Raw genomic sequence first — 72,089 nt, forward strand, 5'->3', positions numbered from 1 at the left:
GTGGAGTCAACAAAGTCTGTCATATCCCTTGAGGCAGGACCAAGGCCATCCTCCCTGTATCTAGACTGAGCAAAGTATCCCTCCATAGGGAATGAGCTCAAAAACAGCCAGTTTACACACTAGGGATAAATAAAACCTGGTCCCATTTTTTGTGGCCCAACAAAGCTGTCCAAGCCATATAACTGTCACCCATATTCAGCAGTCCTATGCAGGTTCCCCAGTTGTCAGTCAAGAGCCAGTGAGCTCCCACTTTCTTGGGTCAGCTATTTCTTTGGGTTTCTCTAAATTCAACCACATACCCGGTAACAAAGCAAATCTCAACAGATAAAAAAAAAAAATGAAGTAACATCTTATCAGATTGGTTTAAAGTTGGAATTCAACAACACTAATTGCAAAAATCCCACAAACTCATGGAAACTGAACAATTCTCAATAGAAATAAAGGAAGACTTCCTAGAATTTAGTGAAAATGAATGTACAACATACCCAATTCTTTGAGATACTTTGAAATCAGTACTAACAGGAAAATTCTTAGCAATAAGTGCCTACATAAAGAACCTGAAAAAAATCTCACACTACAGTCTTAACGGCAGACTAGAAAGCTGTAGAATAAAAACAGCAAACTCACCCAGGAGGAGGAGATGGCAGGGAATAATCAAATTGAGGACTGAAATCAATAAAACAGAAACAAAGAAAACAATACAAAGAGTCAGTGGGACAAAGAGCTGTTTTTTTTTTTTTTTTGTAGAATATCGACAATACAGACAAACCCTTATCTAAAGAACCCAAAAGAAAAATAGAGAATATCCAAATTAACAAAATCAGAAATGAGAAGGGGGACATAACATCAGACACTGAGGAAATCCAGAGACTCATCAGATCATACTTGAAACGTGTACTCCACAAAACTGGAAAATGTAAAGGAAATGGACAAATTTCTTTTGTGTTTTTTATTGATTTTTATTGAGCTCTACATTTTTCTCTGCTCCCCTCCCTGCTTCTCCCCCTTCAACTCTCCCCCAAGGTCCCCATACTCCCAATTTACTCAGGAGAGCTTGTCTTTTTCTACTTCCCGTGAAGATTAGATCTATACAATTCTCTCTTAGTGTCCTCATTGTTGTCTAAGTTCTCTGGGATCGTGGTTTGTAGGCTGGCTTTCTTTGTTTTATGTTTAAAAACCACCTATGAGTGAATACATGTGATAATTGTCTTTCTGTGTCTAGGTTACCTCACTCAAAATAATGTTTTCTAGCTCCATCAATTTTCATGCAAAATTCAAGATAAGGTGTAAAGCAAGTAAAAGAGCTAGTTCTGTTTGTAGACCTTACTTACACCACTTACCAATCTCCAATACAAATGGTTAAGAGGTAGCTCATTACCTTGAAGCATCTCAGTTCAACATTAGGAGAGACAGGGGCAGATTCGACATAATTATTACACCCAATGAAACCATTGGTAACTGTAATTTTAATATTTTTAAAACTAAACTCAAGTGTTCTGTCTTTTAGGCCTAATCCAATTTGGCTTCTAAATGATTATTAGCTATGATGTATGATCAAATGAGTAATTGGTCAAGGGAGGTCTTAGCAGGGAGATAGATCTCAAAAGATTTTAATGAGCAGACATTCACATGCCAGACATCTTCCAAGATTTCAGTGAAAATTCATTAGCATACAAAGTAACATGATTAATACAAATAGAATTATTAGACTAATGCAGAGGTTTTTGGCTGATACAGAAAGTCAATGGTAATGTGATGAATGTGGCAACCATGGAGTGTTGCCCTCAGCATGAAGAGAACAACATCTTGGATAAGCAAAGGATTAGACTACAAACCACAATATCACTAACAGATTAAGACATTAGCATATTCTTGAGGGAACAAAAGCAAAAAATCAGTGGTTTCTATCCTTCAAAAATGCGACTGAAATAAAAGCAGACATCACTTTTCTGGGGTTAGAATTGCATAAAACGATATTAATACATGAGTTCTCCAGAATTCATTATCTGGTAATTGCAGCATAATGAGTATAAAATCACCAAACTCAGCGAGATAATATCAGTTCCCCATGCTAACAGAATATTAAGTAGGAGACTTCATGAATAGGTCAGCCAGACATGCTGAGAAAGGACACAGGCCCCAAAGGCACAAAGATGATGCTATGCCTAGGAAAAGAAAAACCCACACATCCCAATGAGTTTACTCCATATTCATTCTGAACTGTTAAAAACCAATCTCTGTCTCTATCTCCAACTCTCTCCCCTCACAAACACAGTCAATTTTCAAAAAAGGTAGAAAACACACACAAACACAGAAACACATACACACAGGCGAACAGGTCAGACCACGAAATGGTAAATTTAATGAACTGAGTTCCATATCAGAGAATACAATAAACAGCAAGTGTCTGACATACATAATCCCAATATGCTGATATCTCGATTAGAAGCAGAGACAGAACAGCCCTGAAACCTACAAAGCAACCAGAATGAAAAATGAAGAGCACGTGAATCACTGAAAGATCATCTCATAACAAGGAAAAGTAGAGAGCCATTCCTGAAGGTCTTCTTTGAACCTCACAAACAGAAAGACAAATACACATACACACACATACAGAGATACAACACACATACACATGACCCAGAGCACGACCCTTTTAAGATTCTCAAACTCTGGGCTTTGAATCAAACAGAAAGGAAGCAAAGGTTACAAAATAACAGTAGTTACAGTGAAAAAAATTCGCTGAGCAAAGAAATATTTGGGAACTATAAATCAAGACCCTGGCATTAACAATTAAGTTCTTCTAAAGTGAATAAAACTTAGTGATACTTTAATGAAAACTTACATCTCAAACTTTCCTTAAAGGTTGAAGAAACCAAGAAAGAAGAATTTCATCCTGCAAAGGATGAGGATGGCATTGTACACCTGCCTACCGCCAACACTGAATTACCTTCATCACAAGGTACAAGTCACAGAGGTGTCACTCTTCAGGATTTGGAGAAAATTACACTTCACGACACCACAATGGATCACACACGTACTAAACGACTTACACTGGGCATGCAAGGGGAGACCACATGCTGACTCTGAGCTTCCACTTGGTAGCCACACTGGAGACAACATGGACAATCTGCAACATTATTTATTTGACAGTTTAAAAAATTTGTAATGTATTTGAAAACAATCAAAACCATGAACTTTGTTACTAAAAGGGGCCCTCTAGGTTCTCAACAATGATAGTGAGTATACACACAAGGGGTTCAAATTGTTATGTCTTAAAACAGGCATCGTTAAAAGAAAAAAACAAACTCAGTCAACTACCATTTAACTTGTTTTAATGTTTCTTCACAAATGATGAAAATACAAAAGTACACACAGTAAAAATCATGACTTTGTGGCCAACATAATAAATGTGGAATTTTAAATTTAAAACATTTTCGGGTATTAAAAAATGAATCTGGTCATCCATGCAGCTCTGCAGGTCTCTCTAGAAGGGCCGGTATATAAGTTCCTGACTGTTCTCTCTGCAGGACCAGGAGGGCACACAGGACTATGTCAGGTTCCTCCACGAAAGCTAACTCGGTCCAAGATTCTGACAACTCTGAAGCCATATGTGCCTCCACCAGTGCTACCTCGGGTCATTTCTGCAGGACCACCACAGGCAGAAAGTCCGCATCCTCCTCGCTGTATGCCACCAGGGCAGCCTCACCAGGTGAAATCAGAGAGCCAACTTGCGATGGTTATTCTCTGTCCACCCCTAAACACACACACACACACACACACACACACACACACACACACACACAAACAAAGCTGAGCAGGACCCCTTTTAAGGTTCTCAAACTCTGGGCATTGAATCAAACAGAAAGGAAGCAAAGGTTACACAATAACAGTAGTTACAGTGATAAAATTTCGCTGAGCAAACAAATATTTGGGGACTATAAATAAAGACCCTGGCATTAACAGATAAGTTCTTCTAAAGTAAGTAAACTTAGTGACATTTTAATGAAAACTTAAATCTCAAACTTTATTTAAAGGTTGAAGAAACTAAGACAGAAGAATTTCGTCCTGCAAAGGATGAGGATGGCATTGTGGCCCTGCCTACCTCCAACACTGAATTACCTTCATCACCAGGTACAAGATACAGAGGTGACATTCTACAGGATTCAGATAAAATTAAACTTCACGACACCACAATGGATCACAGACGTTCTAAAGGACTTACACAGGGCATGCAAGGGGAGGCCACATGCTGACTCTGAGCTTCCTCTTGGTAGCCACAATGGAGACAACATGGACCCTCTGCAACATTAATTATTTGACAGTTAAAAAAAATTGGAATGTATTTGAAAACATTCACAACCATGAATTTTGTTACAAGAAGGGGCCCTCTCGGTTCTTCAAAATGATACTGAGTATGCTCACAAGGGGTTCCCATTGTTAAGTCTTAAAACAAGCATCTTTAAAAAAAAAACTCAGTCAACTACCATTTAACTTGTTTTAATGATTCTTCACAAATGGTGAAAATACTAAAGTACACATAGTAATAATCATGACTTGTGGCCAACATTACACATGTGGAATTATAAATTTAAAACATTTTAATCTAGTCATCCATGTAGCACTGAAGGTCTCTCTAGTAGGGCCTGTATCTAAGTTCCTGACTATTCTCTCTGCAGGACCAGGAGGGCACACAGGACCATGTCATGTTCCTCCACGAAAGCTAACTCGGTCCAAGATTCTGACAACTCTGAAGCCATATGTGCCTCCACCAGTGCTACCTCGGGTCATTTCTGCAGGACCACCACAGGCAGAAAGTCTGCCTACTCCTCGCTGCATGCCACCAGGGCAGCCTCCCCAGGTAATAATAGAGAGCCAGCTTGTGAAGTTTATTCTCTGCCAACCCCTAAATACACACACACACACACACACACACACACACACACACACACACAAAAATATAAAGCTGAGCAGGTCCCCTTTTAAGGTTCTCAAACTCTGGGATTTGAATCAAACAGAAAGGAAGCAAAGGTTACACAATAACAGTAGTAAGAGTGATAAAATTTCGCTGAGCAAACAAATATATGGGGACTATAAATCAAGACCCTGGCATTAACAGATAAGTTCTTCTAAAGTGAATAAAACTTAGTGACATTTTAATGAAAATTTACATCTCAAACTTTCCTTAAAGGTTGAAGAAACCAAGAAAGAAGAATTTCATCCTGCAAAGGATGAGGATGTCATTGTGCCCATGTCTACCGCCAACACTGAATTACCTTCATCTCCAGGTACAAGTCACAGAGGATTCAGAGAAAATTACACTTCAAAACACTACAACGGATCACACATGTTCCTTAGGACATACACTGGGCATGCAAGGGGGAGACCATATGCTGACTCTGAGCTTCCTCTTGTTAGCCACACTGGTGACACCATGTATCCTCTTAAACATTATTTATTTGACATTAAAAAAAATGTAATGTATTTAAAAACAATCAAAACCATGATCTTTGTTACAAGAAGGGGCCCTCTCGGTTCTCCACAATGATACTGAGTATTCTCACAAGGGGTTCCCATTGTTAAGTCTTAAACCAAACATCTTTAAAAAAAAAAAAACCTCAATCACCTACCATTTAACTTGTTTTCATGTTTCTTCACAAATGGTGAAAATACTAAAGTACACACAGTAATAATCATGATTTTGTGGCCAATAGTATAAATGTGGAATTCTAAATTTAAAACATTTTCTGGTTTAAAAAATAAATCTGGTCATCCATGCAGCTCTGCAGGTCTCTCTAGTAGGGCCGGTATCTAAGTTCCTGACTGTACTCTCTGCAGGTCCAGGAGGGCCCACAGGACCATATCATGTTCCTCCACGAAAGCTAACTCGGTCCAAGATTCTGACAACTCTGAAGCCATATGTGCCTCCACCAGTGCTACCTCGGGTCATTTCTGCAGGACCACCACAGGCAGAAAGTCCGCATCCTCCTCGCTGCATGCCACCAGCGCAGCCTCACCAGGTGAAATCAGAGAGCCACCTTGTGATGGTTACTCTCTGCCCACCCCTAAACACACACACACACACACACACACACACACACACACACATAGACAAACATATAAAGCTGAGCAGGTCCCCTTTTAAGGTTCTCAAACTCTGGGCTTTGAATCAAACAGAAAGGAAGCAAAGGTTACACAAGAACAGTAGTAACAGTGATAAAATTTCGCTGAGCAAACAAATATTTGGGGACTATAAATCAAGACCCTGGCATTAACAGATAAGTTCTTCTAAAGTGAATAAAACTTAGTGACATTTTAATGAAAATTTACATCTCAAACTTTCCTTAAAGGTTGAAGAAACCAAGAAAGAAGAATTTCATCCTGCAAAGGATGAGGATGTCATTGTGCCCATGTCTACCGCCAACACTGAATTACCTTCATCTCCAGGTACAAGTCACAGAGGATTCAGAGAAAATTACTCTTCACAACACTACAATGGATCACACACGTTCATTAGGACTTACACTGGGCATGCTAGGGAGAGAACACATGCTGACTCTGAGCTTCCTCCTGTTAGCCACACTGGTGACACCATGTACCCTCTGAAACATTATTTATTTGACATTTAAAAAAATTTGGAATGTATTTGAAAACATTCACAACCATAAATTTTTTTACAAGAATGGCCCCTCTAGGTTCTCCACAATGATTCTGAGTATGCTCACAAGGGGTTCCCATTGTTAAATCTTAAAACAAGCATCTTTAAAAGGAAAAAAAAAAACTCAATCAACTAATATTTAACTTGTTTTCATGTTTCTTCACAAATGGTGAAAATACTAAAGTACACACAGTAATAATCTTGACTTGTGGCCAACATAATAAATGTGGAATTTTAAATTTAAAACATTTCTGGTTTGAAAAAATAAATCTGGACATCCATGTAGTTCTGCAGGTCTCTCTAGTAGGGCCGGTGTCTTAGATTCTGACTGTTCTCTCTGCATGTTTAGGATTGCCCACAGGACCATGTCATGTTCCTCCACGAAAGCTAACTCGGTCCAAGATTCTGACAACTCTGAAGCCATATGTGCCTCCACCAGTGCTACCTCGGGTCATATCTGCAGGACCACCACAGGCAGAAAGTCTGCCCACTCCTCGCTGCATGCCACCAGGGCAGCCTCACCAGGTGAAATCAGAGAGCCACCTTGTGATGGTTATTCTCTGCCCACCGCTAAACACACACACACACACACACACACACACACAAACACACACACATAAAGCTGAGCAGGTCCCCTTTTAAGGTTCTCAAACTCTGGGCTTTGAATCAAACAGAAAGGAAGCAAAGGTTACACAATAACAGTAGTAACAGTGATAAAATTTCACTGAGTAAACAAATATTTGGGAACTATAAATCAAGACCCTGGCATTAACAGATAAGTTCTTCTAAAGTGAGTAAACTTAGTGACATTTTAATGAAAACTTACATCTCAAACTTTCCTTAAAGGTTGAAGAAACCAAGAAAGAAGAATTTCGTCCTGCAAAGGATGAGGATGGCATTGTGCCTCTGCCTACCGCCAACACTGAATTACCCGCATCTGCAGGTACAAGTCACAGAGGATTCGGTGAAAATTACTCTTCACAACACTACAACGGATCACACATGTTCCTTAGGACCTACACTGGGCATGCAAGGGGGAGACCATATGCTGACTCTGAGCTTCCTCTTGTTAGCCACACTGGTGACACCATGTATCCTCTTAAACATTATTTATTTGACGTTTAAAAAAAAATGTAATGTATTTGAAAACAATCAAAACCATAATCTTTGTTACAAGAAGGGGCCCTCTCAGGTCTCCACAATGATACTGAGTATGCTCACAAGGGGTTCCAATTGTTAAGTCTTAAAACAAGCATCTTTAAAAGAAAAAAAAATTCAGTCAACTACCATTTAACTTGTTTTCATGTTTCTTCACAAATGGTGAAAATACTAAAGTACACACAGTAATAATCATGATTTTGTGGCCAATAGTATCAATGTGGAATTCTAAATTTAAAACATTTTCTGGTTTAAAAAATAAATCTGGTCATCCATGCAGCTCTGCAGGTCTCTCTAGTAGGGCCGGTATCTAAGTTCCTGACTGTACTCTCTGCAGGTCCAGGAGGGCCCACAGGACCATATCATGTTCCTCCACGAAAGCTAACTCGGTCCAAGATTCTGACAACTCTGAAGCCATATGTGCCTCCACCAGTGCTACCTCGGGTCATTTCTGCAGGACCACCACAGGCAGAAAGTCCGCATCCTCCTCGCTGCATGCCACCAGCGCAGCCTCACCAGGTGAAATCAGAGAGCCACCTTGTGATGGTTACTCTCTGCCCACCCCTAAACACACACACACACACACATACACACACACACACATAGACAAACATATAAAGCTGAGCAGGTCCCCTTTTAAGGTTCTCAAACTCTGGGCTTTGAATCAAACAGAAAGGAAGCAAAGGTTACACAAGAACAGTAGTAACAGTGATAAAATTTCGCTGAGCAAACAAATATTTGGGGACTATAAATCAAGACCCTGGCATTAACAGATAAGTTCTTCTCAAGTGAATAAAACTTAGTGACATTTTAATGAAAATTTACATCTCAAACTTTCCTTAAAGGTTGAAGAAACCAAGAAAGAAGAATTTCATCCTGCAAAGGATGAGGATGTCATTGTGCCCATGTCTACCGCCAACACTGAATTACCTTCATCTCCAGGTACAAGTCACAGAGGATTCAGAGAAAATTACACTTCAAAACACTACAACGGATCACACATGTTCCTTAGGACATACACTGGGCATGCAAGGGGGAGACCATATGCTGACTCTGAGCTTCCTCTTGTTAGCCACACTGGTGACACCATGTATCCTCTTAAACATTATTTATTTGACATTAAAAAAAATGTAATGTATTTAAAAACAATCAAAACCATGATCTTTGTTACAAGAAGGGGCCCTCTCGGTTCTCCACAATGATACTGAGTATTCTCACAAGGGGTTCCCATTGTTAAGTCTTAAACCAAACATCTTTAAAAAAAAAAAACCTCAATCACCTACCATTTAACTTGTTTTCATGTTTCTTCACAAATGGTGAAAATACTAAAGTACACACAGTAATAATCATGATTTTGTGGCCAATAGTATCAATGTGGAATTCTAAATTTAAAACATTTTCTGGTTTAAAAAATAAATCTGGTCATCCATGCAGCTCTGCAGGTCTCTCTAGTAGGGCCGGTATCTAAGTTCCTGACTGTACTCTCTGCAGGTCCAGGAGGGCCCACAGGACCATATCATGTTCCTCCACGAAAGCTAACTCGGTCCAAGATTCTGACAACTCTGAAGCCATATGTGCCTCCACCAGTGCTACCTCGGGTCATTTCTGCAGGACCACCACAGGCAGAAAGTCCGCATCCTCCTCGCTGCATGCCACCAGCGCAGCCTCACCAGGTGAAATCAGAGAGCCACCTTGTGATGGTTACTCTCTGCCCACCCCTAAACACACACACACACACACACACACACATAGACAAACATATAAAGCTGAGCAGGTCCCCTTTTAAGGTTCTCAAACTCTGGGCTTTGAATCAAACAGAAAGGAAGCAAAGGTTACACAAGAACAGTAGTAACAGTGATAAAATTTCGCTGAGCAAACAAATATTTGGGGACTATAAATCAAGACCCTGGCATTAACAGATAAGTTCTTCTAAAGTGAATAAAACTTAGTGACATTTTAATGAAAATTTACATCTCAAACTTTCCTTAAAGGTTGAAGAAACCAAGAAAGAAGAATTTCATCCTGCAAAGGATGAGGATGTCATTGTGCCCATGTCTACCGCCAACACTGAATTACCTTCATCTCCAGGTACAAGTCACAGAGGATTCAGAGAAAATTACTCTTCACAACACTACAATGGATCACACACGTTCATTAGGACTTACACTGGGCATGCTAGGGAGAGAACACATGCTGACTCTGAGCTTCCTCCTGTTAGCCACACTGGTGACACCATGTACCCTCTGAAACATTATTTATTTGACATTTAAAAAAATTTGGAATGTATTTGAAAACATTCACAACCATAAATTTTTTTACAAGAATGGCCCCTCTAGGTTCTCCACAATGATTCTGAGTATGCTCACAAGGGGTTCCCATTGTTAAATCTTAAAACAAGCATCTTTAAAAGGAAAAAAAAAACTCAATCAACTAATATTTAACTTGTTTTCATGTTTCTTCACAAATGGTGAAAATACTAAAGTACACACAGTAATAATCTTGACTTGTGGCCAACATAATAAATGTGGAATTTTAAATTTAAAACATTTCTGGTTTGAAAAAATAAATCTGGACATCCATGTAGTTCTGCAGGTCTCTCTAGTAGGGCCGGTGTCTTAGATTCTGACTGTTCTCTCTGCATGTTTAGGATTGCCCACAGGACCATGTCATGTTCCTCCACGAAAGCTAACTCGGTCCAAGATTCTGACAACTCTGAAGCCATATGTGCCTCCACCAGTGCTACCTCGGGTCATATCTGCAGGACCACCACAGGCAGAAAGTCTGCCCACTCCTCGCTGCATGCCACCAGGGCAGCCTCACCAGGTGAAATCAGAGAGCCACCTTGTGATGGTTATTCTCTGCCCACCGCTAAACACACACACACACACACACACACACACACAAACACACACACATAAAGCTGAGCAGGTCCCCTTTTAAGGTTCTCAAACTCTGGGCTTTGAATCAAACAGAAAGGAAGCAAAGGTTACACAATAACAGTAGTAACAGTGATAAAATTTCACTGAGTAAACAAATATTTGGGAACTATAAATCAAGACCCTGGCATTAACAGATAAGTTCTTCTAAAGTGAGTAAACTTAGTGACATTTTAATGAAAACTTACATCTCAAACTTTCCTTAAAGGTTGAAGAAACCAAGAAAGAAGAATTTCGTCCTGCAAAGGATGAGGATGGCATTGTGCCTCTGCCTACCGCCAACACTGAATTACCCGCATCTGCAGGTACAAGTCACAGAGGATTCGGTGAAAATTACTCTTCACAACACTACAACGGATCACACATGTTCCTTAGGACCTACACTGGGCATGCAAGGGGGAGACCATATGCTGACTCTGAGCTTCCTCTTGTTAGCCACACTGGTGACACCATGTATCCTCTTAAACATTATTTATTTGACGTTTAAAAAAAAATGTAATGTATTTGAAAACAATCAAAACCATAATCTTTGTTACAAGAAGGGGCCCTCTCAGGTCTCCACAATGATACTGAGTATGCTCACAAGGGGTTCCAATTGTTAAGTCTTAAAACAAGCATCTTTAAAAGAAAAAAAAATTCAGTCAACTACCATTTAACTTGTTTTCATGTTTCTTCACAAATGGTGAAAATACTAAAGTACACACAGTAATAATCATGATTTTGTGGCCAATAGTATCAATGTGGAATTCTAAATTTAAAACATTTTCTGGTTTAAAAAATAAATCTGGTCATCCATGCAGCTCTGCAGGTCTCTCTAGTAGGGCCGGTATCTAAGTTCCTGACTGTACTCTCTGCAGGTCCAGGAGGGCCCACAGGACCATATCATGTTCCTCCACGAAAGCTAACTCGGTCCAAGATTCTGACAACTCTGAAGCCATATGTGCCTCCACCAGTGCTACCTCGGGTCATTTCTGCAGGACCACCACAGGCAGAAAGTCCGCATCCTCCTCGCTGCATGCCACCAGCGCAGCCTCACCAGGTGAAATCAGAGAGCCACCTTGTGATGGTTACTCTCTGCCCACCCCTAAACACACACACACACACACATACACACACACACACATAGACAAACATATAAAGCTGAGCAGGTCCCCTTTTAAGGTTCTCAAACTCTGGGCTTTGAATCAAACAGAAAGGAAGCAAAGGTTACACAAGAACAGTAGTAACAGTGATAAAATTTCGCTGAGCAAACAAATATTTGGGGACTATAAATCAAGACCCTGGCATTAACAGATAAGTTCTTCTCAAGTGAATAAAACTTAGTGACATTTTAATGAAAATTTACATCTCAAACTTTCCTTAAAGGTTGAAGAAACCAAGAAAGAAGAATTTCATCCTGCAAAGGATGAGGATGTCATTGTGCCAATGTCTACCGCCAACACTGAATTACCTTCATCTCCAGGTACAAGTCACAGAGGATTCAGAGAAAATTACTCTTCACAACACTACAATGGATCACACACGTTCATTAGGACTTACACTGGGCATGCTAGGGGGAGAACACATGCTGACTCTGAGCTTCCTCCTGTTAGCCACACTGGTAACACCATGTACCCTCTGAAACATTATTTATTTGACATTTAAAAAAATTTGGAATGTATTTGAAAACATTCACAACCATAAATTTTTTTACAAGAATGGCCCCTCTAGGTTCTCCACAATGATTCTGAGTATGCTCACAAGGGGTTCCCATTGTTAAATCTTAAAACAAGCATCTTTAAAAGGAAAAAAAAAACTCAATCAACTAATATTTAACTTGTTTTCATGTTTCTTCACAAATGGTGAAAATACTAAAGTACACACAGTAATAATCTTGACTTGTGGCCAACATAATAAATGTGGAATTTTAAATTTAAAACATTTCTGGTTTGAAAAAATAAATCTGGACATCCATGTAGTTCTGCAGGTCTCTCTAGTAGGGCCGGTGTCTTAGATTCTGACTGTTCTCTCTGCATGTTTAGGATTGCCCACAGGACCATGTCATGTTCCTCCACGAAAGCTAACTCGGTCCAAGATTCTGACAACTCTGAAGCCATATGTGCCTCCACCAGTGCTACCTCGGGTCATTTCTGCAGGACCACCACAGGCAGAAAGTCTGCCCACTCCTCGCTGCATGCCACCAGGGCAGCCTCACCAGGTGAAATCAGAGAGCCACCTTGTGATGGTTATTCTCTGCCCACCGCTAAACACACACACACACACACACACACACACACAAACACACACACATAAAGCTGAGCAGGTCCCCTTTTAAGGTTCTCAAACTCTGGGCTTTGAATCAAACAGAAAGGAAGCAAAGGTTACACAATAACAGTAGTAACAGTGATAAAATTTCACTGAGTAAACAAATATTTGGGAACTATAAATCAAGACCCTGGCATTAACAGATAAGTTCTTCTAAAGTGAGTAAACTTAGTGACATTTTAATGAAAACTTACATCTCAAACTTTCCTTAAAGGTTGAAGAAACCAAGAAAGAAGAATTTCGTCCTACAAAGGATGAGGATGGCATTGTGCCTCTGCCTACCGCCAACACTGAATTACCCGCATCTGCAGGTACAAGTCACAGAGGATTCGGTGAAAATTACTCTTCACAACACTACAACGGATCACACATGTTCCTTAGGACCTACACTGGGCATGCAAGGGGGAGACCACATGCTGACTCTGAGCTTCCTCTTGTTAGCCACACTGGTGACACCATGTATCCTCTTAAACATTATTTATTTGACGTTTAAAAAAATTGTAATGTATTTGAAAACAATCAAAACCATAATCTTTGTTACAAGAAGGGGCCCTCTCAGGTCTCCACAATGATACTGAGTATGCTCACAAGGGGTTCCAATTGTTAAGTCTTAAAACAAGCATCTTTAAAAGAAAAAAAAATTCAGTCAACTACCATTTAACTTGTTTTAATGTTTCTTCACAAATGGTGAAAATACTAAAGTACACACAGTAATAATCATGATTTTGTGGCCAATAGTATCAATGTGGAATTCTAAATTTAAAACATTTTCTGGTTTAAAAAATAAATCTGGTCATCCATGCAGCTCTGCAGGTCTCTCTAGTAGGGCCGGTATCTAAGTTCCTGACTGTACTCTCTGCAGGTCCAGGAGGGCCCACAGGACCATATCATGTTCCTCCACGAAAGCTAACTCGGTCCAAGATTCTGACAACTCTGAAGCCATATGTGCCTCCACCAGTGCTACCTCGGGTCATTTCTGCAGGACCACCACAGGCAGAAAGTCCGCATTCTCCTCGCTGCATGCCACCAGCGCAGCCTCACCAGGTGAAATCAGAGAGCCACCTTGTGATGGTTATTCTCTGCCCACCCCTAAACACACACACACACACACACACACACACACACACACACATAGACAAACATATAAAGCTGAGCAGGTCCCCTTTTAAGGTTCTCAAACTCTGGGATTTGAATCAAACAGAAAGGAATCAAAGGTTACACAATAACAGTAGTAACAGTGATAAAATTTCGCTGAGCAAACAAATATTTGGGGACTATAAATCAAGACCCTGGCATTAACAGATAAGTTCTTCTAACGTGAATAAAACATAGTGACATTTTAATGAAAATTTACATCTCAAACTTTCCTTAAAGGTTGAAGAAACCAAGAAAGAAGAATTTCATCCTGCAAAGGATGAGGATGTCATTGTGCCCATGTCTACCGCCAACACTAAATTACCTTCATCTCCAGGTACAAGTCACAGAGGATTCGGAGAAAATTACATTTCACAACACTACAACGGATCACACACGTTCCTTAGGACTTACACTGGGCATGCAAGGGGGAGACCACATGCTGACTCTGAGCTTCCTCTTGTTAGCCACACTGGTGAAACCATGTATCCTCTTAAACATTATTTATTTGACATTTAAAAAAAATTGTAATGTATTTGAAAACAATCAAAACCATGATCTTTGTTACAAGAAGGGGCCCTCTCGGTTCTCCACAATGATACTGAGTATGCTCACAAGGGGTTCCCATTGTTAAGTCTTAAAACAAGCATCTTTAAAAGAAAAAAAAAACCTCAGTCAACTGCCATTTAACTTGTTTTCATGTTTCTTCACAAATGGTGAAAACACTAAAGTACACACAGTAATAATCATGATTTTGTGGCCAACATTATACATGTATAATGTTAAATTTAAAACATTTCTTGTGTTAAAAAATAAATCTTGACATCATGTAGTTCTGCAGGTCTCTCTAGGAGGGCCGGTATCTAACTTCCTGACTGTTATATCTGCATGTCCAGGAGGGCCCACAGGACCATGTCAGGTTCCTCCACGAAAGCTAACTCGGTCCAAGATTCTGACAACTCTGAAGCCATATGTGCCTCCACCAGTGCTACCTCGGGTCATTTCTGCAGGACCACCACAGGCAGAAATTCTGCCTACTCCTCGCGGCATGCCACCAGGGCAGCCTCACCAGGTGAAAACAAAGAGCCACCTTGTGAAGTTTATTCTCTGCCTACCCCTAAACACACACACACACACACACACACACACACACACACACACACACACGACCAGATAAAGCTTAGCAGGTCCCCTTTTAAGGTTCTCAAACTCTGGGCTTTGAATCAAACAGAAAGGAAGCAAAGGTTCCACAATAACAGTAGTAACAGTGATAAAATTTCACTGAGCAATCAAATATTTGCGGAGTATAAAACAAGACCCTGGCATTAACAGATAAGTTCTTCTAAAGTGAATAAAACTTAGTGACATTTTAATGAAAATTTACATCTCAAACTATCCTTAAAGGTTGAAGAAACCAAGAAAGAAGAATTTCATCCTGCAAAGGATGAGGATGGCTTTGTGCCCCTTTCTACCACCAACACTGAATTACCTTCATCTCCAGGTAAAAGTCACAGAGGATTCGGTGAAAATTACACTTGACAACACTACAATGGATCACACACGTTCCTTAGGACTTACACAGGGCATGCAAGGGGGAGACCACATGCTGACTCTTAGCTTCCTCTTGGTAGCCACACTGGTGACACCATGTACCCTCTGAAACATTATTTATTTGACAGTTAAAACATTGGAATGTATTTGAAAACAATCAAAACCCTGATCTTTGTTACAAAAGGGGCCCTCTCGTTTCTCCACAATGATACTTAGTATGCTCACAAGGGGTTCCCTTTGTTAAGTCTTAATACACGCATCTTTAAAAGAAAAAAAAATTCAGTCAACTACCATTTAACGTGTTTTAATGTTTCTTCACAAATGGTGAAAACACTAAAGTACACACAGTAATAATCATGATTTTGTGGCCAATATTATAAATGTGGAATTCTAAATTTAAACCATTTCTGGTTTTAAAAAATAAATCTGGTCATCCATGCAGCTCTGCAGGTCTCTCTAGTAGGGCCAGTATCAAAGTTCCTGACTATTCTCTCTGCAGGTCCAGGAGGGCCCACAGGACCATGTCAGGTTCCTCCACGAAAGCTAACTCGGTCCAAGATTCTGACAACTCTGAAGCCATATGTGCCTCCACCAGTGCTACCTCGGGTCATTTCTGCAGGACCAACACAGGCAGAAAGTCTGCATCCTCCTCGCTGCATGCCACCAGGGCAGCCTCACCAGGTGAAAACAGAGAGCCACCTTGTGAAGTTTATTCTCTGCCCACCCCTTAAGACACACACGCACACACACACACACACACACACACACACACACACACACACACACACATAAAGCTGAGCAAGTCCCCTTTTAAGGTCCTCAAACTCTGGGCTTTGAATCAAACAGAAAGGAAGCAAAGGTTACACAATAACAGTAGTAACAGTGATAAAATTTCACTGAGCAAACAAATATTTCTGGACTATAAATCAGAACCCTGGCATTAACAGATAAGTTCTTCTAAAGTGAGTATACTTAGTGACATTTTAATGAAATCTTACATCTCAAACTTTCCTTAAAGGTTGAAGAAACCAAGAAAGAAGAATTTCGTCCTGCAAAGGATGAGGATGGCATTGTGCCCCTGTCTACCGCCAACACTGAGTTACCTTCATCTCCAGGTACAAGTCACAGACGTGACATTCTTTAGGATTCAGAGAAAATTAGACTTCACGACACCACAATGGATCACAAACATTCTTTAGGACTTACCGTTGGCATGCAAGGGGATGCCACATGCTGACTCTGAGCTTCCTCTTGGTAGCCATACTGGAGACAACATGGACCCTCTGCAACATTAATTATTTCACAGTTAAAAAAAATTGGAATGTATGTGAAAACATTCACAACCATGAATTTTGTTACAAGAAGGGGCCCTCTCGGTTCTCCACAATGATACTGAGTATGCTCACAAGGGGTTCCCATTGTTATGTCTTAAAACAGGCATCTTTAAAAGAAAAAAAAAACTCAGTCACCTACCATTTAACTTGTTTTAATATTTCTTCACAAATGCTGAAAATACTAAAGTACACACAGTAATAATTATGACTTCGTGGCCACATTATAAATGTGGAATTCTAAATTTAAAACATTTTCTGGTTTTAAAAAATAAATCTGGTCATCCATGTAGCTCTGCAGGTCTCTCTAGTAGGGCCGGTCTCTAAGTTCCTGACTGTTCTTGCCTTTATCCACTTACGCAGGTCCTCCAGGTCCACATCTTCTTCAGTCCACCTGTTCCAACAATGGTCCAGGAGGGCCCACAGGACCATGTCATGTTCCTCCACCAAAGCTAACTCGTTCCAATATTCGGACAACTCTGAAGTCATATGTGCCTCCACCACTGCTACCTCGGAACAATTCTCCAGGACCACCATGGTCCATATGGACACCTCTTCTTCCTTGCATGCCACCACTGCAGCCTTGGCCACTATCTCATCCCGGAGGTTGGAAGGGTTGCGGGAGGAAGCCCTCAGGTTTGGGGCCTTACCCTGGTTGCATTCTGTTCTCCAGTTCATTTTCTGAGTTCCACATACCTGCATGGGACACGGCCAATTTCCTGCTCATTGCTGGACATTTCCTCCTCCACATGGGGGTTCCTAAGTAGCCCCAGTGTTTTCATGGGGTGAAGCCCCTTTGTCTCCTCCAATGCCTCCCTTGCAACCCATGGGTCCTTTGGGACCTCATGAGCTATTATGACCTCCACGGAGCAGTGGTGGCATTCCTCTCCCCTCACGAGGTGTCATGGCACTCCACATGCTATTCTTTGGAGGTTTCTTTCGCGCATGAGAAGCTTTAAGTATTCTTCCTTGAAAATCCTTTCCATCCAACCATTCCACAGCAGCCTTGGCAGTTGGCAGATCTTCATAGGCCACCGTGGCATCCCCTTTAGGCATTCCTCTCTCCTTATCCAAATAGATGTGGATCATGGGATGCCCAGTTCTCTTGTTCATCTTAACAACCCCACACTGCTTACCGAAGTCTGCCAGATCATCCAGAGTCACATTGTCATTTAAACCTTGCACATAAATTGCACTGTTGTCAGAATCCTCATCAGGATCTATAGGAAGGCCTAGATCAGGACCTGGTCCTTCATCCATGGGTCCACCAGGCTTATTGATGCCACCTTGGTCTCTAATGCCCATTCCACTGCATCCTCCTCCCTGCCCACCTCTGCTCATGCCTCCATGATTAAATCCCCTTCTTCTCCTCTCCCGGTTATTAGGGCCACTCATGTTCTGGTTCTCTCCTGGTTGGAAAATCCTCCAGACTCCTGCCCCCGACACCATGTGGTGTGGTCCTGTCGGAATGAACTCTGTTCCCTGTAGCTGCTGCTCTGTTGGCTATATTGACTTGGAGCCTGGCTGTAGGACCCAGTCTGAGGGGGGTAACTAATGGGAGGCTGCTGCCCATAGCTGCTTTGTTGACCATAGCTACTCTGCTGTCCATAGTTGCTAGGTTGCTCATAGATGTTCTGTTGAGATTAACTGCTCTGATCATAACTAGTTGGTTGTGAAGAGGAAGATAGGATGTGTAGCATAAGATGTGTAGGAGGATAGGGTGGAGATGCAGTGACTGGCTGCATGGGGTAGCTCCCAGGTGCTTGGGGATATCTGTAATTACTCTGTCCATACCCTAGGCTGGGCTGGTTATAAACCCCTGTGATAGATTGAGGTTGACTAGTCTCAGTGGGCTCGTTTGCATCCTGTGGTCTTGCAGGTGCAGCGGCAGCTGCTGGCTGCTGGCCATAGGCTGGGTAGGCAGGCTGGGTGCCATATGCAGACTGAGCTGCACAAGGTTCTTGGGTTGTGGTGACTGGAGCAGTGGTGGTGTCATGAGCACCAGTGCCACATCCTTGAACAGTCTGGCTGTATGACTGGGGGCAGTTGGAGTGGTATCACCAGTGGGAGGCTGTCCATAAGAAGTCACATATTCAGTCTGCCTGTAGGTGGCAGTGCTCTGAGCTGATATCAGTAGGCTGTCCATAGGTTCCATAGCTTTGTTTCCCATAGGCCTGGGTGGTCTGTGCATATCCTTGAGTTGGCTGGTCTGTGTAAGCACTGTAGCCCTGCTGGGCTGCAGCTTGGCTGTAGGTACTGTAATCCGTGGACACCATTTTCTCTCCTTCCTCCTCATTCACTCTTCCTCGGCAACATTCTGACCCTATTCTTGAAACTTGCTTCTAAGAGAACACAAGTGTGATAGCTTCACTACTGATCAGGAATCTGCTCTTGTTCATGTGCCAGGTGACGCTTTCGACCCTCAGAGTGCTAATGAGGATTTCAGTGCTACCAGTCCAGCTGAATACACCCACTATGCAACTCACTCCAAGGTTCTGCCACTTTGGGAAGCAACAATGGCACTGCTGATGATAACCACCGGAATATGGTTTTTGAAATTTGTATCAACAGTGATGATGTGGGTATTCAACCTAATTTAACATGTGACATGCATTAAAATGAGTTTAACAAGGTAAGTTAGACCACAGCAGTGGTTTTAAATAGATGATGACTTATGCACTAGAAACCCAATTCTCTTTGGCACCAATACATATCATAACTAAATTTTGTGCTATATATAGGACTCTTTAGCTATTACCTAAAACTAGAAAAAATGCTTATCTTTTCCAATCATATTGAAAATACATCTAACATGAAACTTGTATTGTCTGAATGGCTAAGCAGAGAAATGTAACTGTTAGATATTAGTTTCTATTTTTCTCTGTCCATAAACTGTGACTTATGTGGATAGCATCATTTTGGAAATAAACACCCCCAAAGAAGCAACATGTGAGAATAAAACCAATGAAATAAGGCTCCACATTGTCACCACTTCTCAAATACAATGGCATTCCTTGTGACATGATACTACATAAGATTCTACTGGTGATGCCTCTGTTATTGCTCATCCTGACACTGCCACAAATGATGTTCTTGATACTACTGACAATTCTTGCTTTTCTTTTTAGTTGCTGCTGGAGCCTATGAGGAGCAATGTCAACAACATAAATTTTCTAAAATATTCCTGAAATTGTCAATGTTTGATGTTAAATATTTCTTGATACCATATATACTGATTTCACTATATAATAGTTTTTTCATTAAAATGTTTTAAAAATATTTTAAACTGTTTCTTGGTATTGTACAAACTGTTGACATGATGTCTTGGTGACATGTTTAAGGAGAAAGCTTCTATAATACCTATCAGAGATAGAACAGATAGTGGCATATCAAATCAGACAGACCAGGAACAGATGTTGGCTGAACACCTGACTATGAAAGAAGAAAAAGGAGAGGCAGAGGGAGAGAGACAGAGGAGGAGACACAGAAAGAGGGAGAGGAACATAGAGACAGGAGGAGACAGAGAGATAGGTTTAGAAAGAGAATGAGAAGCTGGGGTAGGGATTCTTCTGAAAGAGAGGAAGGTCAGGGGAGGGCAGGAGGGAAGAAGATCTAGAACACTAGCATGGACTTTGAACTGTACAGCAGGTACTTGTGCTACTGAAGGAGCCTAGAGGCCGGTCTGTACCTTATTATGGTAATAGACACCACAGGCAGCCAATATTCCCTACTTCCAGTGATAAGAGAAATGACACCTTTGGGTAGAGGATCTAGCTTCACAAGTTTTTAAGCGATGTTGGCTTTTATCTATCCTCCAAAAATCCTCCAAAGTCCAGGTTGAGCCCCTTTCTGGGTATCTGAGCCTGCCATTACAGTTTTAGGAACTGGAGTTCAATAATAGGCGTCAATGAATTTTAGTGGATTTTCTAAGTCACAGACCAGCCTTGTTGAGGTTTCCATACTCAACTCTAACATAAGTAAAAAGCACCACCCAAACTACTCTATTGGCCTTAAAATCCAAAGAGTTAAAGTGTGGCTGCTTATGTGAATTTCCTTTTTCTGTATTTTTATGGCATCCCATCCCCCAGCACACATTAAGAAAAGTCCCTCACTGAGGGTGGGGCCTTAAGAACCCCTTCCTGTCTGTGATGATCATTGTGTCCTTGACACCATTTTACAGAAACCATCTACAACCTCTGCCTCTCTCTTCCAGAGTAGTCCCTGAACCTTGGAGGGTGTTGTAGTTCAGAGGTCTTGCTGAGGTCTGAGAACTGCACAGTTATGCTTTCTCTAAACTTTGGCCAGGTGTGAGTCTATGCATTCACCAGAGCCCTTTGACTAAAGAAACGTCTTTCATTAGGGATCACAGTTGCTCGATACTCACCTTACTAGACCTGGATGGAGGTGGGTGAGCCTTGTACTTCCCACAGGGCAGGGAACCCTGATTGCTCTTTGGGCTGACGAGGGAGGGGGACTTGATTGGGGGAGGGGGAGGGAAATGGGAGGCGGTGGCGGGGAAGAGAGAGAAATCATTAATAAATAAGGAAATAAATTAATTAACATAAAAGAAGTTGCTCAAATGTATAGGTGTCAGCAAGAGTACGTAGAAGGCAGCTTGATTCTATGTAAGTTTAACAAAACAACAACAGAGGGCCTGTTGTGTGGATTCAACACATCAGTGATTAACTCAGGGTCACCAATACTTCTTCAGTGTGGCATTAAGGAAAGAAATAAAAGCACTTCCACTGGGATTCATTTCCAGATTTGAATTTTCTACATGTTCCCTGTCTTCCCTTCTTTGTCTGTTGCATGAATCTAAATCTGTGCCTTTCTGAAGAAGTCTGTCTGTCCCTGTGCTTGTTTTCTTGTATGAGTCTATGTCTGTCCCTACATCTGTCCTTGTGTGTAAATGTGTGTGTCTGCCCCTTTTGTTGCTCATTCTTTTATTGAATTTCCCCATAAGAATCACCTGGGGAAGGAGTGGGATACTTTACAGAATCATTTGTGGGGTCTTACAAGGGATGAAGGTAATAACTGCAACTGATCCCAACTAACCCAGACAACAAAAAACATTACAAACACCATGTTTGCCCAGTAATGCTGCTGTGTTCAATTGTTTTGGTGGATATTCATTTGAGTGTTTTCAACTTCTATGTTTGCTGTTTTATATAAACGATAAACATTTGTTCTGTATCAGGGGGCACAGAAGAAAATAAGATTACTTAAGTTTAGTTTAGTTTGTAAAAGGTGGCTATGCAGGAAGACCAAGCAAAGTAGTGGTCATTGTTATATTGTTCTCTTAAAAGTAGGTTAACAATCAGTTTGAGTACACAGTAAGATAGCATCCTTATATCTTAAATGACCTCAAAGCATGTTATGAACTCTGGCTGTGATGTCCAGCAAAGGTTCCAGTCTGTAGAATCAGAGAGATTTCCATATTACATCACCATGGCCTTAGTCATTGGGCTCTGAACCAGGTTTACAGAACCAGCCAAGAGTTCGCTACTGCGTGGTAGACCTAAGATCAAATCACAAAGTTTATTGTTCCTATAAGAGTCAACACACTATCACACGGAAAATATCTTGCCAGGCAAGTTGTCACATGCAGGGTCTACAGATTGGTAGAATCATTGCCAACTTTCCTCATCCAGTAGCTTGCATAGAAGCTTCTAGGACTGTGGAAGCTATCCAGCAGAGAGGCAACGTTAACTTTAAATGTCCTATATCCCAAGTGTATAGTGTGTTCAGAATCATCCACCAATCTAATTCTCATGTGTAAATGAGGACATTGGTAGCAGCCTGTAATGTTTGACAGGCGCCCCCTTACTTCACAGCTCAGAGGGAACTATCTCACAGTATTGGAACCTTTGTTTAGTCAACTTAATCTTTGGGAGAAATGTTACCCATACGTGCAGGGCTCCTTCATTCAGTTGTTTTACTTAGGCTTCCAAGCATGCAACTCCATTCACTAGGCTTGGTGGCAAACCACGGTACATGTGTAGAGGTCAGAGCATCATTTTCTGGATCATTTTCTTACTTCTACCATGTGGTTTCCCAACATCAAAATCAACAGCATCATACGCTGGCATCAAGCACCCTTACATGCTAAACTATTTAACCAGCCCCTCAAATGGTTTTAAAGGACTTCAAATGTAGTATTTTTCCAAAAGGATTTTTTCCTCCATGCTTAATTTTGGTTAACCCTTTCTCCACCACCACACTTCTCCCATCGCTGATGAAAACTTTCCACTTGCAAGATTTCTTTACCCTTCCACAGTGCATTTCCTCTGCCATCCCACGTCCCTCCAGGCCTGTTCTCCTCTATGATCCATTTCATGCTTTGAGTTTTACAGACACTCAAAATTAAAAACGTTCATCTGAAAATTCAAAGCTTGGAACCACATGTAAGATAAATAATTCAATTAAAAAATGGGGTACAGAACCACACAGAATTCTCAGAAGAATCTCAAATGGCTGTAAGACATTTAAGGAAAGGTTCAACATCCTTGGCCATTAGAGAAATGCAAATCAAAACAACTCTGAGATACCATCTTACACCTGTAAGAATGGCTAAGATCAAACACACTAATGATAGATTATGCTGGAGAGGATATAGAGTTAGGGAAACACTCCTCCATTGATGGTGGAAACTCAAACCTGCATATCCACTTTGGAAATCAGCATGGTGGTTTATCAGAAAATTGGGAATCAACATACCTCAAGACCCAACAATACCACTCTTGGGCATATACCCAAAGGATGCTCAACCTTAATATAAGGACATCTGTTCAACTATATTCATAACAGCATTATTTGTTTATTTCCAAAACCCAGGAAAAAGCTGCCCTTCAACCAAAGAATGGATAAGGAAAATGTGGTACATTTACACCATGGATTACTACTCAAGGGTAAAAAGTAACGACATCTTGATATTTGCGTGCAAATATATGGAACTAGAAAAAACCATCCTGAGTGAGATAACCCAGACTCAGAAAGATGAACATGGTATATACTCATAAGTGGATACTAACTGTAAAGCAAAGGATAATGAGTCTATAGTCCATAATCCCACAGAAGCTAAGTAACAAGGTGAGCCCTAAGAAAAACATACTAGATCCACCTTAGAAAGGGGAAATAGGTAAGATGACCTCACAAAATTGGGAGTATGGGGTATAGCGAGAAAGGAGAATGGAAGGGAAAGAGGAGGGAAGATGGAAGCGGGGAGGAGAACTTGAGGGAATGGGATAGTTGAGAAGGAGGAAAGACAAAGATGAGAGCAAGGAAAGGGATATTTTGATTCAGGGAGCCATTATGGGACTAACAAGAAACCTGACACTAGGGAAATTCCCAGGAATCCACAAGATGACCCAGCTATGTCCCTAAGTAATAGAGGAGAGGGTGCCCAATCTGGCCTTGCTTTGTAGTCAGATTGATGAATACCATCATAGAACCTTCATCCAACAACTGATGGAAACAGGTGGAGACCCACAGCGGAGCACTGGGCTGAGATCCCAAAGACCAGCTTAAGAGTGTGAGACATGAGAATATGAACAAAGAGGTCAAGACCATGATGGGTACATCCACTGAAACAGTTCAGCTGAGCTAATGAGAGCTCACCAATTCCAGCCAGACAGGGAAGAAGCCAGCATAGGACCAAAGTAGACCCTCTGAATGTGGGTGATAGTTGTATGGCTGGGGCAGACTGTGGGGCACTGGCAGTGGCACCAAGATTTATCCCTGCTGCATTCACTAGCTTTTTGGGAACCCATTCTCTTTGGATGGATACCTTGCTCAGCCTAGATAGAGTAGGGAGAGGGCCTTGGACCTTCCCCAAAGCATTGTTCCTTACCCATTCTGAGGAGTGGATGGGGTGATGTTTTCGCAGTGTAGGTGGAGGGAATGGGAGGAGGGGAGAGAATGGGAACTGGAATTGGTATGTAAAATGAAAATAGGATAGCTTTTTTTAAAAAAAAATATCCCATTAAATTAAAAAATAAATAAAAGGCAATACATTAAAAGGACAAGGAGGGAAATACAGGGAAATCTAAGGAAAAAAGAAAAGGGGAAATGCTATAATTATATTCTAATTCAAAATTAAAGGAAACAAAAGTATTTCAGTGTTGGATACTAAATCAGAAGTGAATAATGACAACTAAAGTTTAACAGACAAGAAAATATAGATCTAGAATATTAAGACTAGGAATCCACTAAAGGTAAACTATGTAAAAAGTCTAGAATGAGAAATATAAAATGATATATGGCACAAGAAAACTAAGTCATTCGAGGAGAGAAAAAATGAAACAACGACTAAGCATGCTGCAGATGATGTCATTTATCCAGACTGGCAGTGTGACCACATGTGGATGGCAGAGGGCAAGTGAAGCTGCACTACACGTGGGTGGCACAGCTGGTTCCATGGCTTCCACTTCGCCATCAAATATGAGACCTGAGTTCCTATCCCCTGCACCCAGGTTAAAGTTTGGTGTCCTTGGATATGCACCTGAAACTCCAGCACTGTGAGACACAGAGTCAAGGTGGCTGAGACTGACTGGCTGCCAGAGGAGGTCCAAGTTCAGCTGGAGTCTATGTCATGGGAATAAGGTGCAGAGTGAGCAAACAGGGCACAGGATGACCCCCTCTATCTTCTTCATGAATATTCACAGGTGTGCATCCAGTATATATGTGGGCATACATTATACCATCCATGTACATATATAATAATAATATTAATTAATTTAAATACATATTACTAAATATATGAAAATCTCAAAGTAAAATATGTTAAACAAGTACATTCAAAATCACAGTTAGTGCAAATAAATATCTTGGCTACCTATAGACTGTAGAATTACGTAGGAATGCCAGATCTGAGTATATCCTGACCACATGAAATGACAAATTATATGTGAGAATCAGATAGTATATTGTAGATACCAGCAAACCACATGTGGGCGAAAGGATGCAAGGCAGTTAGAACACACATAAAACTCCAAATTATAATCCAAATGACCCACTTATTATAAAACAAATCAAAAATCTGTTCATTTCTATATTACATGCTATGTCGTGACATAACTTGAAAACAAGTTAAAAGAGACAAAACGAATGAAAAAAATTCATGTTGTTTTCCTTGTTTATAATATGAAGGATTTGTGAGCCAGACATCTCCACAAGTAGACTGACTTGATTGTGAGTTCATCCTTGTTCAACCTTGTCTTCAAGCTGGAGAAATGGGTCAGTGGGGAACATACTCTGGAAAAGCATGAGTTAGAGTCTCTAAAGCCCACAGTAAAACACAGTGCAATTGCATGTGCCTGTGCTAGGAAAGCAGAGGAAACCACGAATTTCCTGGGCAACCAGTGTAGCTGAAAGTACAAGCTTCAAGTTCACTGAGGGACCGACCTTATTTTAAGGCACTGATAGAAAAAGATGCCTTGCTTTCACCTCTGGCCTCTGCTTGTGGACATATCTGGATATTTCACACATGCATACACACACAAACTCACACTAATATATCCACACTTATACACTGTATATGCACATATACACCACATTCACATGTACACACCACATATATACACACACAACACACACATACACACATGTGCATATATATGCACATGTATCATATACAAATACAACATATTGACATGAACCAGAAAAAAACTAAAAAGTGGTCAAAAATGGCAAGGTGTCGGCCAGGCAGTGGTGGCGCACACCTTTAATCCCAGCACTCGGGAGGTAGAGGCAGGCGGATCTCTGGGAGTTTGAGGCCAGCCTGGTCTACAAGAGCTAGTTCCGGGATGGGCACCAAAGCTACAGAGAAACCCTGTCTCGAAAAACAAAATGGTATGGTGTCAAGGAATGAGGATGAGAAATACAAATGACAAAAGCAATAACTGGGACCTAAAATTTTAAAATAAACTGATGAATTAAGCCTAACAAGTCTGTGAAAAAGTACAGATCCCATAGTCTTTCTGAAGTAGAAAAATGAGCACAGAAAGCAGAGAACTAAGGTAGACAATGTTGCCAAAGAAAACACAGGAAGTCTCAGAACCAGAAGCCCTGGGAATGGTAACCACAACTCATGCAGAAGACCTGGCCAGGAAACTCAAGTTTGACTTACCTGTTGCACTGGCTCCAGCCAAGTGCAACCTGGGACAAGGACATAGAACTGTATGTCCTTCTCTCCTTTCATAAGGGTTTCTTAGAAAGTCTTAGTTCACTCTGACTCCCCACAGCAAAAGTATTCCCCATCCCCAGAATCATACAAAATATATTTATTGCTTTTAAGAAGAATAGACATTGCAAGATAAAGCCTTGTGACAATCATGTAGTGACTGCCTGCTTCATGAATAGAAGATAGTCTTCTTGCTCTATACTCATACAGGAAATTTATGAATAATTCTTCTAATATTAAAAGGCAGAAATCTCAAAATAGCCTGTTAAATATGATCACGACCCATTCTATGACCTCCAACTGATCTTATACTGTAACACCATCAAATAACAAGATGTGGTTTCAATATGGGAAATGTAAGGGTAAGCTTTCATTTAGTTTGTGACAGTTACTGTATTCATTTGTAAGACAATGGTAATTGAAAATTGTTCTGTAATGATACCTAATTCTCCTACACAGAATTAATACCAACCACTACCAATTAACTGTAGCCTTGACTTTTGCCATTGAGGAGATCAAAAGGAAGGTCTTTCTTTTACCTAATATGTCTCTGGGATATGGTATCTACACTTGTGTGCAAGATCATCAAGGGACATATTTTACTTTTCACTTCTGGCTCACAGGGGAGGACAAACCATCCTGAACTACACCTGCAGAAAAGAGGAAAAAAATCTATGGCTGCAATCATAGGGGCAACATGGGAAATTTCTGCCCTAACTGTCACATTTCTAGGACATTATAAATATCTACAGGTGAGATTCTATGAATGGGAACAAATGAAAAACTTCTCCTTAATGCCAACATTTGACTATCAAGTAAAAGCATAAAGGAGAAGACTCCATTTGTGCGTAATTCAAATTATATAGTCTGTGTTTAGATTATGATGCAGGAGGCAAGCATGCATGCTGTGCATCATGACAATAGGGGATTGGAAGTTAGCACCACCCATGACCTCCTGATATCACATCAGATAAAGGATGATCTCTCTGACTTCCTGTCTTCAAGTCAGCCCTGAAAGTCATGAGTTTGGAGACTTGCCTCAAGAAGAATACAGTGAGAAATGTAGAGAACACACATTTTCCTCTTATAGCCTTCATAGGCATATACACATGTGTACACATATATAAATTTGTCCAGATACATTTTTATGAACACACACACATGCTGCAGGAGCACCTTCCACTCCTTCTACCAACAGCCGCTGAAATAAGAGCCTACTGTGCTGAGGGAGCGCCTTCTGCTCCTTCAGCCAATAGCTGCTGAAATACCAGCCCACTGGGGTGTGGTCTATTTCTCTTTAAAAAAGAGCGGCAAGCCTCGGCTCACTCTCTTGGTTCCGGTGCTTGGTTCCGGCTCCTGCTCCAGAGACTAGACTCCTTTCCTGACTGTTGGTGTTTTGTGAGTTTTACCCCTAAAATAAATACCCCTTTAAATCCAAACTGGTGTGGGATTGTTTCGTGCATTATCTGGCACCCAGCGTTTGGTTTTAGAACCACCCCGCACGCCCATTCCCTGGCTCGGCTGCCTGCCACCAGCTTGGCTGGGCCAGCTCAACTTGGCACAAGCCCTCCCTCAGCCGTAACCTCCATGCCTCCGGGGATCCACAGGTATGGACAGTCTCTGCCAGCCTAATTTGATCTACACTGAGCAGGTTTTTAAGTTCCCCCTTGCAACACGACTCACAGAGCTCACAGCGCAAGCGCAAGCCGTTGCCGAAGCTAAAAACCCCTTAGGGAAAAACATCTCCAATTGAAGTCCCAGCAACCCCGCCATAACTGATTGGGAGCACTGCAAGCAGCGTGACCCTTAATCCCAGCACAGGGACATGGGGCCCACAGCACTCGGCATCTTCAGCAGCAGTGCAGTGGCTGTGTCACGACCCTCTGCATTGGATTGAACAGAGCAGCAGGGCGGGTGCGCCCAGCCACGGTGGGCCGGGCTGCCTCGTTTATTGGCCACTAGAAGCTCTCTGACTTTTTGTGCTCTGTGCCTGGCCTCTGGATTTTCTCTCTGTGTACATCTGACCTCTCAATTGACTCATTTTCCCCAGTTTTTAAACAAATAACAGAGCAGATTTTAAAACAGGATTTGTCGTGACGCCTGCAGCGGTTCCAGTCGCAACTCGGAAACATCACCATCTGGTGGCTGACAGGTAAAATGGCAGGTATCTTTTTTAATGGGACTCTAGCCGCGGCTTTTGCTGCCACTTTGGTAGAAATCACAAGTGGCCTATATGCCTATGGAGGCATCTCAATTTACTTGTTATTGGGTTTTAGTTTTCTTCTTAATGTTATATCAGTATGGAAGTATGTGGTATTAATTGATAGGCTTAATACCATGATAGGCAAAATTGACTCCTTATCTAAGGGTACTAGGAACTTACCTGAAAGGGTCCAAGCTGTTGAATTTGACTTTCAGTAGTTATCAGAGATTTGATAAGGTAACAGACAGAATATAACTCCAGGATGGCAACTTACATGACATACAGTTCAAGGAGGAGATATTGTCTTTAAAAGGAAACACTAAGACTTTGGAATCACAGGTAAGGAATGGGGACCAAAAAACGGATACCTTAGTGGAATCACTAGAAACACATGCATGTCAGAAGATTCAGGATTTCAGAGAGACAATGATAAAAAGATTTGTAATGATTGAAGAAATTATTGGAGCTGGTGAACAGAGTAAGAAGGCACAAGGACAGGATACAATGCAACCACGAGCTGTTAGAACTGGGTTACTAAGGGTTTTAGCGACATACCCTGTAATTTATTCTGACAAAGCATCAACTTTTAAAGGCTCAAAGGGAGCCAAAGAAGCTAGATGGACGCCAGTAGGATCGAATGACCTAAAGGAAATTAAGCAAGCCATCATTAATTACAGCTTGCACTCTACATTTGTTAAGGAAATGATAAGGACTTGGGCTTCTAATGTCAGGGCTATCCCCCATGATTTCTCACAGTTAGCTTCAGCGGTCCTCAAAGATGGACCTTCCTTGATGTTTGGAGTTTATTTCAGGGAAGAATCCAAACATATGGAACAGCAAGGAAGAGCAAAAGGTGTGGAGGTTTCAAAGGATCAAATTCTTGGTGTAGGAGCTTACACTGATCCACAGGTCCAAGCTCTTTATGATGATGAATTATTGTCCCTATGCCACAAGGCAGCCTTAAATGCCTGGGATAGATTACCAGAACCAGGAAGAAAGGTAGAGCCATCTACTAGGGTTAGGCAGGGACAAGGAGAACCCTATACTGACTTTTTGCAAAGATTAATTAAGGCTCTGAACACAGGAGTAACAGACCTAGAAGCTAGATGACTAATTCTTGTATCACTGGCTTTTGAAAATGCAAACTTAGACTGCAAAAAGATAATTGGGCCTTTAAGGTCTAGATCAGCACCTATGGATGAATGGAACCAGCATACCATGAATTTTCAGACCTTTAATTACGATGACAAATCTTGGGTAGGAGAAGCAATTTCCAAAGCAATGAGGGGACATCAATCTACCAAATGTTTTAATTGTGGTAAATTTGAACATCTAAAAAGGGATTGCAGTCAAGGTATTTCTAGAAATAACACTTCATCTGGGAATGGCAGGAATAAGAAACCTCGGCCTTCAGGTATATGTAGGAGGTATGGTAAAGGACAACATTGGATGAATGAATGAAGATCAACAACAGACAGACAAGGCAACCTGATACCATCGGGAAACTCCCTGAGGGGCCTCTTGCAGGCCCCCAAGCCAAATATGGCCCAGTCATTCCCAGTAACCGTGGAGGACATGTCACACCAGGAAAATAAAAACTCTAGAAGGTTCTGTACAAGATGATAGGTTCTAAATGATGCAAATTTGGAGGATAAGTCAGAATTCAATTAGGAAATAAGAAGCGTATATTTTGGCAAACTTCTATAAATGATCAGAGACCAAAGCTGAGAGTGCATATAAATGGAATTGTGATTGTTGGCTTGATAGACACAGGAGCAGATGTGAGTATCATCACTCCAGAATCTTGGCATCCAAATTGGCCTCTTCAAGAGGCAGATGTTCAATTACTAGGAACTGGAACCATATCTTGAGTTAAAACACGAGATGGGTTGACTGTATTGGGCCAGAAGGTCGAAGAGAAAAGCTAAGGTCATATGTAGCTGATATTGCAATAAATTTATGGAGCCATGACCTGCTACAACATGGAATACCCAGATTAACATTCCTACAGTCTCAGGAACTCATAATTCTGGGAAGGATGTGATGGAGGAAGGTCATTGGCTAATAAAGAAACTGCCTTGGCCCATTTGATAGGCCAGCCTTTAGGTGGGTGGATTAAACAGAACAGAATGCTGGGAGGAAGAGGAAGTGAGGCAGATGTTGTGCTTTCCTGTTGCTTTAAGGGATAAGCCACGCCGACTCCCATTACCTCTGACCTGCCTGCCACCATCTTGGGCCCTTCCTTTCCTGCTTCCTTGACATGCGCACGTGTTTTCTGTCTCTTTCTCCTTTTATCTCTTTTCTCTCTCTTTCTCTCCCTCTTTCTCTCTCCCTCTTCCTTAAAAAATACTTATGGCTATTTCCTGTGTTTATATGTCTGTTACCCGCCACCACCGCCAGCGCAGCTCGTGCCCTCCCGCTGGTGGGAAACTGTAGCTGCTTGCTCGGGTGCCGGACTCTGGAGCTGGCGTCCAGCACTGCTAGGGACCCGCTGGAGTTTCCTGCTGCTCTGTGAGCCTGCCAGGAGGGGGAACCTCCAATATTTTTTAAGAATAACAACTGTGGGACTTCACAGGTCACTCATTACCTCAACCATGTGCTAATACATGTCCACCGCTGGTTAAAATAGGAGATAAGGTATTACTCTCACCTCCAGGCCAACATCCCTCACCTCTTTCCCCTAAATGCCAGGGTCCTTTCAGAGTAATTCTTCTCACTCCCACAGCTGCCAAGCTTGAAGGAATTCCTCATTGGATTCAGCTGTCACATCTTAAACTGTTCATCTCCACAGCTCAAGATAATCCTTCATACACGGTAACTCAGACAGGACCTTGTTCTTTTAAGTTCCAAAGGACACAAAGTTCCTTGACATAACAGGTCAGTCGCTGACTGCAGCAGTGACCCCTGAAATGTTAAGGAATATACGGTTAAAATCTATTTCTTTTAAGACACTTTCTTTAAGCTCCAGGACTCCAGCCCGACCCACCTAAACAAATCAAACACAAGCAGATCATTAACGGAATAAGTATCATTTAATTTTTTTTATCATTCTTAACCCCAGACCTCCTAAGACTCCCCCACCTCAAATCTCCCCTTTAATTTTCCAAACCTCCTCCCAAACCTCCTCTCCCCTTTAATTTTTTTCTCTCTATTAATGCGACTTTTGTCTTCCAGCATCTTAACGATGACCCAGCTACTCAGGAAAAGCCAGACAGATGTGATTTCTTCAATCAGCCACCTCAAAACACCAGTGGACAAAACATAACCAACAGGACATCCAGCCACCCCAAAACGCCAGCAAACAGGACATAGCCAACAGGACATCGTCAAAATAATTGGACACTCCCTGGATCCCTCGACGCCCAAAGACAGCAGGAAGCAGTCATGAGAGACTGGGCTATGCCCCCATTCCCTACCCTTTAAGTCCCCCCAATTTTTTTTAATAAAACCAAGAGGGTGAAATGTTGTTCCTTTTTCAGACTACAGCTCCCAGCATTCCCCTGGACTGGAAGCCACAAAGGCACAGGGCATTTCTCCCAGATGCCCTTGTGTTCCCCGTTAAAAACGGGTCGCCACGAGCCCCCCGCTCCCCCTCTCTCATTCCATCTCTGCACACCCACCCATCCCTTACTTATTGTTACCCCTCCCCCATTAAAGTGCACACACGTGGGCCTTCCGTGTGTTCGTGTCTCCTTCCTAACCCTGCACTGCCGTGTGTCTCGCGTAACGTCTCCACTCTCTAACCCCACAGAGAAGAAAGACAGAAAGAAGAATAACAGCAGATGCCTCAGACAGATGCCATTTCCTCTCCTCTCTGGGGTAGACACGATGAAGCTCTGACCCAGGATGGACGTAGGCTAGTATCTTCCTGGTAAGCTCACCTCGGTGCTACACACATTAACAGAATTGGGCCAGGCAGTGTTTAAATGAATACAGTTTGTGTGTTGTTATTTTGGGGCATAAGGTAGCTAGGCAGCTGGGAGCAGGGCAACCCGCAGCTCCTACAACAAGGATGTAATAAAGTACTATGCACAAAGGTCACCATTCATTCAGGCTGTAGGAGAACATAAAGCAACTAACAAATCTTTAGAGGTACCGATAGCCCTACCTTTAAGATGGCTAACTGAGTAGCCAATATGGGTTACAGAATGGCCTTTAGCGGAAGATAAATTGCAGGCTTTAAAACAATTGGAACAGGAGAAATTAAATGCTCGACATATTAAGGAGCCAACTAGCCCTTGAAATTCTCTTGTGTTTGTTGTAAAAAAGAAATCTGGCAAATGGAGAATGGTGATAAATCTAAGGGCTGTCAACAAGGTAATTCAACCTATGGACCCTCTACAGTCTGGACTTCCTCTGCCTTCTCTGTTACCCAAAGGATGGCCTCTTATAGTTGGACTTGAAGGATCACTTTTTCTCCATACCATTACAAGAAAAGAATAGAGAAAAATTTGCCTTCACAATGCCTACTTATAATAACTCCCAGCCTACTAGGAGATACCAATGGACTATCCTTCCACAGGGAATGCTCAATAGCCCCAGCCTGTGTCAATACTTTGTAAGTCAGCCATTGGAAATAATGCGTAAGCACTTCCCTAAATCTATAACATACCATTACATGGATGACATTTTGCTATCCAATTCAAACATAAATACTTAAGTAAGAAGTATAGTTTGAGGAAGTAAAGATAATTTTGCCTAAATGGGGATTACAAATTTCTCCTGAAAAATATTCAAAGAGGAGATTCTGTTAATTACCTAGGTTACAGAATAGGTTTACAGAAAATTAGAACACAAAAGGCACAAATTAGGAGAGACCAGTTACAGACTCTTAATAATTTTCAGAGATTGTTAGGAGATATTCCCAGTCCATGACTGGCTGTTGGGATAACACCTGATCTAATGATTCATTTCAACAAAATCTTAGATGGTGACAAAGATTTGAACAGTCCCAGAGAGTTAACAGCTGAAGCAGAAAAGGAACTGACGACGGTTGAGGAAAAACTACAGCAGGCACATGTAGATAGGGTGGATCCAATTCTTAATTGTATTCTAGTCATATTGCCATTCAGAATTTCTCCTACAGGAATTTTAATGCAGAGGGAAGATACTATTTTAGAATGGATCTTTTTACCACACAAACCAAGTAAAAAATTGAAAACTTATGTAGAAAAGGTCTCTGAATTAACTATAAAAGGTAAACTGAGACTTCGTCAACTAGCAGGTATAGACCCAGCAGAAATTATAGTTGTTATTCCCCAGGAGGCTCCTGTGTGCAGGCACAGAGTACAGTGTCACCCGCCAGTCCCGGAAGACTACTTTTCCCAGGAGCACTCGCACCCAGCCTCCGACGCAAAGGCCCCTGTGCGCAAGCGCAGAACATAACGTTTGACTCACGTGCGTGGGGGTCCCCTTTAAAAGCCGAAACATCGTTTGTTCGCTCCACCCTCCCCGCAATAAACCTCTGCACATAGGTCAGTTGTACCTCATGTCTCATTTTGACTTCGAAGAAGAACAACAACAGAAGAAGAAGAACAACATTTGGTGTCGAAACTCGAGTGATCTGCTTGTCCTGGATTTCCACCCGAGGCCGGGGCTCTGGCTTTAGGCGCCACCCAGGGCTCCGGACCCTACCATGGCACGATCAGGACTGAGGACCCTCTCTACAACAACCCACTTGCTCCATCTGCCTGGGCAAGGCTCCATGAACAACACCGGCTCCTAATCATGAGTTTTCCCCTTCCGGCTAGCTTAACTGCCCCTTTTAACCCGGGAATTGACTGTTGAGCTCCTGGCAACCCCGGTGTTCTCTGGGGTTGGAAGAAACTTCCTGGTTGGTTATTCCCTTTGCTAGCATTCACTCCCAGCTTATATCCTTGGCTAAACCCGTGTCTGGGACGGCTTAACCTTAGCCAGCCCCCTCAGCCTACTGCCCCTGGGGGCCCAGGGTCTCCAACTATCTTTCTTTCTCTCTTTTTTCATTCCTTTCCTGTCTTGTCTCCGTACAACTGCTATGGTGCGGTAGGCTGCTACGGTACGGCTTGGCCTTCACTGCATTCCTCCTGCCCAGGGAGCCGTCCCCGTTGTCAGCTTGAGGCATTCAGCAAGGCCGCCTAGCACTCCACTTGTGAGCTCAGACACCTGTTCCCAAGTCCTGAGTGTTTGTGCCATCTGCATCTTGCTTTTTCGGGGAGCTGTCCTCAGGAGGCTTGAGGTGCCACATTTTTTTTGCAGGTGTTTTCACAGCCTTAGCTATGGGGAGAAAGCCGTCCAAATCTATCCCTCCATCATCCCCGCTGGGATGCGTATTGGAGGCCCTTCAACCTCATGCTTTAATGCCTTCCATAAAGTTATCCACACTCATCCATCTCTGCTCTAAAAAATGGCCCTGATATTCCTTAGAGGGTAATTGCAAATGGCCACCTATCAGCACTTTTGACCCCGACATTTTACGGGAGCTAGCAAATTACTGCCATTGTACAGGCAAATGGAAAAAACTCCTCTATGTCCCCGCTTTCTTCTATATGGCCCTTAAGACTGACCCCTCTGTTTTTTCTCACTATTCACCTGCTCACATGGTTTTAGCTATGCCATCTGCTACTCTGGAACCCTCCGCTCCTGCTATGGACCCAGCCGACGAACCTCCACCTTTCCGGGCTTGGAGATCTACCTCCACTGGAGATCTACCACCCCCTGCTCTACTCGGTCAGGCACATTCTCACATAGACCTTCCAGTCCTAGGTCTCCGGAAGTCCAACGTAAATCTTCCTCCAGGTCCAGACATAAGAAAGCCTCACCTAACCTTTCTCCTAGGTTTCCGGAAGTCCCACATAAATCTTCTTCCAGGTCCAGACATAAGGAAACCTTGCCTAACCTTTCACCTTCCAGCTCCCCGGAGAACTCACCCAAATCCTATTCCAGATCTAAAATAGCCTCAACAAAACACCCTTCTCCCTCCTCGCCCACCAGGTCTCCACCCGGCTCCTCCGGCTCTGCTTCCTCCCACACCCCCTCTTCTCTTTACAGGTCATACAGGTCACCAGAGGCCTCTTTGGATTCATCCTCCCCATCTCCCTTCCGCCCCACTCTGCCTCCTCAGTCTTCCAAAGCCCTGCCATTTTCCCCTTCCTCTTGCGCCAACAGTCTTACACTGGCATCTTCCTTCACTCCTCCGCTCACACATTCACATGCCACCACGGAGCCTAATCCTAGCCGCTGAGGGAGGTGGCTGGTGCAGACGGATTGGTTAGGGTTCATGTTCCAATTTTCCCTGTTGGAACTTTCCCATATAGCCAAATTACTTGGGTCCTATACGACTAATCCTACCACTTTTATAAAAGAATTTCGATATATTATTCAATCCTACAACCTTACTTTCCATGACATTTTTATGATCCTGTCTAATAACTTACTTCCCGAGGAGTGCAGGCGGGTCTGAGAGCAGGCCAGACAACACACAGATGAAGTTCACCAAACTCTAGCCTCCCACCCTCCGGGGGCAGAGGTGGTCCCAGACCAAGAACCACACTGGGACTATAACAGTCTGGGTGGGATCTTGGCCAGGGACCGATTTTTAACTTGTCTCCTGACAGGCCTCCGTAAGATTGACCTCAAGGCAGTAAATTATTCTGAACTTTCAGAGATTATCCAGGATATGAAGGAAAATCCTTCTGCATTTTTGGAACGCCTTACGAAAGCCCTGTTGCAGTTCACGAACTTGGACCCAGAATCCCCGGAGGGATTCACTTTTTTAATCAGTGTTATTTAGACATCAAGGCCAACCCCAGACATTTGGAAAAGGGCCCTTTAACTCCACAGGCAGAAGTCCTGGAGACAGCTTTCAAAGTGTACCATGCACGACACTACAAAGCTCGCAATCATTGCCACGTAATAGCTGCTGCTGCTTGACCGACCGAGGTGACAGGCTACCCATCCCATCCCATTCATGCTGCTCCCCCACCTCCTGGGGTGCGTGAACCACCGGGTTGGTACTTCAAATGTGGTAAGATGGGTCACTGGGCTCGAGGATACCCTAATCCCCATCGAAGTCCTAGGGGACCTTGTCCAAGGTGTCATAGGGAAGGTCACTGTAGATTGTCTTCGTGTGCTTTGTGGCATGGAGGCATTAGACCCAAAAAATTCCCAGGTTGACCTATTGGGCTTGGCCCTGGATGACTGAAGGTGCCCGGGGTCCTCCCTTAACGACCCGACTGCCACTGTCTTCTGCAACCAGGAGCCACAGGTACTTCTCACTGTGTCAGGACAGCTCATCTCGTTCCTCTTGGATACCGGAGCAACATAATCGGTTCTGAAGGAATTCTGGGGGCCAACCTCTCCTTCAAGTTCCCCTATTGTTGGGGTAGGCAGACAGCCTTATTTACCTCAACAGACTCCACCACTCAGTTGTGTGTTTAGATGTATTTTTCTCACTCATTCATTTCTAGTTATGGCAACTTGTCCAGTACCCCTTATGGGGAGGGACCGTTTAACTAAGGTTGGAGCCTCCATTTCTTTCACTCCCCTTATTCGCTTTATTTCAGATTTGTCAGTGACGCAGCTTCTTCTCCTGGCCCCCCAACCTTCTGACACTAATGCGTCTTTTCCTCTTCCAGCCTCCCAAGTGATCCTCTGGTGTGGGACACCCAAAATATGCCGTCACTAAACACCATGCCCCATTGTTATTCATTTACAAAACCCCACCAAGTATATTACTCAAGCTCAGTACCCCCTCTCTTCCCAGAACCTCAGAGGACTTAAACCTATTATCTCTGACCTTTTGAGGAAAAGGCTGCTCCGCACCACCTCCTCCCACTTTAATACCCCTATACTGGCTGTTAAAAAATCTAATGGGACTTATCGTCTGGTTCAGGACCTCTGGCTCATTAACTCTGCTGCTGTTCCTCCTCACCCAGTTGTCCCTAATACCCTCAGCCTTCTGTCTAACATTCCTCCAGGAACCTCTCACTTCTCAGTTCTAGACCTCAAGGATGCTTTTTTCTCCATTCCCCTCAGCCCTCAATCTCAAAACATCTTTGCCTTCACCTGGACCGATCCTGACACTAATTTTTCCATGCAGCTCACCTGGACTTTCCTTCCCTAGGAATTCAGGGACATCCCACACCTCTTTGACTAGGCTTTGGCCTATGATCTGCTCTGTCTCTCCATAAATCAAAACTAATTCAATATGTAGATGGCATTCTCCTATGCAGCCCGTCTTTGGACAGACACTGCAGCCCCATTAAATTTCCTATCCAAAAGGGGTTATAGAGTTTCACTTTTAAATGCTCAATTGTCCACCACTCAGGTAACGTATTTGGGATTAGCCATAACCCCAACCCAAAAGGCTATCACTCTGGACAGAAAAAAACTAATTCAATCTCTTGCAGTTCCTTCCACCAAAGAAGGTCTTATCATTCCTGGCAGTGGCCAGTTTCCTGCATTCCTGGATCCCCTCCTTTTCTCCCCTCACCCATCCCCTATATGAAGCAGCTCTTGGCTCCCTGCATGAGCCCCTTCTCCATCCTGTTACCAAACCCTTCCAGAGACTCCAACAGGCCCTTATCCAGGCTCCAGCTCTTCATCTTCCAGACTTAACTCGGCCTTTTTCTCTTTATGTAGCAGAAAAGGAGGGATATGCCCTTGGGGTCTTAGGACATCAATTGGGACCTTATCTTGCGCCTGTAGCATACCTGTTAAAGAAGATGGACCTCACCACTCGGGGCTGGGCACCCTGCATACTTGCTTTGGCTGCTGCTGAGCTTCTTATTCGTGAGTCAAAGAAACTAACCTTTGGGGCACCCACCACAGTCTTCTCTCACCATAATCTATCTAACCTCTTAACTTACAAAGGCTTACAAATCCTACCCGCTTCCCGAGTTCTTTCCCTGCAGGTGGCGCTGGTAGAAGATGCCAGTCTCACCTTTCAATGCTGCCCTCCCCTTAATATCTCAAATCTTCTACTTCAACCTAATGTTAATGATTCCCCATCCCATTCCTGCATAGAGATCCTAGAGGACCTACTGCCCCACCCCTCACATATACAGGAGGGCAGACTGTCCCAGGCTACTCATACCTGGTACACAGATGGCAGCTCCTTTGTATGTGATGGGACCCATAGAGCAGGCTATGCCATAGTATCAGACATAGAGATAGTCAAGGCAGGGGCACTCCCTGCCCATACTACTAACCAGCAGGCTGAGCTGGTAGCTCTCACCCATGCCTTTCAGTTAGCTGAGGGACAATCTTTAAATGTTTACACAGACTCTAAGTATATGTTTCATATCCTCCTGTCCCACGCAGCTATCTGGAATGAGCGTGGGCTTCTTACGACAAAAGGAGGATCCACAGCTAACTCAAGTTATATGATGAACCTGTTAAAAGCCTCCCATCTCCCTAAAGCTATAGGAATTATTCACTGTCGGTCTCACCAGTTCAACAGTTCCATTGTTTCCAAGGGAAATAATCGGGCTGACAGAGCAGCTAAGACAGCAGCGCTCCAGAGCCCAGACCTATCTCAGTCACCTCAGGGAGTCCTTACAGTGCAGCCCATACTCTCACAGACACCTCCTGACACCCAACAGATGCTGTCCTACCTACATCAGCTTTCATCCTAATAACAAAGCTCCACTTCATTTTGTTAGGGCTCACCTCCAACCCACCCCTGAGGATATCAGGTTCCTAAAAGCTATCACTACCTCCTGTCAGATCTGTCAAAAGTCAGATACTAAGACCAAATACTGGAGCTTCCCTTTTCCTACTCACCAGGCCAGGGACTCCCTTCCAGGAACTGACTGGCAGCTGGACTTTACTCATATGCCCACAGTCAAAAGAATTAAATATCTCCTGGTTTTGGTGGATACAATGTCTGCGTGGGTTGAAGCCTTCCCCACCACCAACAAGAGAGCCCAGACAGTCTCCAATGTTCTTCTCCGAGAAATCATTCCCCAGTTTAGAATTCCAACCTCTCTTCAGATAATGGGCCTGAGTTCACTTCCCAGATCATTCAAAACCTGTCCAAGGCTCTTAACATTCCCTGGCATTTCCATATCCCATGCAACCCTCAGTCTTCAGGTAAGGTAGAACAGACTAACTGCTCCATAAAAGATGCCCTTGCTGTTTGGGCACTGGGACCGATTTGTGAGGGCAACCAGGTGGGCAGGAGTCCCTTTGTCTCAATAGCCTGCCTGCAGCAAGTAAGGTAGGCCTTTTTTTTGTGAGCTACCTGGCCAGCAAGGAGACCTGATCTCGGTACCAGAAGATGCATCAGTGGGCAAAGAGACCTGTTCCTGTAAAAGAAGATCCATAGGGGAACATTCAGAGGAAGAGATGGGCAGGCGCCAATGCAAGAATTCACCCAACAATCTGAAAAACAACATGAAACCACCAGAACACAGCGAACTTACAAAAGGAGGTCACCTTAATCAAAAAGAAGTAGAAAAAATTGACTTTATGAAAGTGATAGGGGCCCTTAAACAGGAGGTGGTAAATTCCCTTAAAGAAATGGATGAGAAGAATAACAAAACGTTTGAAGAATTGAGTAAATCCATAAATGATATCCTAGGAAACCAAGGAAAAACAATCAAACAGATAATGGAAACAATTCAAGACTTCAAAAACTGAAATGGAGGCAAGGAAGAAAACACAAACCGAGGGCCAGCTGTGATGGAGGAAGGTCATTAGTTAATTAATAAAGAAACTGCTTGGCCTGATAGGTTAGAACATAGGTGGGTGGAGTAAACAGAACAGAATGCTGGGAGGAAGAGGAAGTGAGCTCAGACGCAATGCCGCTCTTCTCCAGGGCAGACGCGATGAAGCTCCGACACAGGATGGACATAGAATAGAATCTTCCTGGTAAGCGCACCTCGTGGTGCTACACACATTTATAGAAATGAACCAAGCAATGTTTATATGAATACAGTTTGTGTGTTGTTATTTCGGGGCATAAGCTCGCCAAGGTGGCCAGGAGCAGGGTGGCAGGAACGCAGCCCGCAACTCCTTCAACACAGCTGGATATGGCAAGTCTAGGTAAATGAATAGAGACTACAGAAATAAGCATAACCAACAGAATATAAGGGATAGAAGAAAGAATCTCAAATTCTGAAGATACCATAGAGAAAATAAATGCACTGATCAAAGAAAACAGCAAATCCAACAAGCTCTCATCACAAAACATTCAGGAAATCTGGGACACAATAAAAAGACCAAACCTAGGAATAATAGGAGTAGAAGAAGGAGAGGAAGTACAGCTCAATGGCCCAGAAAATATACTTAATAAAATTATAGACGAAAACTTTCCCATCCTAAAGAAAGATATTCCTATGAAGGTTCAAGAAGCATACAGAACTCCGAATAGACTGGAGAAAAAAACCATCCCCTCGCCATATAATAATCAAAACACAAAACATACAGAATGAAGAAAGACTATTAAGAGCTGCGAAGGAAAAATGTCAAGTTACTTATTAAGGTAAACCTATCAGACTTACACCTGACTTCTCTATGGAAACCATGAAAGCCAAAGGTCCTGGATAGATGTACTGCAGAAACTAAAAGACCATGGATGCAAGCCCAGAATACTATACCCAGCCAAGCTTTTGTTCACCATAAATGGAGAAAGCAAAATTTTCCAAGATAAAAACAAATTTAAAAAAATATGTAGCCACAAATCTAGCCTTACAGAAAGTAGTAGAAGGAAAATCACAAACCAAGGAGTCCAACAATGCCTACAATAACTCAGACATCTAGTGACCCTTCATCAGCACAACTCGAAGAAGGGAAACACACAAACTCTACTACCAAAAAAAAAATTGATCAGAGTTAACAACCACTGGTCATCAATAACACTTAATATCAATTGACTCAATACACCTATAAGAAGGCACATGCTAAGAGATTGGATACAAAAACAGGATCCAACATTCTGCTGTTTACAAGAAACACACCTCAACCACAAAGACTAAATCTACTCAGAGTAAAGAACTGGGAAAAGGTTTATCAAGCAAATGGACCTTAGAAACAAGCAGGTGTGGCCATACTAATTTCTAACTTCTAATGTGAAGTTGACTTCAAACTAAAATCAATCAGAAGAGATGGAGAGGGACATTTTATGCTCATAACTGGAACAATATATCAGGATGAAGTCTCAATCCTGAATATCTATGCCCCTAATATAAAAGCACCCACTTATGTAAAAGAAACATTACTAAAACTCAAGGCAGTCATCAAATCACACACACTAATAGTAGGAGACTTCAGCACTCCTCTCACACCAATGGACAGGTCAATCAGACAGAAACCTAACAGAGAAATAAGAGAATTCATGGAGGTAATGAATCAAATGAACTTGACAGACATCTACAGAACCCAAATTCCACCCAAATAGGAAAGAATATACCTTCTTCCCCGCAGCTCATGGAACCTTCTCGAAAATTGACCACATACTCGGTAACAAAGCACACTTCCACAGTTACAATAAAATATTAGTATAACCACCTGTGTCTTATCAGATCACCATGGATTAAAGTTAGAATTCAACAACAATGCTACTCCCAGAAAGCCTACAGACTCATGGAAACTGAACTTCTACTTCCTTCCTGGTTGCCCTGCCTATACTTCCTGCCTGGCTACTGGCCAATCAGAATCTTCTTAAACAAGTACAAGATACAAATTGTTACAGGGAAAAACCATTGTCCCACAGCACCATAGCAACTCTCATAAAGGAAAGCATTTAAGTGGAGTTTTCTTGCAGTTTCCGAGGGTTAGTCTATTATCATCATGACAGAAAGCATGGTCACATGCAGGCAGATATGGTATGGGAGAAAGAGCTGAGAGAGTTATATATCTGGATCTGCAGGTAGCAGGAAGAGAGAGGCCCTGGGACTGGCTTGAAACTTTGAAACCCTAAAGCCAACCCCCAGAGACACACTTCCTCTCATAAGGTCATATTCTCTAGTCTGTGTCAAGCAGCACCACTCCCTAAAGACCAAGCATTCAAATATATGAATCTATGGGGGCTATTCCTGTTAGACCACCACAGACACTAGCAACTTTTATAGGGCAGAGAATGATGGATTAAAACCACAGTACTGTGGAGAGGTAGACATGTTGCAGATCCAGAAGCTAATTGCCTTGTCTTGGACTGGTTCTGGCATTCCTTGCCAACCTCAGTCTCAGAACTAACACCTTGTGACTAATAGATAAAAACCTTTCTGAAATCTGTCAGTGTAGCAGCCCACTAGCTTCCACTAACCCCAAAGCCAAGGATGTCCCGAGATAACACTGTAGGCCTACGGAAAGCTCGCTCCATCTTTCTTCAACTGCCTCTCTGATGTGCCCACCAATGTTTTTATGTTGTCTTGATTTGTGACTTTTTGTTTGGTTAAAAACTTCCTGATAGGGGGCTGGAGAGATGGCTCAGTGGTTAAGAGCATTGCCTGCTCTTCCAGAGGTCCTGAGTTCAATTCCCAGCAACCACAGGGTGGCTCACAACCATCTGTGATGAGGTCTGGTGCCCTCTTCTGGCCTGCAGACATACACGCAGACAGAATATGTATACATAATAAATAAATTAAAAAAAAACTTCCTGATAGGGAACTGGAGAGATGGCTCAGCGGTTAAGAGCATTGCCTGCTCTTCCAAAGGTCCTGAGTTCAATTCCCAGCAACACATGGTGGCTCACCACCATCTGTAATGAGGTCTGGTGCCCTCTTCTGGCCTGCAGGCATACACACAGACAGAATATAGTATACATAATAAATAAATGAATATTAAAAAAAACTTCCTGATACTGCTGCTGATATGGATCTTTTGGGGGGTAACCTAAATATGTGATCTTGGGCCACAGTCACCCATACATACTCCAGAATAAGCTGAATCTTTAATTCTTTTGAAATGAGAGCTGTTTCTGCAACATTACCAGACTTAGAGAGTCCTGTTATTACTAGATATTGCACACTTATTTATTTAGAACTCAGTAAATGATGTTCTTTATAAAACCACAAGGTCATTATCCTTCATTTACACAATCCATGCCATCTCACACTAACCCTAGTGATCGCATAGTACTGGAGGGCTCCTCTCACATAAGATGCTATTTCTATTCTACACAAGCCCCTTTGTTTAACTTCTGTGAGATTAGACATAGTACTTATAGGTTTAACAAATCCCACTTCAGGTCTAAGCATGGAACCAATGCTCCTTCCTGACAATACTCTTTGAATCAAACAATTCGCTTCTGATTCCCCAGGAAGCCATAATTTCCAGACAGTAAATTTATTGTTATTTTTTGGTGGAAACAGTTCTTAGTTTTTTCTATTTCCTAGTGCCACTTGTCAGCCTGTAGGCCTGCATACAACCACTCTACTGTAATTTTTACATAAGTATAGCAAGAGTCCTAGGAACCAGGGAGTATCTCACTCACATGTTTGCATTGCATTTGTGTGGTGCAGAGTCTCATCTGTTATGGTCCTGAGGCTCCTAAAGCATCAAGAGGAAAGCTGCAGACCCTCTCAGCTCCCAGCACCCTTTCTGTACAGCTAAGAAAACCATCTGCAAGTAGCTAGGATATATGGCAAGAACGGACTGGGTTATTTGCAGTGGATTATTTCCCTTATGAGTATTTTCCCAACATGTAGCTTATTGTATAAATGAAAGAGCCATCACATGGAGACATCAAACAGGGTTAGGTATATACTATTGAGATTGATGTCAAAGTTCAACTCATTCACTTTAACAGTCAATATAACATAGGACACTTTCATCAAGGAAAGCAGGGGAAGCCTTTGCATTCTAGAAGTTAACTCTTGAAATTATTTATTAGTTTGGTCAGCCCCCTTAAATTATTTACTTTTAATACTTAGGATCTTACTAGAAATAAATAAAAAAACCCACAAAAGTAACACCATCATTGTCGGTAAAGCATTTGGAGGACAGGAGCATATTTCATGGCAGTTGAAAATGATTTGGCATGCTTACTTAGGGGACAGTAACTACTGAATATATTAGTATTCATAGATATTGGTTCTTGTGTTTTTCCATCATTTTTCCTTTCTTAAGTCACTTTTTATACGATATTTTCTTATATATTTCAGTCCTCTATATTTATGTTATGAGCACATGGTCTTTTGATATTTCACACAAAAATGACTTTTATCCTCAGTTTAATATCAAGCTGTCTATTTTGGCCTGTTGCAAATTTGAGAAAGAAAACATTTTCAGAGACAGAGAGACTACAAATAACTATACTACCATATACTTAGTGATGCCCACTTCCTTTCTTTTCCCATTGACAACAGAGAAAGAGAGAGAGATTTATTTTTAATGTCTTATAACTTGGGCAATGGATTGTTTGAGGATTCAGTATTTACTACTTTACATAATGCCTTGGTCAAATATCTTTCAAAAGGGGATTTAAACAGAAGAAAGTTTGATTTGGCTCACATTTGAGAGATTATATTCCACTATGGCAGGAAAGCATGGTTTGGGGATTGTATAAAGACCGTGGCCACAGAAGTATGAGGCCACCTGCTCTGGTTTTGGGACTGAGGAGCAGAGAGATGAGAGAAAGTACAGCCTAGATCTAAATCCCACCCAATGTCCTCCCTTACTGACCTATGTTCTCCAGGGAAGCTCTACCTCCCCAAGATCCACAGCCTCCCAAAATAGTATCATCCACTAGGGACTGAGTGTTCAAACCTCTCAACCTGATGGAGGAAGGTCATTGGTTAAATAAAAAGAAACTGCTTGGCCCTCATTGGTTAGAAGATAGGTGGGAGGAGTAAACAGAACAGAACGCTGGGAGGAAGAGGAAGTGAGCTCAGACTCGACAGCTCTCCTCTCGGGAGCAGACGCCTCAGAGAGACGCCATGCTCCCAGCTCCCAGGCAGACGCATGCGATGAAGCTCCGACCCAGGATGGACATTGTCTAGAATCTTCCCGGTAAGCGCACCTAGGGGCGGTACACAGATGATTAGAAATGGGCTAAATTAATATGTGAGATTTAGCCTAGAAGAGGCTAGATAGAAATGGGCCAAGCAGTGATTAAATGAATACAGTTTGTGTGTTGTTATTTCGGGCATAAGCTAGCCAGGCAGCCGGGGTGCTGGGGACGCAGCCCCGCCGCCCTTATTACTACATCAACCTATTGGGAACATTTCACATTCAAGCTAGAGCTGGCTCTCTTTACTAGTCACAAAGTGTTCTGCCTAATTTTATGGTACTTTGCATGCAGTCCTAATAACATTCCTGTCCTTTTTGTTTCTCTTTAGAAAGGAAAGTTTTATTTTGGACATAGCCTCAAAGGACACAGTCCTTGGTGGCCTGCCTCCACATGGCGGCAGGGGCAATGTGTACTTCTTAGCATATTGGAAGCAGAAAGTGGAGGGAGTCTAAAGAACTGGAACACACAGATTGAGTACTGGACAGTGCTTTCTTTGATTTTGATTATAATCTTTAGTTCTTATTTAAAAGACAGTGTTATATTTATAGGTCTGCCTGGTGTCTCCTTTTTTCAGTGATGCGATCATTGAGTATTTTTATTAATTACAATCTAATTATATTTTAGTTTCTCTGTAAATGAAAAGTCTTCACCTATTTTTGTATTGTGAAAATTCATTGATTTCTGCTATGTGTTCTCTGAGTTTTTGTTGGTTTGAGGGCTATCTGTGGGGAAACAGTAGCCTTCCTTCTTCTTATTTCTTGTCCAGTTTCTGCTTTTATCTTTGCTTAGGATTTTGTTACCTCAGTGATTTATATGGTTAATAAATTTGTTATGGATTTTTAAAAAAATGTAGAAAGAAAAGGGGATCTTGCCTACTGTGGGAATTGGAATAAAGCCTTAATGATGGGGGACTTTCTAAGAAGAGGATTCAACATCTGCCATCCCCGTGTTTAAATGTTCCCATCATTTTCAGGTTCCAAAGCAAACAGAAGCATACTGTGTCCAATTTATCTAATTATCAGACTACATGCTGGCTTAGCCCATTAACAATCTGCCAGTCCATATTCCCTGTAAAATAACTTCCACAAAAAGTAAACAATTACACACAAAACACAGATATCCACAATATGGTCGTAGATATATACATACATGGATATTTATGTGTTATATTACTTAACTGTTTTCAATTTCAATGCTACTAAGTTTAGCAAGCACTTTTATATCTCTCAGATGTTTCAGGAAGTAAACAAGGACATTTAATTTGCTTTTAGTTACTAAGACTGTGTGTATAACTGATATTAGCCACATTCATTCTTTCCCCCTTTTTTATTAAAAATGTGTGTATCTCTGTGTGTACATATATACACGTCAGCTTCTTCTTATAAGCCATGTGTAATCAGTCACTCCTTTATATTAGGAGATCACAGTTACACTGAGCTGAAGTGTTAAAAAAGAGATCCTGAAGCAGCCCAAACCTAACTTCAAACCTCACTGTCCCATTCAGAAAACTCCTGGCCTGGTTGTATTTCTGCACCCCAGACTCTGTATCTATAAATATTAATTTGGGTGCAGCAGTTTCCTTGTGGTGCAGTCCTGACGATATAGCAAATCTCTAAAGCGTGTCTGGTTCCTCGTAAGATGCTAACGAATGCTGCTTCCTGTGTTTATTTTCACAAAACTGAAAGTCGCTGTGCTGAAGTATGCATACTTTTCAGAAAATGCAAGTGTTGGGGGCTAGAGTGATGGCTCAGTGGTTCAGAACACATATGACTCTTGCAGTGGATCTGAGTTCTGTTCCCAGAACCCATATCCTCATGTGCACAACTCCAGCTCCAGTTAAGCCAAGGCTACTGCCCTCCACAGGCAATTGTACTCACATGCACTCATATTCCAGGCACTTTCAAGGGCTGACTTTGAAGGACCAATAGCTTTGGTTTTTCTTTGGTCAGGAGAACAAATGACTCCCCCTAAAGGCATCAGAGACTTTTGGGATCTGTCTGACTATATTTGGATCCAATAGTCCCTAAAAGTTCAGGAGAGGTGGGAAACTACACATTCAGCATGGAGGCTAACCTCTTCAAAACATTATCAAGGCTGTGCCAGCAGGAAAGGAAGATAGATGAGATCATATGAGTAGCTTTTCGTTCGTGTCAGAGCTAATATCATGGAAATAAAATCATGTTTCTAAGACTTGAATATAGGCACCTTTGTCTATTTGTTATTTTAGTGGTCAAGTATAACAAGGAAGAAGCACTCTTCCTTATCATATGCTGGGACTCAGAAGCTTAATTTCACTTTTCATAAAAGGGGTAATTCATTCTGAAATCATGATGTATCTTAGACAATTCTGCATGTATGTATGCTTCTCTTTCACCTTGGAAAATGAAGGCAGATAGATAGATGGCAGATATATAGATTCATAGATACATAGATAGATAGAGATACAGATATATACATACAGAGATAGATAAATATAGATAGAGAGTTGATAGATGGATAGATAGATAGATGATAGATAGATACACAGATATAGATAGATAGATACAGAGATACAGATATATAGATACATAAATATGAAGAATAAGAAAGGAATGGAAAAAGGGTGAGAGTAAAGGAAAAAGGGAAGCAGGGAAAGGAGACTAGAAAAGGAAAGTAAGGGAGACAGGGAAGAAGGGAAAAAGGGAAGGAGAAAGAGGGAAGAAGGGAGGGAGGGAGGTTCACATGAGCACGCAGCTTAGGACACTTTCCCCAATATCGCTCTGCTGCATCCCTCCGCCTAAGCACACTGAACATTTTCATTCTGTTTCTTGGATGAGCCGTGCTTGTTCTCATCCCAGGGAAAGGTGCGTTTACTTCTTAGTCTGAGAATTTACTTTCTGTCTCCCTACAACTTTATTTTCCTATGTCCACTTGGTGAAATGTTTGTTTACATGAATAAAATAGAAGACACTGACCAGGAGAGAAAGAATGCACCCTCAGTTCATCCAGTGATTACATGGACTGCAGCATTGAAGGAAAAGTCTCTATGTATAAAAAATTCATTAAAACTATTAAAATTGCTTTTCTGAGAAGTATGTGCCTAAGTAATACATGACAGTCCCAGTGAGGCTTGAATTTTCTCTCTTGGAAAGTAGAGTCTTTCCGTCCTAATGAAATAAAGTGAAATGTAATTACACACTGAATATCACACTAATTAGAAATCTCTCATGGAGAGAAACACATCAGCATTACCTTGGGTGGATGGAAATGCTATTACCTAACTTTCTTTAAGTAATTTGTTTTGGTTTGTTATAGCTAATCATTCTTATCATAGTTTTCTCTAATAATTGCTAAGATACTTGGTTTTTGTTTTGAAATTTTCTTAACTGTTTCAATCCTTTTGTTGCCCTTTATTTTAAGAAATGGTCTCTTATTGAACTCACATTCCCCTCTTGAATATGCGAGGCATGTGGTCCTCAACCTGTGGGTCATGACCCCCTTGACAAACCTCTGTCTCCAGAAACGTTTCTATTACAATTCATAAGAGAAGCGTAAGTAGAGTTATGAAGTAGCAATGAAAACATTTTATGGTTGAAGGTCACAGCACCAGGAATGTTGAACCTCACTGCACTTCACACTATCACCAACAATTATTTTAATGACATGCAGAGAACCTGTTGGTCTCACTAACCCAGCTGTGCTTGTTCCACTGTTAGTCAAGAAGGATGGATTCTGAATCTTCTTTCTGACTGGGGGATGCCAACCCCATTTCACTTTGAGAACCTGTTAGTTGCCATCAATTCCCTCTGCATGAGTTTGGGCTTCACTTAGCTTCCCTCCTCCACAATTTGCAGTACTCTGGATCAATCCAAGGGCTTTTTGCATGCCAGGCAAGTGTTCTGCCACTGTGCTCTGTCCCTCCTGGTTCCTTTGAGGTAGAATCTCACTGTGTAACTCAGGCTGCCTACTAACTTCCCATGTGGCCTAGACCACCCTTGGACTGTGGTTCCTCTGCCTTTGCCTTCCAAGTGCCAGCATCACAGGTGTGAGCCAGCATGCTTGCTTTAGTATGTTTGACTTCAAATCCATAAGGACACTGATATCTTCCTAAGTTTTATGGTTATATTTATTCAAGTGGAAATGCTATTTAACTACATTCTATCTTTCATTCAATATATCCAAAACCATTATCACCTGACTTTATATGCCTTGGTTTGTTGAGTTCATAAATAGCTACCTTTGTCATAGATATTTATATGGTTAATCATGAGTACAATCTGGCAGTTATTATATTTCTTGCACTTTTGACACTTTGCTAATGAGTTATTTTTAATGACTTACTTTTCTACTCATAGACTCTCCCCTTCTCTTTCCCATGCTTTCTCTTACCATTCTCTGCCTCCCTCACTCCATGCCCTGTTTAAATCACACTGTGTACTTAAGGTATTCATTGTAACTTCTGACAGCTTCGTGGCTATTCTTGTTTGTCAACTTGATTACTTCTGGAATTAACTAAAGCTCAAAAGATTACATACACCTCCGAGGGATTTTTTGAACCTTTTGAGGTGGGAGAGTCCATCTTCAATCTGGGCCACCACTTCTGGTGGCAGCTCTTTGCCTGCTTGCCCTCACTCTCTCTGGAAGGTTCATTCCTTCCTGGTATTGGAGCCTACTTCTTCAGGATTCCAGCATACACTAAAGATCAGCTGATACGTCCAGCCTCACAGACTGAACAACTACTGTATTCTTGGACTTTCCATCAGGAGATAGACATTGTTGGAATAGTCAGACTATAACCCGTAAGCCACTGTAATAAATCCTCTGTGTGTGTGTGTGTGTGTGTGTGTGTGTGTGTGTGTGTGCGTGTGTGCGTGCATGTGTGTGTGTTAGTGAGAGAGATGTTAGGTAGATAGATGATAAATGATAGGTAGGTAGGTAGATAGATAGATAGATGATGGAAGATAGATAGATAGATAGATGATGGAAGATAGATAGATAGATAGATAGATAGATAGATAGATAGATAGACAAATAAATACATAGATTCATTTGATCAATTCTGTTTTTCTAGAGCAACCTGAATAATACAGGCTGTGAGGCCATGTGGAGGTAGTGGTCTCTTTTCTGATCCACATAGTAGCACAGGAAACATGCCTAACCATGATGTAAAGCTAATTCATAAACTTTTTCATGCAAAACTTTGGTTTTTATGAGTTTGTAAATCAATCTGAGGTGGTGGAGAGCTTCTAGAAGCTATTTTTAAAGTGGACCTCCATGCTTCTGGTGGTGTGGAGATGTGTCATGAAAAGGGCCACAGGGTAGTTCCCATAGCAGGGGCTATGATCAGTGGGGTAGTGTGTCTTTTAGAACTGGGGAGATATTAGAAAAATTTTCTAAACAGTAGTGGAGTAAAATTATAATGCCTATGGTATCTAATTCTAACCTGGGAAATTTGTTATTCTAGAAATATCTCAATGGATTTTCTGTAATAAACTTCACCAAGAATTATTGTTACCAAGTCATTGAGGGATTGATTATCAATGATTATTGGTTTTCTTTCCAAAGAGAAACTCTTGCCGCATGTGTTTTAAGCCTGTCAAAAATCTTGCCCATTATACTGAAGAATGAAGTCTGAACATTGGCCCTGGAGGAAAGGCACATTATGAGAACATTCATAGAACTTTACGTTATTATCCCCTTTACGAAGTGTCCCTTTCAGCAAAGAAATATGTATCTATTCTCTGGGCCTCCCACTAGTACATGATGACTATGACTGGCAAGAACAAGGTTCCCAGCAGAATCTTACCCTCAGACATATTAGACCCTAACTGTGTGTGATGTTTTTTCAGGAATCCTATGTATTATGAATCTGATTCTTAGCTTTCATTCCTTACTACCCGGTGTAGGAACAATAATCTTTTAAAGAGTAAATCATACTTGTGCTGGGTCAGTTCCACTTTACCTGGAATAAACCTAGGTTTTGGCTAGGTCCCCTACATTACTAGTACTGTACATGGAACTTGACTTTCCCATTATAAATGAGCCCTTCATACACAGCACATGATCTAAATCTTTAGATGGTAATTTTTCATAAGGTTCTTGATATTGAGGTACCAGTTGTAAATATCAGTTGACCTGAGTCTCCTCTCCTCATGAGTTCCCTGAGTCGCTAGCATATTTTGATATCAGATCATTTCCATCTGTTCTGTATTTGTATATATGCCATGAGTATTATCCTCTACACAGAATTTCACTTTTATGAGGTCCAGATGGTAGGACTGAGATCTGATAAAAGATGGCATTTCTCACAAGTAAAAAGGCTTCACCACAGTCTGGAATCAAGTTGCAGGTAGCATTTCTAAATTTGGGAGAATGGGGTTCTTACTGGTTTCTATGTCATTCAAAGGTTTGGCCACTATGTGACTTTTAGAATATAACAAACATAAATTTTAGAATTTACAAAGCAGTGTGTTCTTTGTGATCACTTACATGCTGTCTTGTGTGTACATTATAAAAGTATGTGAGCTTAAAATATGCATACATAATATCTCTCTTTAAAATAATCAGCTAGATAGCATTTTGCTAACTTTTTGCTTCTGCTAATCATCTTTATATCAATTCTTGAATATTAAGGCCTTCTGGAGGACAATTTAAAATTTCATTTGCACACAACCCTTACTGTTCTCTAAGTGATAATAGTTTAGATGTGAAGTTCTTTCTGTCTGTAGTTATTAATGTCACACTTACTCTAGACTACTTCAGACAACAATTTTTTTAATATTTATTTATTTATTATGTATACAATGTTCTGTCTGTGTGTATGTCTGCAGGCCAGAAGAGGGCACCAGATCTCATTACAGATGGTTGTGAGCCACCATGTGGTTGCTGGGAATTGAACTCAGGACCTTTGGAAGAGCAGGCAATGCTCTTAACCACCGAGCCATCTCTCCAGCCCTTCAGACAACATTTTTAACAGGGTTTTATATATTTTTTATTGATTTTTATCAAGCTCTACATTTTTCTCTGCTCCCCTCCCTGCCGCTCCCCTCCCCTTCAACCCTTTCCCAAGGTCCCCAGGCTCCCAATTTACTTGGAGAATCTTTTCAGACAACCTTTTTATGACCATAACTGTAACTCAAAAGTTTTATGTGTTTCATTTTTAGTGTACTTTAATCAATTAAAATCCTGTTGTAGAATAATATCTCACTATTCTGGTACAGGAGATGTCTTACCTGAACCTGACAAAGTTCTTACAAGTTTACAGCATTCAGACAAATTTCTTATATTTGTGATTATCTAAGTACTACATCCATACGTATGGAGAAAAGCACATGATGTGAGCAGAATGAAAGAGATAACTATTTCACTTAACAGTTTGAAGAATATTAGGAAGTCTTCAGAACGCTAATTGAAGATAGAGAGTAGTATGTCTGTAGTCCAAAATTACTGAAACAACTGGTTAATTTCTATAATCCTACTGCCCTGGAGACTGAGACAGAAGGAACATGAATTCCAGGCAATGGTGGTAAGGTCACCTGACCCCAGTCAACATGGCGGCAGCCACGTGTTGTACGAAAAGGCAACAATTTTTGAGCTGTAAGGATTTTTAAGCGTAATAAGAGAGACCGAAAGGCGTGATCTGCCCTGTCACTGAGCTGCCATGCCACACCACAAGCCACAGAGGGGAGCAAAAGGTTGTAACCTAAAAAACTGCACCATGCCATGGCTGGAATTGAAAAAGCCAGGGAGCTGCCATGGGCAGTTGTTATCCAGAACCAAAAATTGTAAAAACCGGCGAAACAGCGGCACCCAAGGCCTATAACGGGAATGGGTGCAGATCAGTGCAAACACCCTGGACTCGTGGATGAGCGTCCTTGGACTGTGAGTGGGATGTTATGGCCTGGCTGGATCCGGTCATTCAGGGTGATGCAGAAACCAGAGAGGCTAGGGCCACTCTGAGTGGCATTTACGACTAGGGAAGAAAAAAGGAAAGAGAGGAAATGGGAAAAAAAGATGAAGAAACTGGGGGACCCTGGGTCCCCAGTCGAGTGCATTGTACACCTGGCTCAGTTCAAACACGATTCTGGTTAAGGGAAGCAACTGTAGCAGAATGGGGGGGGGACTCACCAATTGAAGCCAGGAAGCTGGTGGTAGGAGTGGGAAAAAAACCTGGTTCAGGATCCTGACCCTGGGAAAGGAGTTTTGGGCAGGAGCACCTATCTGAGTCACATGGCACCAATTGTTAAAAATGCTGCAAGTTCCCCGGCAGCAGTAGGCAGCGGGCCCACAGAGCAGCTAGTCCCAGGCAGAGATGGCTGCTGGTTCCCAAGCAATGGCTGGTCCTGGGCAGATTGGTCCCAGCGAGATCAGGGGTGTGTAAGCAGGTGGCAGGTAGAAGGCACATGGACAGACCCATTGTACAGAATAGAATTGGATATTTATTACTTAGAGGGGGGAGAGAGAGAGAGAGAGAGAGAGAGAGAGAGAAAGAGGGAGAGAGAGAAGAAGGAGAAGAGGACAGAGATAGTGAGAGAAGGGAGCAGGAGAAGAGGGAGCGCCCACACCAAAAGGGAACAGCGAGAATCAAGATGGCGAGAGGAGGGCAGGGGTCGCCAGGAGTGGGCATGGCTTGTCTCTTAAAGTGACAATTAACCATAACAAATTGTCTTTTAGGTATCTACTCCTTGAATGTTCAGTATCACATGATCATCTCTCAACAAGGCAAGGCCATACCTTATTTTAGAATTCTAATAAACCTTGCCAATATACTCCGATAACACTGGGGTCTATCATTGGGTTAGGAAAGATGCAGGCAGATGTATCCCAAGTGTCTTTCATAAGTTTTTCATGCTTCAGCTAATAAAATGATAGAAACAAGAGTTACAGACACCTGTTTTCATTTAACAAAATACAGCTAATTTATCTCACCCTCTACCAAAACCCATCCAATCACAAAAACACTCAATATCTTAACTCTACTACTCTAAAATAGAAGGAGAAAGGTTAAAATGAAAGCTTATATACCAGTTTTGACAAATTACCACTTTATAATAAAGGACTGAGTTTTTGATTTTTAGAGTTTTCTACATAGTCTTTCAAAAAATTAAATAATACAGAAATAACTTGTTTACATAACCATGTGACCTGTTTCCTGTTTATTATAGGTATTACAGGGTAATTCAATTTTTGGGGCTTCTAATTTTCTGGGAAATCTTTCAACTAAATTAGTTCAGGGGCAATCAGGAATTTAAGAAAGATGTGCTGAGTTAAAACACTGAACCTTTTAGGATAGATGAGGATGAGGGCAAAGACTTTGGTTAAGAAAAAAAAGGTCAGTGCAACAATTCATTATTGTAATTTGATAGCTAATCTTGACTACAACTGGTTAACTAAAACCTAAACAGCTGAATACTGCTGTGAGGGGTTTAATTGTAATCTTTTTTGGATTGTTTGGATCCTAAATCAGGCTCATTTGAGGTCTGAAGATACACCCTAAATCTGAGCCATACCTCTGGTGGCAGCCCACAAAAAAAAAAAAAAAAAAAAGGAGACGGAAGTAGGAAGCTTTTGGGTTTTGCCTGTTTACCCTTATGTTCACTGGCAAGTCTTGAGCCTGAGGCATTTTTCACTGATGTTAGAACATAAATGCATTGGGATTCCAATAGATACTAAAAATTGGCATCTTTCTAGGACTTCCCAGATTGTGACTGTTCAGTCTCCAGAACTGAACAACTACCAGATCCTTGTCCTTTCTGTTAGGAGACTGGCATTGTTGGACTACTCAGATGGCAGCCTCTGAACCACTCTAATAAGAATACAATAATGCCTCAAGATCAGGACATACCCAAACATAATGAAAGGAACATGCAGCAAGTTTACAGTCAAATTAAATGGAGAAACTTAAAGCAATTTCACTAAAATCAGGAACAAGACTAGGTTGTCCACTCTCTCCATATCTATTAAATATAGTACTGGAAGTTCTAGCTAGAGTAGTAAGACAACCAAAGGAGATCAAGAGAATACAAATCAGAAAGAAAGAAATAAAAATACCATTATCTGCAGTTTATATGATAGTATACATAAGTGACCACTAAAATTCTACCAAGGAACATTTGATAAACAGCTATAGTCAAGTGGCTGGATACAAGATTAACTAAAATAAAAATATCAGTAGCCTTCCTATATACAAATGACAAACCATCTGAGAAAGAATTTTGAGAATTACCATCCTTTACAATATCCTGAAATGATATAAAATATCTTGGTGTAACTAACCAAGCAAGTGAAAGACCTGTATGACAAGAACTTAAGGTCTATAAAGAAAGAAACTGGAGAAGATATCCGAAGATGGAAAGGTCTTCTATGCTCACAGATTAGTAGGATTAACATAGTAAAAATGACCAGTTTAACAAAAGCAATCTACAGATTCAATGCAATCCCTATTAAAATCTCAACACAATTCTTTACAGACCTTCAAAGAATACTCAACGTTTTAGGAAAAACAAACAAACAAACAAACAAAAAACCCCTACAGCAATCCTGCACAACAAAGGAGCTGTCAGGTGTATCACCATTGCTGATTTCAAGTTCTACTGGATAGGTATAGCCATAAAAACCATATGGAATTGGCCTCAAATAAGATAGATTGATTAATGGAACAGAATTGCAGGCCTATTGTGGAAAATTACTTGAGCTACACAAAGACGCGTAACATCTGTTTGTGCTGTGGAATGCTGCTTTAACAGTGTAAAGGTGTGTTACACTTGTCTACGCTCCACTTATTTAAAAATGTAAGGACGTGTTACATCTGTTTGTGCTGTACATGTTTAACTGTGCAAAGATGTGTTGCATTTGTTTCACCTTGCCTGCCTAAGGCATCTAATTGATCTAATAAAAAGCTGAATGGCCAATAGCTAGAAAGAAAAAGGATAGGTGGGGTGGGCAGAGAGAATAAATAAGAGGAGTGTGGAAAGAGAAGAGAGAAAAAGAAGAAAATGAAGGAGAGAGAGAGGGACATGCACAGGGCCAGAAGGCAGGCATCCTCCAGCAGACGTGAGAAGCAGTGAAAATAAGATATACAGCAGAAAAGAAAGGTAAGAAGCCCCAAGGCAAAATGTACAAGAAGAGAAACAGGTTAAGTTAGAAGAGCTAGCAAGAAACAAGCCTAAGCTAAGGCTGAGCATTCATAACTAATAAGAAGTCTCCATTTCATGATTTGGGAGCTTGGTGGTGGCCCCAGAGAAAAAGCCTGATATGAAGACCCAGACATGAATCCACACCCTTATGAACACCTGATGTTTGACAAACAGATATTTTTAGTGTCTGGAATCGTTGTTCCTGAAAGCCCAATCACTTCAACTCCTCATCACATGAAGAAACTCCCCATTATTCTTTCCTAAAACGTTTTCAGAATACTGTGTGGTTTTTCACTTACTTTGCCAGAATAATACATGCATATGTCCCTAGAGAACATCTTAAAAGTTTGCAAGGATCTTATCTTACTATCCTCTTGCAAGCGGAATGTTTACCTTTCCACTGTCTATCTGTAAACACTGAGTATCCATCCGTGTCTACAGAAGGTGTCTCTTCTGTGAAGTTCTCTAATTCCAAATGAGCTTCCCATACAACTCAATAATATATATTATTGAGTTGTATGGGGGAAGCTCACATATATATATGAGCTTCCCCCATACATATATATATATGCATGCACATATAAGTGAACTATAGTATATACATTTACTATATAATAGATATGTAGATATATTATATACATATGTGAATACATATACTTATAAGTGGAATGTGTGTGTGTGTGTGTGTGTGTGTGTGTAGAGGCACACATGCTCATAGAAAGAGAAGAAAGCAGCTTTTTTAGATCATACAGTTGTATGAGAATTATATTACATTCTAGACTAAAAGCTAGTGAGTCCTACTCCTACCTTCCTAAGGGATAATTTGGTGAATATGTTTTGGTCATTTGAGTTCTATTAGTTCTGGACTTTTAAGTAGAGTTTTTGTCACTGATACCCTCTGCAGCCTCAAACTTTTGGCTTGTTATTTTTAAAAATATGTATTACACTTACTTTTTATTTATTTATGTGTGATTTTTGTATGTGTGCAAGAGAGAGCGAGGGAGGGAGGGAGGGAGGGAGGGAGGGAGGGAGGGAGAGAGGGAGAGAGGGAGGAAGGGAGGGAGAACACAGGTGTATTTGTGTCATGGCTCAAATGTGGAGGTTACAAGACAACATTTGAAAAGCAGGTCTGTCCTACCATGGGATGCAGAGACAGATCTCAGTTCATCAGGCTTAGGAAGCAAGCACTTTATCTGATGAGTCATCTCACCAGCCATATTTATTTGTTTCTTTAGACGAGGTCTTTCATTATGTAGACCAAGATCAGGTGACCAAGCTCTCCCATCTTTACTTAAGTATACCCTGTCTTGTCCCCCAGTTTTCACTAAAATCCTCTTGTGACTTTAATATCTATAAATTATGAGTTGACTATTGTACCTTAAAGGCCTAAAATCAGCTTTGCAAGGTAAAATGGTATGCATTTTGAGCTGGGTGGGTGAATGAAAATGTTCCTCTTTCTACATATGGTAGAGAAGAATGGTTTTATCGAAGCTATAGGGGAGAGAACAGTCAGAGGCATCTGCCATTGTCCAGACTGAACACAGCCAGCAGAATAGACAGGGCCATGAGAGAGAGAGAGAGAGAGAGAGAGAGAGAGAGAGAGAGAGAGAGAGAGAGAGAGAAACTGAGAGAGGAAGAGAGGGGAGAGGGGACCGGAATGGGGAGAACCAAGAGAACACATGGCCAAAATGGCTAGGTTATATAAAGGGAAGCAAAGCTCAGAAGGTGGAGAGGTTTAGGGTATGGGGCTGGGGTGGGGAGTAGAGAAGCCAGAGCACTGTAAGGAGTACTTATATTGCTGAGAGAGGCTGGCAGCCAGAGGTACACTTTGGTATGTTAAATAGGCAGCACAGGTAGCCTTTTGTACTGAGTTTCTCTGGTGCCTCACAACCTGAGAGCACAGGAGAAAAGAACTGGGGTATAAAGTGCATTATTTCACTGATATGTCTTGATTTGTGACAAGTTTGTAAAATCTAACCAATACACCAGTTAGGATCAATTTGTACTACTCAAATATTTTTGCATGTACTTACTTCCATGCTAGTACACTGGCTTCATCAGTGAAGAAGAAATCCTAAAATCCTAACTGAAAAAAAAATGCATTCATAAGATTGGTCAGTAGATAAGACTTATGACACTATTTTGATTAATTATTGATATGAGAAAATCCAGAACACTCTGTGTTGTGCTAACCCTAGGCATGTGGTAAGAAATCAAGCTGACCAAGTCATAAGGAGCAAACCAGGAAGCAGTTTTCCCCCTAAGTCTTCTGCTTTAGTTCCTGACTCCAGGTTCCCACATTAAGTGAATTTCTGGTTTTGTTTCTATCATTGATATAATGTGACCTGAACTGTATCTGAAATAAAACTCTTTAACTCCATAAAAAGATAAATAAATAAATAAATAAATAAATAAATAAAGTGCATTACTGACTAGCACACCCCATTTCCCGGAGTTTGCTGTATCTTAAGGAATATTTTTCCCTTTTAACTCTGTGATGCTCTTTGGTATGCTTCTTACCAATCTGGGACAAAGTTAGCACACTGTTTCTGGATGCCTTCCAGAGAGGAGAGATGTGCCGATGAAGTTGCTGTGGTCCCTTTGTGTCCTACGAGCATCACATGGAAGATTATGCTTGTTTTCCACATAAGGACTTTGATACTCCGAGGTCTTAAAGGATATGCCCACTGCTGCAAAACTGATGAGACCCAAACAGGTTCTACTGAACTCCATGGGTCGTCTTCTTCTTCTTCTTCTTCTTCTTCTTCTTCTTCTTCTTCTTCTTCTTCTTTTGGAGAGAAGACATACCAAAGTACTTGCCATCATAATGTGAAAGTTTCTATTCAAATTGGAAAAAAATAGTAAGATTTGAAATTGGGAATTTAAATATGTTAATATCAGATACCTACTAATGCTCAGTAATAAATTTCTAGGGCAAGCATGTGTTTGCTAACAATAAGAATATAAAAATACCAACTACAGTAATTTTCCTATTGCTGTGTCATAAGTTATCACACATTATTAGTCTTACATAAGATAAAGACTCTACTACCAACGGTGAGGAACAAGTTGGTAATTGCATTTGGAAAAGGAAGGCGGGTAAAACTGCCATATCTGTTAATATTTAGAATGCCGTGGCAGTGGTCAAGTTGAGAGGCACAGATGGAGAAATCTGGAAGAAATAGCAGAATAATAGGAGTGTTTAAATTTGAGATAAGTTTCAAAGGAGAGCTTACAGGACAAACTAACCAGCTGAATATGGAATATCAACAAGAAGAAAAGATAAGAGGAGCTCTTCTATGGAGCTCAGTGACCCAATGGTGAGATGCTTTGGAATTAAAATTTTTAATCATATTTTTCTCTATTCATCAAGTTGGCAGCCTGACCAAGCCAGTAGAGTGCTCCACAGAATGTCTTAAATGCAGAATATAAAACATATAAGAAAGACTCAATTTTTGAAAGGAAGTATCAAAATAATTTTAAATGTGATACTGCAGGTAATGTGCTTTTAATGATAGAAGTATGTGTAAAATAACATGGACTCTCCTAAGGTCCCAAGATTCCTACCTTAGCCTACCCAGCCCCTCCCCCCGTTGGGAGAGCTAAGCAGCAAAGGCTGCCTGCTGTTTCTGTGACCAGATGACTGTGTGCTAAAGGCAGGGAGATTGGTTAGTTTTGTAATCATTTCAGGTTGATTAATCAAAGGAGTAGATGGCTCGAAGTGTGTTGTCCCTAGCTAGGCAAAGCTTTCCAGAGACAAAGTGGCAGGGACACTTTCTTCAGATAGCTTTGACAAAACTCCTGTCATTTTCAACATAAATGGGACTACAGACTCAGAAGCCACCAATCTCCCTGACGGTCCTCTAGCCAGGACACTGTAGTTTTCTCTGAGCTCAGCCATTAGTCAAGCCAAAAGCCTGTGTTTTCCTTCCTTCCTTCCTTCCTTCCTTCTTTCCATCCTTTCTTTCTTTTCCTTTTTTTTTTTGGTTTATATTACAAAAAAACAATGCCTACAGGCAGTTAAACAGGAAGTTCAAATGCTAAAGTAAACAGAAACTTAACCCTCAGTGAAGGAATTGTGGGCAAACAACAGCAAACACTGTAGGACAGTAGAAGAGACATGCCAAAAATCAATAATTCAGAGCATAAAATACTGACAAGAATTAACAAAGCCCTGCATTCATCTTCAGAGACAAGAAAAGGCCCCACACTCCCATAGTCAACTATGCTACGATAATGTGCCCATGTGTATTCTCTCCAAAGTTCAATATGTCTATTTAAATGCTTCTAAAAGATATATTTAAAAGGCTTATGTTTAACTAATTAGATTTTAAAATAAACATTATAGATTCTGTTTTAAAAGTTTCTAAGGGACTGAAGTAATTCAGCTGGAATCTAGGCTTACGAAAAAGACTAAATGACTGTTCTTTCTCTTAGAAACCAACTACAAAAGGAAATCATGTTTCATAGTGGCATGAAACAAGAGCAATAGATTTGGGGAATCCAAACATCAGTTATAATTTTTTACTGACGAGAAAACCAAGATAACTGAAGAAAGAAATACGCAACTAGATATTGTCTTTCAAGAAGTCCCAATAATGAACAAAGAGCCCCTCTTCACAAAGGAAGAGTTTATATGCAGGGCTTGGTTGTGTGGGCACATACCTGTGATTCTAACACTGGGGAGATCTAGGAAAGCAGAGCAGGAGTTCAAAGCTAGCCCAGACTTCATGAAAGCCTGACTCAAAAAATAGCAATAATAACAAACAACAAATAAAACCCCCAAACAAAACGACACCCTCCACCAAGTATTGTACTAAATCCATTCATCCAAAGGTTAAACTCCTTTTACAAAGGCCACGTTGTACATTTAGAGCAGCACAAAAGAAGTACTTAACCTGAAACTACATACCTACCTCAGTATGATAATGTAAAAGATAATTAGGTATTTGAATAAGTGACAATTTTGTTGCATTCTTGATGGAATGTTTTACCAAGCAGTTGTGAAAGAAAAAAAAATCTCCAGAAGAATTTTAAATGTTTGAAGGCTCTAATATTATAAACAGAAAGAGTATGTTCAAAATATGGGGTTGCAGCCGGATTCAAGAGTGCAGATATGAATGGGGAGATTGATCAGCCAGTAAGGTCTCTTGCTGCCACGCCTGACAATCTGAGTTGGATCCCCAGTGCTCAGTGAGTAGAAGAACAGAACCAGCTCACACAATTATAACCCTGACACCTCAGGATGTATGCACGCATGGGCGCGCACACACACACACACACACACACACACACACAAACACACACACGATTTAATAAAAATGCTTTTAAAATTTGCAACTCAACTAAGCAAGAATGAATGGATGATTATGATTTTCGCTGCAACATTAAAAAATAAAAAAAAGCCCACAATTTCATTCAAAGGGAAACGTTTAAGTCAAATGTAAGTGACCAAGGAATGCAAATGCAGACTTTATTCAATCTAGATATTTATCCAATTGTCTCAAGGATGTTAGGTCACATGCAGTAGGGGTCAACAAATGAGTATTAAGGGGGTTAAGCCAAAGATAATTACCTCAGGCTGGCAACAGTCCAGCTGTCCACATTCCTTGAAGTTTTAACCAATCAGCTTTTTAGAAATTTTAATTAGATGCTGTTTTTTTTTTCCTTTGAACTTCAGCTCACAAGACAGAGATGGAGATGTCAATTGTGATAGTCTTCAGCTGAGGGAGCCCACAGAAGCAGTGTGTGCTTGACTATGAGCGAGCCCTTCCTCTCTTGCCTTTTTCCTACCACTCCTGGACACAGTAGAGAAATCAAATTCAAGTTGTGTTTTCCGTTCAACCCCAATTTCTTCTCCCTCTTTCTTGCCTCACCCACCTTCTACTTATACTTTTAATTTTCATATCAGACAGAACTGGTAATTTCCAAGGTCATAACCCAAAGACAGAAGTTTGATTTTAAAATATATGTTTTAGAGAGTTTGAGGTAGTCTGTTTTTCTTCCCTGTATATCAGGTGAAATATAAAGTCATGATTTCTATTTAACACTGAAACTCCACTTTTACCTAGAAATATTATTCCTGTGTAACACATATTATGCCCTAAGTAGATTTTAGGCTGATTTCCAGAAAGCTGTTCGAGCCTTTGACCCTTGCCTCTTGCAGCTGGGAAATGTGATGGAGTCCCACCTTTACAGTAGAAACGACCTTGATGTTTGATTTTCTCCTCTGACCACATTGAGGAAATTGCGCTGTAGCTCAATCAATAAATACTTTAAAGTGGAACTGGGTTATCTGAACACTAATTTTATGCCCTGAACTGATGTCTAGGTGAAAAATAGATCCTGTTTTTGCTAGCAGACTTATAGAGTGAAACCCATTTGGCATTTCTGAAATTTGTAATGTCAGGTTACCAACACGGCTTGCTATTCAGAAAATGGAAAATATCTCCACTTGTCTAATGGCCTTAATGGCTGTTTTAGAGACCACAGATGATTTAGGTTATTATTACCAACCCATAAAACAATCAAAGAGTCAAATGTTCACACAGTTGTTGTACTCCAGAGCAGATTAGCTTGACATGGAAGATTCTCAAAATGGAACTAATATGGATAAACAGAATGCTACTTCTTTGTCCTACATTCATTATCAATGCCCTATATTTGAACAAAAATTACCGCGTTTGTCTTTATAGCTAATTTTATCATGTAGCTGTCAAAGTAAGGAGAATAGGGAACAGTTTTCAGTCTTTCAGAGAGACGCTCAAAAACCATCTGAAGACATTGATGTATCAGTATCCCTGTTCCACAAATAGTCTTCCCAATGCGTATTTATTTTATTTATTAATATTATTTGTGTATACGAATTGGGGTATTATGTGGGGGGTGGCAATCACACCACAGTATTTCTGTAGTGGTGAATGTATCGGCGTGGAATACTGTGTAGTTAGGAGTAGCCATGACACAGCATGCCAATGGAAGTGAGAGGACAATCAGTGGACTTGCTCCTCTCTGACATTCTCTATGGGTCCCACTGATGGAACTCAGATGGACCGGCTTGCGTGGAAGGAGCTGTACCCTCTGAATCATCTAACTGGTCTTTATTCTAAACCTTACCACATACAAAAACCAATAAAATGTTAGCAGGTTTTAACTTCCTGTATCTTTTATCCCAAATCTCCTAACATAATTGATAGAGATTAACAAAAAAAGAAGTAATACTGATTCATCAAAGAAATCTTAAGAGATGTCATTTTGTAGTTCTAAGAGATTGAAGGAAAAAAGGAGATTTTTCCCTAAAATGCAAATGGATCACTGCCATACTTAGGAAAATCTCACCAGTAACATATTCACGGTTTGTTGGAGATCTTTTCCTTCAGTGAATGTCTTAGAGATTTGCTTTCAGATTCCTAAGCATCACCTATAATATAAGAACCTAAATGTTTCTGCCAACAATACACTGTCCTTAAAATGGGAATTTAACAGTATACCAAAGCAGTGATTCTTGATCTCAGCATACAGAAAGATGAATAAGGATTGTTAATATAATCAGGACCATTCAATTTTACATGAGGTTGAGGCATCATTAATCTTTCCTTAGTTTCCCATATTATTCTGTTCATTAAACTTCCCATTGACTTTAGGAAACAAGTGAGTATAGGGCATTATAAAAGATAGATCTGAAAGTTCACAGTGAATATACAACCATCTCCTGTTCCTAAAATATGCATCAAGGGTGTTCATTTTTACCTACTTCCAAAGTGAGCCTTTTCATGCCAGCCTCCTCTTCAGCTGTCCAGCTCTACTACAAGACCCTTCTGGAGATTCCCTTTCAGACTTCCTCCATGATTTTCACCATAAGCCCTCAAAATGTGGAGCCCCACAAGCAACATTCCCTTCAGTCATTTTGTACTTAGAGTAACAGAAAGCTAATGAAATAACAAACTGATAACTGGCCGCTCCCCAGGACTGAAGTGTTGCAGGCTCTATCTGATTGGCAGCTTAGACCATGGTACCTCATTCTCTTTCAAGGTGTAGTGGACACACCAGTCCCTAAATTGGACTATTCCAAGCTTGGAGTGTTCTCCTGCATTTTCACCTACTGTCTACTTGAATGCAAGCAGGTTTTCCCACACTCTCAATCACAAACATTCCTGAGCCGTCCAGGCAGGGTTTGCCTGTCTCCCTGTTATTTGTTCATTTTCTTGTTTGCAGAAAAATTTAAATATAAAATAAAGCACATATATATGCACATAACTCATCCACATGTGCCGATATCTCTACTTAGAAAAAAAAAGACTGAAGTAAGGGAACTAGGAAATAAACAGGCATCTATTTTTTTTCTTTGCTTTGTTTTATTAAAAATTTCTATGGCTCATTTTATAGAGGACTGGATGAATTTCATTTTTTCAATCACATCTAATATGTGTAAGCGCTCAACACATTTTAAAAACATTTTGCACATATGAATGAACTAAAATAATCCAGCAATAATGATAACCTAATTTTGGCAAGGTAGATAGACAGATGTGAGGCAAACTTCAGCATTTCAACTCTGAAAGCCACATCTACCAAGTCCCCAGAGTATCCTGCCTCTGTGCAAACCTGGCCTAGAATCCTTTTCCTGCACCCCAATTTGCTTGTTGTCATTGCCCTAAAATACAAATGTATCATGAGACATTGACTGTATCATGGGTGTTTTTGTATTACTGTATAGCTAGCTCCAAGACTTGAACAATATTTACTTCAAAACACGGATCAAATATTTAACATGAATGTAGGTGCTTAGATAGACAGTTATTTTTAACATTTGTTGATTAAATCTGAAATGCGTCGGAGGAGAACAAGGTTAGTTCAGAGGCTTGAGTTTCAGAAAATGCATGGCATTTCCTAAAGTGAATTTAATCTTGTCAAATGAGAGGCAAATTTACTTGCAAGAGAGTTCATATCATTACTAGGAAACATTTATCCATCTTGAAAGGTATTTTTATGAAAAGTAAGGCACCAGGTTGTGCCCATGCACTGAGCTTGCTGTGCGGTAAATAGCCCCCACATCCCACTTGATATATGCCATGTTAGGAGATGAATGTAAAGGGTGACTTTTTTAACTTTCATTTCTAATCCAAGGGGCACTTACAGTAAGTTCATGAAGTAATAAGGGCTGCGGCGGGGCTGCGTTCCCAGCACCCCGGCCGCCTGCTCGGCTAGCTTATGCCCCAAAATAATTACACAGACACTGTATTCTTTTAAGCACTGCTTGGCCCTTTAGCTCTAGCACTTACAGGCTAATTCTCACATCCCGATCAACCCATCTCTAATAATCTGTGAGAACCGGTCTTACCGGGAAGATTCTAGCCTAGTCCATCCTGGGTCGGAGCTTCATCGCGTGTGTCTGCCAGGGAGCAGGGCATGGCGTCTCTGCTGAGGCGTCTGCTCCGGAGAGCAGAGCTGTGGAGTCTCTGACCTCACTTCCTCTTCCTCCCAGCATTTTGTTCTGTTTACTCCACCCACAGGGCCAAGCAGTTTCTTTATTGGCCAATGACCTTCCTCCATCAAGTTCATATGCTAAACCCCCACTGCTAAACCACTTCCTTTTCATTGGGTAATAAAATAAAATGTGTTAGTTGAAGAGACCTTTTGTCATGGGGGATAGTAGGTGTCACTGGCGCTAAGAGGTGAGGGCTGGCCTTGGGTTCAGCCCTAAAGCACTGACCCCACTCATAAGAGTGCACACTTTCCTGTAGGTGCTCAATTCTCTTGTGATGCGTTAAGCATCAGAGCACAGTTACCCTAAGTAAAGTCACCAGGGATGTAATCCAGTGCATTCTGAGAGAACAGCAAAGGGCTGAGATGGGGGTGCAGGGAGTGAGAAGTCTATCCCTCTTTTTTTTATTGAGAAAAGAAAAAAAAAACAAATTTCCTCCTCCTCCCAGCCTCCCATTTCCCTCCCCCTCCTCCCACCCTTCTCCCCCTCCTCCCACCCTTCTCCCCCTCCCCCCACTCCTCTCCCCCTCCCTCTCCAGTCCAAAGAGCAGTCAGATTTCCCTGCCCTGTGGTAAGTCCTAGGTCCTCCCCCCTCCGTCCATTTCTAGGAAGGTGAACATCCAAACTGGCTAGGCTCCCACAAAGCCAGCACATTATGTAGGTTCAAAACCCCGTGCCATTGTCCTTGGTTTCTCATCAGCCCTGATTGTTCGCCATGCTCAGAGAATCCAGTTTTATCCCATGCTTTTTCAGTCACAGTTCAGCTGGCCTTGGTGAGCTCCCTATAGATCAGCTCCACTGTCTCAGTGGGTGGGTGCTCCCCTCGTGGTCCCGACTTCTTTGCTCATGTTCTCCCTCCTTCTGCTCCTCATCGGGACCTTGGGAGCTCAGTCCAGTGCTCCAGTGTGGGTCTCTGTCTCTGTCTCCATCCATCACCAGATGAAGGTTCTATGATGATATGCAAGATATTCGTCAGTATTGCTATAAAATAGGGTCATTTCAGGTTCCCCATCCTCAGCTGCCCAAGGAACTAACTGGAGCATCTGGGAGCCTCTCTAGGTTCAAGTCTCTTGCCAACCCTAAGGTGGCTCCCTTAACTAAGAACCATGCTTCCGTGCTCCCCTATCCAACCTTCCTTCATCCCAATCCTCCCCCTTCCCCAAGCTCCCCCCATTCTCCCCCTATCGCCCCTCTCTCCCCATCTCCCCTTACCCCCATCCCACCCCACCCCCAAGATCTCAATTTTCTCCCCGGCAATTTTGTCTACTTCCCATAGCCAAGAGGACAACTATATGCTTCTCCTTTGGTTCACCTTCTTACTTAGCTTCTTTGGCATCACCAATTGTAGACTCCGTGACCCTTGTTTATGGCTAGAAACCAATTATGAGTGAGTACATCCCATGTTCATCTTTTTGGGTCTGGGTTACCTCACTCAAGATAGTGTTTTCTATTTCCATCCATTTGCGTGCAAAATTTGAGAAGTCATTGTTTTTTACCGCAGCATAGTACTCTAATGTGTAGATATTCCACACTTTCTTCATCCATTCTTCCATTGAAGGGCATCTAGGTTGTTTCCAGGTTCTGGCTATTACAAATAATACTGCTATAAACATAGTTGAACAAATGCTCTTGTCATATGATAGGGCATCTCTTGGGTATATTCCCAGGAGTGGTATTGCTGGGTCCAGGGGTAAGTTGATCCCGAATTTCCTGAGAAACCGAAACACCGATTTCCAAAGTGGTTGCACAAGATTGCATTCCCACCAGCAATGGATGAGGGTTCCCCTTCCTCCACAGCCTCTCCAGCAAAGGCTATCATTGGAGTTTTTTATTTTAGCCATTCTGACAGGTGTAAGATGATATCTCAAAGTTGTTTTGATTTGCATTTCCCTGATTGCTAAGGAGGTTGAGTATGACCTTAAGTGTCTTTTGGCCATTTGAACTTCCTCTGCTGAGAATTCTCTGTTCAGTTCAGTGCCCCATTTTTTAATTGGGTTAATTAGCATTTTAAAGTCTAGTTTTCTGAGTTCTCTATATATTTTGGAGATCAGACCTTTGTCTGTTGTGGGGTTGGTGAAGATCTTCTCCCAGTCAGTAGGTTGCCTTTTTGTCTTAGTGACAGTGTCCTTTGCTTTACAGAAGCTTCTCAGTTTTCGTAGGTCCCATTTATTCAATGTTGCCCTTAAAGTCTGTGCTGTTGGGGTTACACATAGGAAGCGATCTCCTGTGCCCATCTCCTGTAGGGTACTTCCCACTTTCTCTTCTATCAGGTTCAATGTGTTCTGACTGATAGTGAGGTCTTTAATCCATTTGGACTTGAGTTTTGTGCATGGTGATAGATATGGGTCTATTTTAATTCTTCTACAGGTTGACATCCAGTTATGCCAGCACCATTTGTTAAAGATGCTTTCTTTCTTCCATTGTATACTTTTGGCTCCTTTATCAAAAATGAGGTGTTCATAGGTTTGTGGGTTAAAATTCGGGTCTTCTATCTGATTCCATTGGTCGACTTCTCTGTTTTTATGCCAGTACCACACTGTTTTCATCACTGTAGCTCTGTAATAGAGTTTACAGTCAGGGATGGTAATGCCTCCAGACAATCCTTTATTGTATAGGATTGTTTTGGCTATCCTGGGTTTTTTGTTTTTCCATATAAAGTTGATTATTGTCCTCTCAAGATCTGTGAAGAATTTTGATGGGACCCTGATGGGGATTGCATTGAATCTATAAATTGCCTTTGGTAGAATTGCCATTTTTACTATGTTGATCCTCCCAATCCAAGAGCAAGGGAGGTCCTTCCATTTTCTGGTATACTCATCAATTTCTTTCTTCAATGCCTTAAATTTCTTGTCAAATAGATCTTTCACTTCCTTGGTTAGAGTTACCCCAAGATATTTTATGCTGTTTGTGGCTATTGTGAAAGGTGAAGCTTCTCTGATTTCCCTCTCTGCTTCCATATCCTTTGTGTATAAGAGGGCGACTGATTTTTTGGAGTTGATCTTGTATCCTGCCACATTACTAAAGGTGTTTATCAGCTGTAAAAGTTCTTTGGTGGAGTTTTGGGGGTCGCTTATGTACACTATCATATCATCTGCAAATAACGAAAGTTTCACTTCTTCCTTTCCAATTCGAATCCCCTTGATCCCCTTATGTTGTCTTATTGCTATTGCTAGAACTCCAAGTACTATATTGAAGAGGTATGGAGAGAGTGGACAGCCTTGTCGTGTTCCTGAGTTTAGTGGGATGGCTTTAAGTTTCTCTCCATTTAATTTGATGTTAGCCTTCGGCTTGCTGTATATAGCTTTTATTATATTTAGGTATGACCCTTGTATCCCTAATCTCTCCAATACTTTTATCATAAAGGGGTGTTGAATTTTGTCAAATGCTTTTTCAGCATCTAATGAAATGATCATATGGTTTTTTTCTTTCAGTTTATTTATATGCTGGATTACATTGATAGATTTTCGTATGTTGAACCAGTTCTGCATCCCTGGGATGAAGCCTACTTGATCATAATGGATAATTTTCCTAATGTGTTCTTGGATTCGGTTTGCCAGTATTTTGTTGAGGATTTTTGCATCGGTGTTCATGAGTGAGATTGGTCTATAATTTTCTTTCTTGGTTGAGTCTTTGTGCGGTTTTGGTATCAGAGTAACTGTAGCTTCATAAAAGGAATTTGGCAACGCCTCTTCTGTTTCTATATTGTGAAATACATTAAGGAGTATAGGTATTAGGTCTTATTGGAAGTTCTGGTAGAATTCCGCATTGAAACCATCTGGTCCTGGGCTTTTTTTTTAGGGAGGTTTTTGATAACCTCTTCTAATTCTTTGCAACTAACAGGTCTATTTAGATTGTTCACCTGGTCCTGGTTTAACTTTGGTATATGGTATTTATCTAAAAAAGTGTCCATTTCCTTTATATTTTCCAGTTTTGTGGCATATAGGCTTTTGTAGTAAGATCTAATGATTCTCTGAATTTCCTCTGTGTCTGTGGTTATGTCCCCCTTTTCATTTCTGATCTTATTAATTTGCAAATTCTCTCTCTGCCGTTTGATTAGTTTGGATAGGGGTTTGTCAGTCTTGTTGATTTTCTCCAGGAACCAGCTTTTTGTTTCATTGATTCTTTGGATTGTTTTCTGTGTTTCTATTTTGTTGATTTCAGCCCTCAGTTTGATTATTTCCAGTCTTCTACTCCTCCTAGGTGAGTCTGCTTCTTTTTTTTCTAGAGCTTTCAGTTGGGCTGTTAAGTCTCCAATGTGAGCTTTCTCTGTTTTCTTTAAGTGGGCACTTAGTGCTATGAACTTTCCTCTCAGGACTGCTTTCATAGTGTCCCATAAGTTTAAGTATGTTGTTTCTTTATTTTCATTGAATTCCAGGAAGACTTTAATTTCTTTCTTAATTTCTTCCTTAATCCAGGTATGGTTCAGTAGTTGACTGTTCAGTTTCCATGAGTTTGTAGGCTTTTTGGGGGTAGCTTTGTTGTTGAATTCTAACTTTAATCCATGGTGATCTGATAAGACACAGGTGGTTATACTAATTTTTTTTTGTAACTGTGGATGTTTGCTTTGTTACCGACTATGTGGTCGATTTTTGAGAAGGTTCCATGAGCTGCAGAGAAGAAGGTATATTCTTTCCTATTTGGGTGGAATGTTCTATAGATGTCTGTTAAGTCCATTTGATTCATTACCTCCATTAATTCTCTTATTTCTCTGTTAGGTTTCTGTCTGATTGACCTGTCCCTTGGTGAGAGAGGGGTGTTGAAGTCTCCTACTATTAGTGTGTGCGGTTTGATTGCTGCCTTGAGTTTTAGTAATGTTTCTTTTATGTACGTGGGTGCTTTTATATTAGGGGCATAGGTGTTCAGAATTGAGACTTCATCCTGCTGAACTGTTCCTGTTATGAGTATACAATGCCCCTCTCCATCTCTTCTGATTGATTTAAGTTTGAAGTCAACTTTGTTAGAGATTAGTATGGCCACACCTGCTTGTTTCTTAGGTCCATTTGCTTGATAAGCCTTTTCCCAGCTCTTTACTCTGAGTAGGTGCCTGTCTTTGTGGTTGAGGTGTGTTTCTTGCAAACAGCAGAATGTTGGATCCTGTTTTCGT

General features: G+C 41.3%; 1 pseudogene; it reads right to left on the reverse strand.

Annotated features, from left to right (window-relative positions):
• Nucleotides 1-17,379: 17,379 nt before the first annotated feature.
• LOC121459731 lies at nucleotides 17,380-19,348 on the reverse strand (annotated as a pseudogene).
• Between the last annotated feature and the right edge of the window lie 52,741 nt (nucleotides 19,349-72,089).

The sequence above is a fragment of the Microtus oregoni genome, unplaced genomic scaffold (assembly GCF_018167655.1).
Source record: "Microtus oregoni isolate MIOR12 unplaced genomic scaffold, Mior012 000019F_ref0000042, whole genome shotgun sequence".
Taxonomy (NCBI): Eukaryota; Metazoa; Chordata; class Mammalia; order Rodentia; family Cricetidae; genus Microtus; species Microtus oregoni.